Raw genomic sequence first — 72,089 nt, forward strand, 5'->3', positions numbered from 1 at the left:
GTTGCCGGAGGGGCTTGCTTATGAAAATACAATCAATCCTAGAATAGGACCTGTGAGAGTGGGAGAAAAAAGTATAGTCTTTTACTGTGGGGTGAAACTCGCGCCAAGAGTCAAGATGCCCCAATCTGTAAAATGCCATCTTAACGGATTTGACAAAGACACTAGTAAGCGGTCTCTGAGGGTGTGTCGTGTCCTGAGCGGTATCCCAAATCAGGTTAAAATCTCCCAAGAGCACTATCTCACCCTCTGCAAAGCCCCCCAACACGTCCAGAAAGTGCAAAAGAAACTGTGTTTGGCCACTATTAGGCACATAGAGTGTGGCTATCGTACAAACCTGTCTGCCCAGGGACCCCTTAACCAACAAAAATCTGCCCTCCTTATCTAGATGTGACCCCGAAAGCTGAAAGTGCATGTCTCTATAAAACATCAAGGCTACCCCACTTTGCTTTGTTGCCGCAGATGCAGTAAAGATCTAAGGGTAGTATTTGTGCTGCAGTCTATGGCCGTCACCTTTCTAGAGATGTTTTTCCTGCAGTGCCACTATATTGTATTGGTGATCATCAAAGAATTTCCGCAGTTGTGACCGCTTGTTAGGTGAATTTAACCCCTTAACATTCTATGTTAAAAGGTGTACCATCATACCAAAGTGGCTAGGAGGCGTTCGCCCATGATTACTTCTGACCAAGTGAGTCACCCTTAACCCACAGTGCCCCCCATCCCATGCCCCCACCTGTCCCTCTCCTCCCTCAAACTGTCTTTCCATAAGAAATAGGGGCAAAAAACAATAATCAAACAACCAAATTGATAACACAAAACATAACATCATAACAACTATAAGTCTCTGACATTGAAACAGAAAACTCTGTGTAGTCTTCATGTTCTGGAGGGGGTAGTCATCCGTCTCCACCCCCCAAACAGACCCCTGACAGAAGCACCTATAGGCCCTCATCACAATCCTGGCGGTCGGTGATAAAGCGGCGGTAATACGGCCAAGAGGCTGGTGGTAAAAGATATGGAATCATGACCACGGAGGAAACCGCCAACACAAACAGCCACTTTAACACACCGACCACCACGGCAGTAGCAACAGACACCGTGGCGGTAACCGCCAGCAGCCAGGCGGAAGACAATGTACTGACCACTGCATTACAACATGCCTGCCCGCCACCTTTTCCGGGGCGGTACCAACGCCATCAAAAGAACGGCGGAAACACTAGTCTGAAGGGAAACGACACACCTCTTGACACTCAAGGAAGAACCACGATGCCATTGAGCCCGAACTGCAGGTGTTCTCCATGCTGGTCTACCTTATTATACACCAGGAACACCAACACAGCGAAGATGACCACGGTGAGTACTGCACCTAGCACACAAGGGAGGGGGGGGGAAGAGAGTGACACACACACACACGCAACATGCAACACTCCCACCCCCACCCTCACCCCCAACACCATACACACAAACACATGCAACAACATTACATATACACCCTGTAACCCTCAGGAATAACGCAAGGACAAAAAGAATGGAGTAAAATGAGTGCTATATGAGTAATTTTGAGAAATACGTTCATAAAGCAATAAACAGTATGTACAATATATACAGTACATACAAAAGGAGGGACAATGCCCACTCCAAAATGTCTGTGGCCCACTGGGCCATGACACATAGGCCAAGGCCACACTTGACTCCTGCCTCAATACGGAGAGAACACTGCAGGGGCATCAGGTCAAAAACACACAGGCACCTCAAGGGAACGAGGAATGGGGGGCACCTCAGCCAGATGATGGTACTACGCCACTGGCCTGGAGGGGGCTGCATGCCCATTTCTTGATCCCGGGGAGTGCAAAGCCACAGTCTCTCAAGTGGGTGGTTTGCCCACGGCTTGGTCCTGGGGAGTACAAAGCCGCAGTCTCTCAAGTGGGTGGTTTTCCCACTGCTTGGTCCTGGGGAGTGCAAGACCACATTCTCTCAAGTGGGTGGTTTGCCCACTGCTTTGTCCTCGGGAGTTCAAAGCCACAGTCTCTCAAGTGGGTGTTTTGTCCACTGCCTGGTCCTGGGGAGTGCAAGGCTGCTGTCTCTCAAGTGGGTGGTTTGCCCACTGCTTGGTCCTGGGGAGTGCAAAGCCACAGTCTCTCAAGTGAGTGATTTGCCCACTGTTTGGCCCTGGGAAGTGCAAGGCCACAGTCTCTCAAGTTGATGCCTTGTTCCACTGGTTCTGGAGGGGTCATTGTGCCCAGTCTGCTTCATCCTGGCAAGGAGGGGCTGAGTGGATGGCCTCTTCCACTGGTTCTGGAGGGGCCCCTGTGCCCAGTGTACTTCATCCTGACAAGGATGCAGTGAGTGGATGGCTCCTTCCACTGGTTCTGGAGGGGGCCTTGTACCCAGTTTGCTTCATCTTGGCAAGGAGGCAGTGAGTGGATGGCTTCTTCCACTGGTTCTGGAGGGGGCCTTGTGCCCCGTGTGCTTCATCCTGGATGGGGCAAGGTCACAGTCTCTCACCTGGGTGTCACACCGACAGGTGTTGCAGGGGCAAGGACTCACTGCAGCCCATGAAGTCAACACTACACACTGCTCGCCGACGGTGATGGCTGCTCAGTGGATGACAGTTGTGCTGCAAGTGGTGGTGCTGGCAGTGGCGGTAGTAGCCTCCAGGCCTTCACCTGCAGCCTCGGACGGCTGCCCACTGGGGCTGCTGCTGCCGGCAGTGGTGCTGCTGGCGGTGGGGCATGTGGCGGTGCTGGCCGTGGTGCAGGTGGTGATGCTGGGCGCAGTGCAGGTGACAGTGCTGGTAGTGGTGGTGGTAGCCTCCAGGCCTTCACCTGCAGCCTCGGATGGCTGCCTACTCGGGCTGCTGCTTCTGGCAGTGGTGCTGCTGGCAGCGGTGCATGTGGCGGTGTTGGGTGAGGTGCAGGTGGCGGTGCTGGGCACGATGCAGGTGGCGGTGCGGCCAGTGGTGGTGGTAGCCTCCAGGCCTTCACCTGCAGCCTCGGATGGCTGAAGTGCCATGGCTGGTGTTCTGTGCCCCTTCCTACCCTTGGCAGATTGTAGTGCCGCCTTGCTTCTGCCAGCTGGTGTCTTTGTCTTGCCCTTGCTGGCTGGTTGGGCCTCCTTCCCCTTGCTGGCTGGTGTCCCCTTCTTGCCCTTGATAGGTGGCAGACCCTTCTTGGCAGGTGTTGCTGGCACACTGGCTGGGCTGACGGGTGCCTCCTTGGAGCCTCTCACACGTGGAGTAGCTGCAGAAACCACAGTGGCCGTGGACTGAGTGGCTGAGATGCTGGGCTGGGTTCTGACCACCCTGGCCCGAGGTGAAGGACGGGGGGGAGGTGTAGGGAATAGGTCAATGTTGGCAAGGAAAAGCTTCTAAGGGACACTGGGGCGGGAAAAGGGTGAATGTTTGGGAGTGGAGGAAGAGGGAGTGGTTGTAGGAGGTGTCAGTCTGCTGTGTTTGGGTGCAGGTGCATGGGCTGGATGCTGTTGTGATGTGGATGGCTGTTGGGTGTGTGTGTGCCTGTGTTTGTGTGCTTTGGGAGGAGGGGTCACAGACACAGTGGGAGAGGACACAGGGGATGTGTGCATGGATGTGAGGGTGGTGACTGCCAGTGAGGGGCATGTAGTGATAGGCGTGATGGTGATGGAGGTAGTGGATGAGGATATAGTGCATGCAGGTGTGAGTGGAGACGCTACTGGGAGGGAGGTGGACGAGGAGGAGGGGGACACAGTGGAGGCAGTGGATGTTGGTGTGTCTGCATGTGGATGGTGCTTGTGTGAGTGTCTGTGAGATGAAGTGTGGTGCTTGTGTTTGCCTGAACCACTTCTGTGTGCTGATTTGGGTGATTGCTGGTTTGTTTGAAGGTGTGCTTGGGTTAGGCTGGGGTTGAGGAGATTGGGACTGGGAAGAGGAAGTTGGAGGAGGGAGGCTGAAGACAGGGACAATGGCTGCCATCAGTGCGTTGGCAAGAGCCTGGAATGCTCTCTGTTGGGTCGCCACGCCAGAGTGAATGCCCTCCAGGTATGCATTTGTTTGTTGCAAATGCCATGCTACACCCTGGATGGCATTCACTATGGGTGACTGACCAACAGAGAGGGATCTCAGGAGGTCAATAGCCTCCTCACTGAGGGCAGCAGGGATGACTGGGGCAGGGCCTGAGGTGCCTGGGGCGAAGGAGATGCCCACCCTCCTCAGTGAGCGGGCACGGGAAACACGCAGAGGGGCTGCTGGGAGGGCGGTGCTGGTACGGGGGTGGCAGCTGTACCTGTAGTTGGGGTGGGCACAGAGGTGTCTGCCACCGCCAGGGAGCTTCCATTGGAGGAGGAGTCGCTGTCGGTAGTGTCCACTCCTGTCTCTGTCGTGGTGCTCCCCTCGCCCTCCGTCCCACTGGTGCCCTCACCGTCAGTGGATTCAGTGTCCAGGCCCATGTGGGATGCAGCTACCTCCGTCACCGGTGCCTCTGCTCCTCCGCCAGATGATGCTCATGCACACAAGGACAGGGTGACAAAATAAAAAAGGGGGGAGAGACAGAGGATACACTTGGTCAATGCCAGCAACAACACTAACATTGGAGTACACAACACACAGGGAACAGCCCTATGCACTAGGCCATGTACTAACAGTTACATTGCTAGTCACCAGCCCTTGGGGTAAAATGTCTAATGCCATTAGCTGCACACCTGAAACCCACAGGACCCTGCCCAGTAGTAGATGCCCACTAACACTATTGGGGTTGGAGTGCATCAGATCTTGACCATCATTGAACATACCCTGCCATGTTCGCCCTGGCCTAGGGGCATCCACAGCCCACACTCAGGTAATACCTGAACGTGTGCAAAGTCATGATTCTGAATCTGTACTCACCCTCTTGTGGCTGCTGTGATGCCTTCAAGTGCCCATCCAACTCCGGACAGGCCATAGACAGGATGCGGAACATCAGGGGGGTCAGGGTATGACGGGCACCCCTTCGTCGTTGGGAGGCCAGTCCCAGCTGGGCCTCCGCCGTCTTCCTTGCCCAGCGGCGCAGATCCTCCCACCGTTTGCGGCAGTGGGTGCTCCGCCTGTCAAAGACCCCCAGGGTCCGCACCTCCTTGGCGATGGCACGCCAAATACCCTTTTTCTGATGGGCGCTGACCTGCCGAGAAAATACAGCAGAAATGGTATTAATCATACTGTCCGGACTGTTATACTCATGGCCCACCATATCCCCCCATCCACTTACGCACATACATTGCCCAACACATGTGGAGCACTCTGTCTAGGACCTCTCACACCACCCCTACACGGGGCTTACACACAAAGCAATCCATACATGCATGGCCCATGCATCACGCTCACAATGTACTCACCTGTTTGTCTGGAGGACCATAGCGTAAAGTGTACTGGGGTAGGACCCCATCCACTAGTCTCTCCAACTCCTCGGAAGTGAAAGCAGGGGCCCTTTCCCCAGACACTCGAGCCATTGTCGCTTTCAGACACAGGTCACAGCAACACTTGCAGTGTAGGTTCTCTGCTGTTGAAGGTCAGGTAGCAAGTGAGTGCACAGATAGAAAATGGCGGTCACGTCTGCGGCGGTGCGCACCGTCACCGCCGGCGTACATCGCCATTGGCTCCTGGAACCCATAGGGCCCAATGATAACCAATGCGATGTTGCGTGGCGGTCATTGACCGTCGACCGCAACGGCGGACAACACCAGCGGAATTACCTCATCTCCATGTCTCTCCTCACAGGTCAGGCAGCCACCATTTCAGGGGGCACAGGCCATAGCACCTAACTGCATCATAGCAGACATTGGCACATCAACTGACTTACAAGTTCACATACTGTTTCTGTAAAGGAAGCATTGAATATTAATTATGACATATGTGTGAATATGACCTTCTGCTCACCGTTTTTCACCCTAGAGTTCAACCGCTGCAGATTAGTAGGAGATGGAGACATCCTCCCATGTACAGACCCCTGGTGGACCTGGCGACAGTGGAGGACAGCCACATTATCCTGACCTACAGACTTGATAGGGCCACAATCCAAGAACTGTGTTCCCAATTGGAGCCAGACCTGATTTCAGCTATTCGCCACCTCACAGGTATCCCCTCTCTAGGGCAGGTCCTGTCAGTGCTCCATTTCCTGGCAAGTGGTTCTTTCCAAGCAACAGTGGCCATTGCATCAGGGATATCACAGCCTATGTTCTCAAACGTGCTGACCAGAGTGTTGTCTGCTCTTCTGATACACATGCGCAGCTACATCGTATTCCCCCAGGTGGAGGATTTGGCCACAGTGAAGGCTGACTTCTATGCACTGAGACATACCCCCAACATCATTGGTGCCATTGATGGTACACATATTGCATTTGTCCCCCCCGGAGAAATGAACAAGTGTTCAGAAATAGGAAAAGCTTTCACTCTCTGAATGTGCAGATGGTGTGTTTGGCGGACCAGTACATCTCCCATGTCAATGCCAAGTATCCTGGCTCTGTGCATGATGCCTTTATCTTGAGGAATAGCAGCATCCCATATGTGATGTCTCAACTCCAGAGGCACCAGGTGTGGCTAATAGGTGAGCCCACGGTCCCCACCCAGTTGATGTAGGTATATGGGTGTGGGTTTGGCCCTAAGGATGAGTGTGTGGCTAACAGATATCCCTTGAATATTTGCAGGTGACTCTGGTTACCCCAACCTCTCATGGCTACTGACCCCAGTGAGGAATGCCAGGACAAGGGCAGTGGAACGTTACAATGAGGCACATAGACGAACAAGGAGGATCATTGAGTGAATCTTTGGCCTCCTCCCCCTCAGCAGCAATCTCCAACGATCTCCACCGGGAGTCACGACAGACTCCTCCCGACGTCGCGACTCCCCCTGTCTCGCAAGACCATTGTCCACACCTGTCTCCGGGAGGCCCAGAGCAGCCGCTGCCTCTCCACACTCCAAAAAGTGATACAGCTTATTATTACGTTCAAAAGCAATGCCAAATGGAAATGTCCATCTGTACCGAATATTTCACGCTTTCAACTCATCCGTAATCCGGCGGAATCGCTGCCGCCGGAGCAGTGTAGCTGGAGCAATGTCCTGAAACAATGCACATTGAGCACCTTGAAAATACACCACGTCTTGTCGCCTTCCCTTCTGAAGTCTGCGCTCTTTAACCTTAAATGAGCTCAATTTCACCAAGATATTGCGGGGTCTCTTATTCTCAGTGGTGGGACGGTTCCCCACCCTATGCACCCTCTCAATCTGTACTTCTGGATGAACATCGCCCAAAAGATGCAAGAAGAGACCCACCACAAGCGCCTCCAAATCTGGACCCTCACTGCCCTCCTCCAGCCCCCGCACTCTAATGTTGTCTCTTCGAGAATGGTTTTCCAAGTCCTGACATTTAAGTTTTGTTAGACCCGACATCCTTAGGGTGGTCACCCCTAACTTTTTGCCTATTTCCCTCCACTTTTGGGATACTGTTTTTGCTGGTTTTAAGACTCTGCGCACTTTACCACTGCTAACCAGTGCTAAAGTGCATATGCTCTCTCCCTTTAAACATGGTAACATTGGATCACACCCAATTGGGCTATTTAATTTACTTATAAGTCCCTAGAAGAGTGCACTATACGTGCCCAGGGCCTGTATGTTAAAAGCTACTAGTGGGCCTGCAGCACTGATTGTGCCACCCACTTCAGTAGCCCCTTAACCTTGTCTCAGGCCTGCCATTGCAAGGCCTGTGTGTGCAGTTTCACAGGCAATTCGACTTGGCATTTAAAAGTACTTGCCAAGCCTAAAACTCCCCTTTTTCTACATATAAGCCCCCCCTAAGGTGTGCCCTAGGTATCCCCTAGGGAAGGGTGCTGTGTAGGTAAAAGGCAGGACATGTACCTGTGTAGTTTACGTGTCCTGGTAGTGTAAAACTCTTAAATTCGTTCTTTCACTACTGTGAGACCTGCTCACTTCATAGGCTAACATTGGGGCTGCCCTCATACATTGTTTGAATGGTAGCTGCTGATCTGAAAGGAGTAGGAAGGTCATATTTAGTAGGGCCAGAATGGTAAAACAAAATCCTGCTGACTGGTGAAGTTGGATTTAATATTACTATTTTAGAAATGCCACTTTTAGAAAGTGAGCATTTCTCTGCACTTAAATCTTTCTGTGCCTTACAATCCATGTCTGGCTTGGTTTAGTTGACAGCTCCTTGTGCATTCACTCAAACACACCCCAAACACAGGATACTCAGCCTCACTTGCATACATCTGTATTTTGAATGGGTCTTCCTGGGCTGGAACGGTGGAGGGCCTGCTCTCACACAAAGGACCGCCACACCCCCTACTGGGACCCTGGCAGACAGGATTGAACTGAAAGGGGACCTGGTGCACTTCGAAGCCACTCTTTGAAGTCTCCCCCACTGCAAAGGCACATTTTAGTATAAAAACAGGGCCTCTGCCCTACCACCTCAGACACTTCCTGGAGAAGAAACCTGAACCAGAACCTGCACCCTGACAAGAAGAACTGCTTGGCTGCCTAAAGGACTCACCTGACTGCTTTCTGAAGAGGACTGCTGCCTTGCTGTTGCCCTGCTGTCTTGCTGCTCTCTTGCCATGCTGCAGAAGTGCTCTCCAACGGCTTGGATAGAACTTGCCTCCTGTTCCCTGAAGTCTCAGGATCAAAAAGAGTTCTCTCCTGCAACTGAAATCCCCGTGTGGCAAAAATTAGACGCACCGCCTGCCAGGAACGACACACAGCCTGCTCGCGGTGAAATTTTCAGCGCTTGTCGAGTCCAGAACGACGCAGCCCGACTTCGCGACAGAAGATCGATGTAGCACCAGCGACGCAACCAGAACTTCAACGCACAACCCTACTGGATCGATGCAAGCCGACTCAGAACGACGCCGCCCAACTTCCTGAGAGGAATCGACGCACAATCAGCGCAAACGTTGCCCCGTATTTAAACTTTGATGCCCGAGCCCGCGGACGACAAAATTCCGCCATGTGCGTCATTTTTTGGATGCGGCAACCCGCCTTGCGTTAATTATATGCAAGGTAGGCGTTCCCGTCCAAATATGGCTTTAACGGCCATGCATCGTATTTATGCTTTCGGGCAAAAATGACGCACGGCCGGGAGGCGGAGCCAGAAAATGACGCACAGCCCGATTTGCGTCAAAAATTAACGCCTGGGTCAGGGCAGGGGTTAAAATGGGGCAAACACACTTGTATTTAATCAGAACACACAGAACAAACAGCAGAGCAGCAACAGGGAGCCATGGAGGTGATACTAATCCAGCGTGCACGCAGACGCAGAGCCCAGCAGCAACAACAGCAGCTACAACAACACCAGCAGGGACCCCAAAGGCAGCGCAGAAGGCAGGAGAGGATATTCCGCCCAAGAACCACCCTTCAGGGCCTCAGGGAACACAACATCATCCAGAGGTACTGGCAGGCCATTCAGCAGCTGCTGCGCAACATTGAACAGCAGTTGGCCCCCACTTTGGTGACACCCCGCACCATCCCAACAGAAACAAAGCTGCTTGCCTTACTTCATATGCTGGCAAGTGGCTCTTTCCAAACAACTGGTGCCCTGGTTGGCGGAAAATCACAACCATCATTCTCCGCCTTTTTGCCCAAAGCACTGGATGCCATAATTCGACTGACACCCTGCCACATCTGCTTCCCTAACACACTGCAGAAGCAGCAGGAAACAAAACAGGGGTTCTACCTCATCAATGGCTTCCCACACGTCCTTGGTGCAATCGACTGCACACATGTACGCCTTGTGCCACCTGCTGCAACTGAACACCTCTACCGCAACAGGAAGCACACACATTCCATCAACGTGCAGGCCATAGTCGATCACCAGGGATTGATCACCAACATTGTGGCTTAATATCCTGGGAGTGTACATGACTCATACATCTTCCGTCACTGCACCATCAATGAACACTTCCAGGATGGACGGTATGGCAATGGACTACTTGTTGGTAAGTACAAAAACCTACTTATATACACACTGCACAACAACCCTCTAGGACACACAACACATACACCACAACAGCAACATGTCAACAGGAACACACTGAGGTCGTGACATCGCTAGCCATGTTTCTTAGGTCACCATTGAACCTGTCACACATCGGAAATTACTGTACAGTCTAATGTTAAGACGTCAAAGATCACAACGTGTGGAGTGGGTTGCCCGACTGTCGCCTTGCAAAATGTAAGGCCCATATTTATACTTTGTTTTTGCGTCAAAAAACGACGCAAATGTGACGCTAAAAAAGTATAAATATGGGCCTAAGTGTCCCAATCACCTTTACATTAATCCATTGCCTAAGTCTAAAGGTATGGGATGTCCAGGGTACATTGATATGAACGTGTTAACAACAATGTCAATTTTAACTGTGCATGGAACTATCATCTCACCCCCAGTGAAGACACACTGACACCTGTATCACAAGTCACAATGCTAGGGAGGGCACACTCTACTGCAAATCCCAAAACATACTGCTGACAAACGGTTAGCAGACAAACACTCGTTCTGCCAAGGAAACAACACAATGCAGATGGTACATCCTACAAGCATAGGATGCCACATTATTACACAAAAGAGTCACAGACAACACAAGACAACTACTGTCATGAAAGGTCATTTCAATAGTGCCAGCTACATCAACATGATCCCAGTCATTTTCTCTTGCAGCTGATCAGGGGTATGGCATCCAGCCATGGATTATGACACCATTTGGCAACCCGAGTACTGCTGCAGAGCGTGCCTACAACGACGCCCATAGGAGGACACGCAGCATTGTCAAGAGGACCTTCGGCATCCTCAAGTCAAGGTTCCGGTGCCTCAACATCACTGGTGGTAGCCTCCTATATTCCCCAGAGATGGTCTGTAGGATCATCCTCACATGTGCAATATTGCACAACATTTGTATCAAAAGAAACATTCCCCTCCTTGAACCAGAGCCACACATGCCTGAAGAGGAGCAAGAGGAAGATGCTGGCCTGCAACAGGAGGGGGAACTACAGAACACGGCCGCTGGTATATGCAGGCGGCAACATATCGTCAACTATTTCTTTTGAATATGATCACCTTCACCACTTTATTGAACTAATTTAAATAAACACCTATTCTAATCACCATATCATGGTCTGGCTATTCCTTTTTGCACACCTTCATCTCTACTTATCAGAATAAGAGTGTTGCCTCATGGAGCATTGCTGAGATACTGAGTAGGACACAGAACATCCTAGAGCTAATGTGATGCCTAACATACAATGGTCACATACACACACACTCTTAATGACATATATCATGTACATTTCTCCTTTGAAGGCCAATAGCAGAGGACCACAACTATTTCACACATACATGTTGAAATCAAGGTCCAACACAGCACATGGCACACAACTAAGACACCATCACTCAATAAGGGGAAAACAAGCCTCATTCATTAGGCAGTCAATGTGCTTTGGCATCAGTAACAGGAATGCCTGACCAGACCCTTGACAGCAGTAAGTCCAACTGCATCCAATATTTGCAAGGACTATCTGTTACCAGAGTCCCATAGAAGCAGAACAGAGATAGCACAAGTGCCATACATATGAGCAGCATTGTACACATGACATTCCATGTACATGTCAGCCCATTTCCTAACTCCTGACACACCTATGCACCGGGTCACAACCCACCTCTTGAAGAGGTCCCTGGAATACTAAGATGTGTACCCTGATATTACCTCCTCTACACACACAGACCAACATTAGCAAACCAGTGTGTTACACCTTTTCCTATGGTATGCCATTGTCATAGAACATCTGACTGCAAGGACTTCAGGTCAATTTATACACTGTCTTCTAGTTTCAAAGCCCAGTTAGCACATGTAGATTGCTTCCCCTGTGAAAATGTCTGTTGGCCCTTAGAATGCAAGTCTCACCTACAGGACTAGTGAGAAACAGATGCAGCCCACACCTGTGATCACCTCCATGCACACCACCCATTTCAAAAAGCACTGCCCCTGATGATGCCTGGAACAGCAGAGGAGTTGCCATTATGTCAAATACACAGTTAAGCATTGATACTAATTAAGCCATGTAACACAGCTACTGGGTTCATTTGTCACCTTCAAAAACACAGGGCATACACAGTTTTACATGTCAACTGTCTAGTTTGTCCTCCAAACAGTCTCAGTCAGACCACTGATTACGTAACTTGTCAAGTAGCTGGATCCTGAATCACCTTGCATTCTGTCAGCCTGACTGGCAACTGTCTGTGCGTCACACTAAAGTATCCCTGTGTCTACATATGTACCACACTTGCGTTAGCAAACCTCTCATTCATCAGGAGGCATTGGGCATGGGCTTCTTCCATGCATACACAAATACATTGTATAGCATCATCTGCCTTTTAACTGTACCATTTGAGTTACATCCTCTTGGAAAAGCAAAATTCATGGCCCATCCCTTGTCTGGGTTGCATTTATGCATGAATGACAAAGTGTGACAGTGTCCCAGGGCCTTAGGCAGGGATTGGGTACGGGGCTTTCAGCACAACCAGCAACCTCTGATAATGTCCATGAGTAATACACAAATGTCAGGACCATGACAGTTCACACACAGAGTCACAGTGCGCACAACATAGTGATGGGCCGTGTGTGGTGAATAGCTGCGAGAATAATCAGCACAGAGGCTATGATGTTCCCAGATGCAGTGGGAAGTGCAGAGGCCAACCTGTGTACAAATGTTGTAATGACACCTGCCGGAACATGACACCTGAGACATTATCTCACTCAGCACACGAAGGTTGCCCTGTTGACTGTCTCATTACACGTCTTTAGTGACAGGGTGGGACCATCCACATGTTGGTTCACATGTCCACATCCACTTTACTCACATTGATCAACCAAGGATACTCAGTAGATACAGGAATAGCTGCCACTGACTCATGATGAGTCCTGGACCGAACTGTGACAAATTACACCCCCAAAAATATACAGGATCATCATTGGACCACACACATGAACAAGACACCTATGTGCAATTGATCACTGGAAATAAGTGGACACGTGCTGTCTTGTATGCTGGTCCACCACAGCCACTTGATAGTTGGGGCTCACTTCTATGGCCTCAACTGTGATGTTATCATACATTTGAGATTCACCCTTGTCTGTCTGTGCAAACAACATGGTATCCTCAATGCATGTGTATGACTCACTATGGGATTCTCCAAGTAGTGCCTAGGAAGCTCTTACCAATACTGTAGGACATAGGATGTAGAAAATGTGGACCACTGACATGAACAAGCGTCTGCCATCCATCTGGTGCATGCTATGTCACATGTGGTATCTACGTGACCTTAAAACTTGGAAGTACACTTTACGGGTGTTGTTACATGTATGACTAACACATGCCCTCGCTCATTTCCAATATGACTTGCATCTAAGGATTGGACACATGGACGTCACATTCATACAAGCATATGTACAATTATGCTTCATGTGATACACACACACTTGGTCAACAAACACACTAGTTGCCAAAGCACACAATTTGAGCCAAAGGCATTTAGGTATTGTACATATGTGCGTCACATTGCTATCCTCTCCTTATGTAAACATGCCCAATTTGTGCAACACATATATGTAGGCCACACTTATGACCATCTATTGCGTCAGCCAACTGTAAAAATACTGTGAAGGGAGTAGTGGATCATGTTCCGCTGCAGTATGATGTCACACATGTGAACATATACCATCAACACCATAATGTCTTCAATCAGCCTATCTCTGATGTGTCCCAAATGTAACATAACCAAAAAACAAGTAAAAATGCCCCAAACCAGTTAATGCACTGTAATTTTGACGTCCTTAGAGTTATGCGTCATTTTTTGACTACCAAAACTGTATTTGCATCATTTTTTGGGACACACAGGAGTGAAAATTAGCCCACATCCAGATATTTATACAGTCCATGTACTATTATGTGGATGCTGGTTAATTTTCACTTCTGTGCGACAAAACAAATTACGCAAATACAGTTTTGGTAAACAAAAAATACGCATAATGCGAAAAAGGCGAGACTTTTCATACAGGAAGTGATGTAATAGGATATCCTGTTTACAGATCATGTGCAGTGGGTGAACTTTCACTTTCACTTTGCAGTCTATGATCCTTCTAGACTGTGTGGCTGTGTAGAGAGTGTTGTCCTGAGATTTTGTGCTGTTTTTGTCCTGTGTGATATCTGTATTGTCAATTTGTGAAATAAATATTATTAGTGTATACTGTACTACTGTGTTTTGTCTACATTTGTCCATTTATCTTGTGTTTTTGTTGTTTGTGGGAGTCTGTTGTGGGTATTGTTAGTTTGGGGATAGTTGGGTTCTTTTAGTGTTTAGGTTTACTTTTTTTCTGTCTTTGTACCCCTACTTTCCCCCTTTCTATTTCTTTTACCCCTATTCCATTTCACTTCTAAGTATGTCTGGTAGGCCACGTCTTGGCAGGATGGGGGAAGAGGAGTTGGGGGGGGGTTCATCTGGCTTGTGACGCATTTCTTGCCGCTCATGATCCAGGCAGGGTGATACAGGGGTATCCAACAGAGGCGCACAGAATCCGGTGGGGAAAGGTGCTGCATGACCTGCAGCGTGTGTATGCCAGCCAGAGGAGTGACCACCAGCTGAAGCACCGGTGGGCTGACCTCATCACCAGGGAGCAGGATCTCTTGGACCACCTGGGAATCATGATTGGTGGCACTGTTGGTGAGTACGAATCATGTTAATGTGCACAATTAAATGCTCTGTAGTGACATAAGGGGATTAGTACAATGTCTGCCAGCTAACTTGCTGACTGTGTGTAATGCTGGGGAAATATAAAGGGATCATTAATGCACTATGGCAAGGATCACAATTGCTAACTGTCAGGTGGAGAAGTGTGGCTCAATGGTTAGAGCGGCAGACCCTGATGCAAAAATCTGGCCCGGGACCAGGGTTCAATTCCCGACTCGGTGGGTCTTGGGCTCAATTTCCTCGGACCTGATGATTCTTGCATCAGTGCCTAATCTAATTCATGGGTCCCACTCTGTAACTCTGGGCAATAGCTTGCTTAATCTCCACAACGGCCCCAACAGCGCTGGGATGCCTGGCTTCACCTTGGAGGTTGCCCAGGAGTGGGCACCTCACAGGTAAAAGCTAGGAGGGGTTCCACAGCAGTATGCGTACAGCACCTTGAGACCCTAACGGGTGAGTAGTGTGCTATACAAGTACAAAGTTTACAGGTAGCACGTGCTCAGCAAACTTACAGGTTACTTTTCCATGAAGGAAATTGGTGCGGCCTTTTTGTCAGAAAAGCTAACAAAATAGGAGCCAATCATGTCTATATAGGGTACTATTGACAGAGAAGTACAGATGTACCAACATTTAGGCCAACTTTGTTGACGCAATTGCTAGACTGACTTTAGAATCACTACATGATGCAGAAAATGAGTGCTGCCTTCACGTCAATTGATAATAGCAAAGTGGTTCAGACATATGTCTCATGTGAGTCTGGTGAGTGTGGAAGGAAAGCGTTCACGGAAGTACTATGAATGTGTGGGATTAGTGTGTTCCTTGATCTTTTTTTATACATGTCAGTTCTTGATTTGAAAACATCGTGAAAAGGTGTAAGGTGCCCTCAGCTAACATCTTCAGATGTTTGTTGGAATTAGTTGTGCCACAATCCAAATATGGATGGCAGTCCAAGTGTATGCACATGGCCTCACATCTCCATGGTTGGTGCAAACACCATAGCTGGGCCACATCAATTGAATAAACTGTAACAACAGGATGGCTTACAAAAGTCCCTGCCCCTCCCTCTGTACATTGGACCTATGTGCAATAAATGTGTCATGGCCACAAGGCATGTTTGACTGGTAATGCATGTCTCTCTTGGATGCACATGATGAGACGATTACACTCCATATTTTTTACTGCTCACCAATTACGGGGCATATTTGCATTCACATAATAGTTAGGGCCAATCTATGTGTGCAGATATGTGTGTAACTGTCACAGGAGACCCATACTATGTACAAGTTGGCCGTGATATATCAGATGCAGTACCATCATGTCTGAATGGCTGCCATTTCCTTATTCAGCCTACACATTGTATATGTTTCTGAAATTGTTGCACTGTGCACAGATTTTGAGCACATTTCTTCCTTCCATACCTTACAGGTGGACCGGCAACCTACACTGTGGGAGAGGTGGCGACATTTGAGGACCCCGGCCACTCCAGTAAGTGTTGATATGTCTGTTATGTGTTGTGTTTGCTAGTTATGGACTCGTGTGAGTTGGACGCATAGCAAGGTGTGATGCCTTGGGCAAGCTTTTCTCTTGTTCCATGAGTGGGAATGCAGTTCTCACATGTTTTGAGTTGGCCAATGCGTATCCAATGGTATCATGTAGGGATTGTAGGACATCCCTGTAGGCCCCACTGTGAGTACAGGGGCTAGTCATGTGTATGACACTTGTATCACCAAGAGTCGCAATGGAAGTCAGCCCCAATTTAGTCAGCCTGTCAGACCCACATTCTCTAAGATTGGTTCAGCAAATAGCTTTCCAATAGACATCTGCTTCCCTATTTACCTACATTATTTTGAAACAGTAGGTAGAACCTCCTAGCAGCATGTACTTCCACATGTAGTGCTACAAGCCTGTGGAACCTGAGTGCAATGGCCTAGGTGTGCATTCAATTCATGATCATGGGTGTTCTAGCAACTCTGTGTCTGATGTAAGTCAGGCCTCACTGGAAGTATATGTTGTGTACCAAGTTCTGCATTTCCTGACATGTCTGACCCTATGAGTGCTCTAGGGTTTGCTGACTCCTAATTGTAGATAGACCTTACCTGTGGTGTGTCTGTAGAGACGTGTGGAGTTTCCTATATCCTCGGTGTACATGTTGTTGGCAAATTATAGTTGTGTATCCACCCCTCCAAACACGGCCATGGGTTTGTGAATGGGGTACCTAGTACTGATGCTACCAGTATGTTACACATACATGTGAATAAGTGACGGTTTGGTTGCAAACTAGTATACACACTCAGGTTTGGCGCTTGGTACTATACTGGCAAGTCCAGTTACAACTTGCAGACCATGTGGCTTTAGTTTTGCTTTCCGTACACTGACATTTGTAGCCCAGGTCTTGGCAGAGGATATGCAGCATGATTCTTAGCTGATAACTGGCAGAACTCAGATTGCAAGTCAAAGCCAGTTGTTACCCATCTTGTAGGTTATGGATGTGCTTTGTGTGACCAGAGTCTGGCCTGCCATGTACTTCCTCAGGGACATTCAATGATCTGTATTGTAATATGAGCTGTTACAAGTACAGTAGATGTAATGTCTGATAAACTTGCTGCGCCATTTCACACAATGCAGTTACTAATGTAGAATATCTGCATTTGTCTTCACAGCTGCTAACATGACTCCAGACCAGGTCCGTGAATTTCACTGCGGGGCCATGCGATCTCAGCACATCCTGCTGGTGGAGTCGGGGTTCCGGAGGATGGCCCGGCGATATCGCCATGGACGGGCATCCGGGGCATGGAGAGCCTTCCCACAGGGTGGGCCTACTTTGCCCACCACAGCCACCACCAGCACAACCACCAATACAAGCCAGGTGACCCCACCCACAGCTGCCACTGTTGGTCCGACATCTGCTGGACTTACAGGCCCCAGCATTGCCACCGGTGCAGGACAGCCCACTAGGCCTGGCACCACACCCACACAGACCTCCTCCACCGGTACCCAGACTGCCACTGCTCCATCTGTTGACCCTGCAGCCTTCAAACGAATGGATCATAAGATAGACAAAGTGCTGCGCAAGTTGAGCCACCTGAGCCGGGATGTGAGGCACATTAACCGGCGAGTTAAGTCCATTAAGAGGACCCTCCGGAGGGCTAACCTCTAGACTTTTTGCTATGGACATGATTCCCTCCCTAGTTAGTGTTAGTGGGTGAGGGGTGGGGGGGCCTGCTTGTTTCTATTTTTACTTATTACATGTGTGGGTGGGTGGGTGGGTATGGGGCTATGTTGGGGTTCTTCTGTGTTAAAAAAAAATCAAAAACACATTAAAAAAAATACAAAAAAATATATATTTGTATAGGATAGTATAGTATGTGCTTAGGTTAGTATGTGTTGTCCTCCATGTGTCCCATCTCATAAGGGGGGTGGCGGGGTAGATGTTTAGAATGTTTCATTACATGTGATAAGTAAGTGTAGCTTAGGTTAGTTAGGGACAGTTGTGGGTAATGAGTAGTCAGGGTAGATTAGGGTAGGTAAGATTTTTCCCTCAGTTTCCTCATCTGTGATTAGCATTTAATAAATATTTGGTTAACCCTTAATAGTATGTGTTGAATGGTACTTGATCGTTGGTTTGTATTCAGTGTACATCAATTTTGTACTATAACATCTGTGTCCTATGCTACAAACAAATCCCAACTGAGCTGTACGATTGGCAGCTAACCCAGAGCTACCTTGCAAAGTGTCGACCCTTCGTTGCAACCACCAATCACAGTTAATATGGATCCCAATGTGTTTCTGTTGATAAGTGTGTTTTGAAAGTCACAAACAGTGCTTCCAGACTTGATATTGGGGAAACAGTTTTAGGTCTGACTGCAGGGTGATGATCATGCACACCCTTATAAGATGAGTTCTCATTGGCAATCTTGTATTCTTGTCTTCATGACCCTCATACATCATTTGTGACACAGTTCGGCATGATTACCTATTTGTATGTTAACTCAGACACCTTCATTTATGCAGTTTTGTTAGTGTTTACTTAGATTAGTGTGGAATGTTTATTGTGTTATTTTTCCATGTTGACAACATTTTGCGGCCACTATTTGATGACTTAGTTATCCCCTGAGGAAGCATTCTTCTGTCCAACACAGCATGGTGGTGTATGGTTTCCCACTTCATCAGATTTGTCCCTGAGGATGGGCAGAGTATGATGCAATCATGGGCACTGTGCAGAATTCTCTGACTACATATTATCAGGACGATTGTATTGACAAGCTACGTAATTTGACAGTAGGCACATTTCAGTTATCTACTTCACAGTTGATATGTCACATTACCCAGAGACAGATTTGTTGTGTAAGTGCTATTTATTGAAACGTGCTGTAGTGCTATCTGTACATTGTCCATGATTGTGAGTCCATCATAGTGACATCTTACATTGTGATCCAACACAAGGAGTAACAGAAATGCTTTTGACATGCCGGGGTTGATGTTTCAGACAGTGCAGATGGACAGGATTTGGCAATGAGTAGGAGAGAGACAATCACTGGGCTGGGTGACAAGATATACAGTGGTTTGCAGAACAGTGCTTGAGTAAAGTTGTTGCAAGACTGGCAACTTACAAAGCGCAGGACTTTGCTAAATGTGGGCCATGTGGCAGGGACTAGTGCTTCTGGGTCATTTTCCTTGTGAATGGGATCTGTTCCATGTCTTCTTCTTCTGATGTGTGTGTTGCCTGCTCTGTTCTTGTTGTTGTTGGTTTTGAAGGGGCAACACACACCTCAGTGTTAGAAGACGTGGAGTCAGACATCCCGGTTGCTGCTCCCTGTGAAGGTCTTACGGGCAGTACTGCAGCTAGGAGGGTCTGCTGGTTCTTGAGAATAGCAGCCACATCATGATGGTAGGCAGCCAGGTCGGCCCTGAGGGAGTCATGATTGCATTCGTGCATGCAGTGGAAGGTTTGGGGTGCGAGGTGTTGTGGCAACTCCCTTACTGCAGTGGTGAATTCTTTGACAGTTTCTTGTAGTCCTTGCAGTATGGATGTTAGGGCTTGCATAGCTGCTGCCTGATCCGCCGATGACATCATGCACGAACGCACCCCCTCAAGGCTGGCTGCCATAGTTTGCATCCCCACCTGCACATCCTTGGCCAGCTCCCGCTGTACTCCAACTACAGTTCTCTCAAAGCTGGTGCCAGTGTCGCCTGAGTCCTCAGCTGTATTGGAGGTGGCAGGACTTACAATTGGGGTGGTGGGTGGATCCTCTGCGATGGCTGCTTGCTCTGTGCTCCTCCTTGTGACTGAAGGTGGGGTCTGGAGGGTGTCAAGGACCTTTTGGATAGTCTCCTGGGGAATGTTTATCGGCTCTTCATCCATGTCATCAGGGAAATCTGGGACGGGCATATCGGAAGGAGATCCATCTTCCTCTGGAATGAAACAGGGTACAATTAGTGTGTCTGTATTGTGGCAATTTTTATGTGACATGCCTGCCTTTTGATGAATTCACTTTGTGATCTTGTTTTGTGTTAATTTCTCCAGTCCTTCAGATGAGCATTCTTCCAGACCTGTGTGTTACATGTATGTTATTGAGTTATCAGACTTGTCAGCCTCATTGCCTCATTGCCTCTAGGTGTTGGTTTATGCCAAATAGAGATTTGCCACCTTCTTTTCCTACTCAACCCTCCGTGTACATCCATTTTCATGGTGAGACCTTTCACTGGCTGTGGGTGTACTGATGGCCCTGGCAGCACACTTAACAATCTGGACCTGCCCCAATCTCTGATCTTTCACATCCACTTAAATGTAATTGACATGTGGCATATCCTATGCATGGCAAGGTTATGATCCGATATGGATGTTGACATTGGTAATGTGTCCTGCTGATGTTGGGGAATGTGTCTTACATTGGATTGCCCTGATAATCGTATCAGTGTCCTATTTCCTCCTCTGACTGTGCAGGTGTATTTCAGTGACCAGTTACATGTGTCCCCCCCTCAATGCTGTTGTCTGAGCAGTATGACATTTGGGATGTTGCATTGTTACCCAGGCACAGGATGGACCCTGACATATGCAGCATGGGTGTGTCCTTAGTGCTGTGTAGCTCCTATTGTTGTTTACATTGGCTGATGTTTGCGAAAACTATGGGCATTGACATTTGAGAGTACTGGGGCCTTTGTCTTGTTTCTGGGGATTGTTGCAGTTGTCATCCTCACCCCCTAATTTAGGTCTGTATGGTCCATGGGGAGGTTACTGCCATTGGCTACTTGAGCTGCACACAGAGCAGAGGTGGTAGTGGCAACTGCTGTCGCAGTTACATTCCAGTTGTCGGTATGGCTAGAGGTTGTTAATAGGGCCCTAGTTAATGTAGGGGGTATGGTGGCTGACGTGTGCCAGGATGTCAGTTTGACGTTGTGGCCTTCCCTCCTGGTGTGGCTTTCCCTTTGCTCCATCGTTGGCATGACAGCATGCCCCCATGGGACTGTTGTTGGCGTTGTGTAATGGTGAGCCCCAGGTCTTCTCAGAACGGGCCATGCCCCCCTGCCGTGCCCCTTTACCCATGCCACTCCATGTATTGGATGACTTCCATGCATTTAGTGGTCGGTATCCCCCCCGCTCACAGTTGAAATTATTGTATTTTTGTCCCCATGCGACTTACCCTGAATGTGCATTGTCTCCTGGTAGTCTGCGCTGTCCTGTCCTTGAATCCCTGTGACGATCTCCTCAGGGATGACGTCTGTGACCATCTCCTCCATGTGGTCCAGGGCCTACTGGTGTGCTGGACTCCCCCCTCCAGTCTGCAGTGCTGCCTTCCTGTTCCTGGCCATCTTTTCCTTGGTCCTGCGCTTGCAGTCATGCCAGTGTTTCTTGCACTGGATGACAGTTCTGCGTACTTCAGCCACACTGTTATTCTTGTCGACAATTTGTTGCCATATTGCCTCTCTCCTACTGATTGGCAACTTTGATGTGACAAACAGTTGGTTCTGGTGTTCCGTCACCTCTTTAACCAGAATTTCCTGCTACTCTGCACTAAAGCAACACTTTCTTTTCTTCTTAAAAGTGTCCTGGTTCTTGTGTGGGACAACCTGGCTGGTTCCTGGTCTGCTGTCATCTTCCTGGGGTCTGTAGTGGCATCTGGGATCCATTTTGGCTCTCCTCTGGTGAAATGGCAGTATTCGCAGTTTTTTTTTACGCTATTGCGTAAAAAAAAAAAATGGCGCATATCCGGTTTGCGGGGTCGTAAATCGACCCACAGTCATTTCCGCCGCGTTAATGTCGTTTTGCTTTACGACTTGACGCGGCGGTGTGCGTCAAAAATAATGACTCCCATCCGTGGTTTGCGCCGCCGTGCGTCAAAGTATAAATATGATGCCCGCACGGCGCACCAAAATGGCGTTAGCCGGCGGTAATATTTTTGACACAAAACTGCGCCGGCACAGTTTTGCGTCAAAAAGTATAAATATAGGCCTAAGTGTCCCAAGAGGGCACAGCCCCCCAAAGGAGGGCAGACACCTAGGTTGGCTAGCGTAGCGCTCGGGGAGGAGATGGTCCCAGACAGTTTTGGGGAGCAGACAGAGGTAACCCTAGTGTCCCTGGGAGATGTAGAGATAGTGCCAAAAACCCACATGCCTGCCAATACTTCCAAGTATAGGCAGTGGGTCACCATCAATGGGCAAAGGGTGGAGGCTCTGCGTGACACAGGAGCCAGCATGACTACTGTCAAGGGTCAGCTGGTGTCAGCAGAGCAGGTCTTCCCAAATACATTTCACCAAGTCATAGTCGCCGACAATCGTGAGAGCCACCTACCAGTAGCTCTGGTTCCCTTTGAGTGGGGGGGGGTGGTCTCTGGTACTCTAACAGTAGCTGTGAGTCCTGCCATGCCTGTAGATTGTCTGTTAGGCAACAACCTTGGGCACACTACCTGGAACGAGGTAGAGCTAAGGTCTCACTTGGAGATGTTAGGATTGCCTGAGTGGGTCTGCATGACCCACAGTCCATGGCTGCCCGGGAGGGAAGTCAAGGGCATCTGGAGCCTGGAACAATGGCCCAGACAACTGCCATGAGAAGGGGCAAGGGACGCAGGAAAACGGTCCCAGAAGTTCCCGCAGTGGTAGACGGGGTTCCTGAGGAGGAGGCCCCCGAGCCAACTGAGGAAGACATTGCCGCCCTAGATGACCTACCTGAGCTTGCTGGCTGGCAGGTTGAGGGTGGACCCACCAGGGAGGAATTCTGCAAGGCGCAGAAAGAATGTCCCACTCTAGAGGGCATGAGGAAGCAAGCCTCAGCCCAGGCAGCAGGTGAAGCCTCTGGCGATCACCACATATATCGGGAGAATGATCTCCTCTACAGTGAGCCTAAGGTTCTGGCCATTGGGGCAGCGTGTGTGCTGGTGGTCCCCCAGTGTTACAGGACCTTCCTACTGGGACTGGCTCATGACATTCCCCTGGCAGGACATTTGGGACAAGACCTTTGCCAGGCTTGTTACCCACTTCTATTGGCCCCGAACGAGGACAAACTCAGATCCGTTCTGTAGGTCCTGTCCTACCTGCCAGGCCAGTGGTAAAACAGGAAAAAGGGTTAAGGCCCCCCTGATTCCACTACCTGTCATTGGCACCCCCTTTGAAAGGGTGGGCATCGACATTGTTGGTCCATTGGACCTCAAAAGTGCCCTAGGCAACAGGTTCATCCTGGTTTTGGTGGACCGTGCCACCTGTTACCTGGAGGCAAACCCTCTGAGGACCGTAACTGCACCGGTGGTGACCAGAACTCTGATGGGGATATTTACCCATGTGGGATTCCCAAAGAGATAGTGTCTGACAGAGGCACTAACTTCATGTCTGCAAACATGAAGTCTATGTGGGATGCTTATGGTGTAACCTACAAGTTCACCACACCCTATCACCCCCAATCTAATGGTCTTGTGGAGAGATTCAACAAGACCTTGAAAGGCATGATCACAGGCCTCCCTGAGGCCCTGAGGCATAAGTGGGACATCCTCTTACCATGCCTTCTCTTTGCTTACAGAGAGGTACCCCAGAACGGGGTAGGGTTCAGTCCCTTTGAGCTTCTCTATGGGTACCCTGTCAGGGGACCCTTAAGCATTGTCAAGGAGGGGTTGAAGAAAGCTCCAAAGGCACCCCCCCTCAGGAAGTGGTCAGCTACATGCTCACCCTCCGCAACCAGATGCACCACTTCTGGAAAACGGCCAAAAGTAACCTTGAGGCCAGTCAAGAGGTAATGAAACGCTGGTATGACCAGAAGGCCACCCTGGTAGAGTTTCAACCTGGAGACAAAGTGTGGGTAATGGAGCCAGTAGAGCGTAGAGCTCTCCAGGACCACTGGTCTGACCCATTTGAAATGAAGGAGCGGAAAGGGGAGGCCACTTACCTAGTGGATCTCCAATCCCCTAGGAACCCCCTAAGGGTGCTCCATGTCAACCAACTGAAGCCTCACTTTGAGAGGTCTGAAGTCAACATGCTTCTGGTGACCGATGAGGGTATGGGGGAAAAGAGTGAACCTCTCCCCGACCTCCTCACAGCCAAGGAAGGTGATGGGTCAGTGGAGGGTGTCATTCTCTCTGACTCCTTGACCCTAGACCAGAGAGGGGGCTGCTACCAGTTACTGGAACAGTATTCCATCCTGTTTTCTCTCACCCCTGGACTCACACACTTGTGTGACCATGACATTAGGATGGGAGACAGTCCCCCTGTAAAGAACAAAATTTACAGGTTGCAGACAAGGTGAAGGCCAGCATCAAAGAGGAAATCTCCAAGATGTTGGCTCTTGGGGTTATTGAGAAGTCTAGTAGTCCCTGGACCAGCCCTGTGGTGCTGGTACCCAAGGCTGCTGCCCACGGTGCCAAGCCATAACTTCGGTTCAGTGTGGACTACCGGGGTCTCAATTCAGTCACACAGACTGACGCTCACCCCATCCCCCGAGCTGATGAGCTCGTAGACAGACCAGGCGCTGCCAAATTCCTCAGTACTTTTGATCTCACATCAGGGTACTGGCAGATCGCCTTGACTGAGGGGGTTAAAGAGAGATCAGCATTTTCCACAACTGAAGGCCATTACCTATTCCGGGTGATGCCCTTTGGGTTGAAAACTGCCCCTGCTACCTTCCAATGGTTAGTTAACGGGGTCCTAGCCGGCAAGGATGCCTTCTGCGCAGCCTACCTGGACAACATTGCGTCTACAATGACAGCTGGGAGAAACACCTGCTCCACCTCAAGGAGGTGCTTCAGGCTCTGCAACAGGCAGGCCTGACCATCAAGACCAGTAAGTGCCAGATTGGGGAGGGTTCCGTGGTGTACTTGGGACACTTAGTAGGTGGTGGCAAGGTGCAGCCACTCGAGCCCAAGATTGAAACTATCTAGGCCTGGCACCCACCTAGAACCTAAACAGAAGTGAGAGCCTTCTTAGGCCTCACTGGATATTAACGCAGATTTGGCAAGGGCTATGGAACCATGGTGACACCCTTGACAGAACTCACATCCAAAAAGCAACCTAGGTTGTTGAATTGGACAGAGGCTTGTCAGAAAGCCTTTGACTCCCTGAAGGAAGCAATGTGCACGGCCCCCGTGCTCAAGGCTCCTGACTACTCCAAGGAATTTATCATGCAGACAGACGCTTCAGAGCATGGCATAGGGGCGGTCTTAGCACAGCTAAATGAGGAGGGCCTAGACCAACCAGTAGTCTTTATTAGCAGAAGACTATTACCACGGGAACAGAGGTGGAGTGCTATTGAAAGAGAAGCATTTGCTGTGGTCTGGGCACTGAAGAAGCTGAGACCATACCTGTTTGGGACTCACTTCCGGGATCAGACAGACCACAGGCCCCTCAGATGGCTCATGCAGGTGAGGGGTGAGAATCCTAAACTCTTGAGGTGGTCCATTTCCCTAGAGGGGATGGATTTTACGGTGGAGCATCGCCTGGGGATTGACCACGCCAACGCTGATGGTCTCTCCAGATACTTCCGCCTTAGCGATGAGAGCTCCCAGGAGGTTGGGTAGCTCTCCCCACTCTCAGCTGGGGGACACACATGTTAGACCTGACAGCCTTAGGGTGGTCACCCCTAACTTTTTGCCTGCCTCCCTCCACTTTTGGGATACTGTTTTTGCTGGTATTTAGACTCTGCGCACTTTACCACTGCTAACCAGTGCTAAAGTGCATATGCTCTCTCCCTTTAAACATGGTAAAATTGGATCACACCCAATTGGGATATTTCATTTACTTATAAGTCCCTAGTAGAGTGCACTATATGTACCCACGGCCTGTAGATTAAAAGTTACTAGTGGGCCTGCAGCACTGATTGTGCCACCCACTTCAGTAGCCCCTTAGCCTTGTCTCAGGTCTGCCATTGCAAAGCCTGTGTGTGCAGTTTCACTGCCAATTTAACTTGGCATTTAAAAGTACTTGCCAAGCCTAAAACTCCCCTTTGTCTACATATATGTCACCCATAAGGTGTGCCTGAGGTAACCCCTAGGGCAGGGTGCTGTGTAGGTAAAAGGCAGGACATGTACCTGTGTAGTTTACATGTCCTGGTAGTGTAAAACTCTTAAATTCGTTTTTGCACTACTGTGAGGCCTCCTCCAATTTCAATTTCAATCTTTGTGAGTTAATAATAAGAATTGGATTGCTTTTCAAATCTTAATATAAATCCTTTAGGAAGTTAATCCTAATGATCATTGTTAAAAATGGGGTCTGTATTTAGCAGTGGTTAGCACCCTGTCTAGGTAGGGACCATCACTCTAGTCAGGGCAAGGGAGTCACACAGCTAAGGTAACCCCTGCTCACCCCCTTAGTAGCTTAGCACGAGCAGTAAGGCTTATCTCAGAGGCAATGTGTAAAGTATTTATGCACACACACAGTAACACAGTGAAAACACCACAAACATATTCCACACCAGTTTAGAAAAATAGTCAATATTTATCTGAGTAAAACAAGACCAAAATGACAAAAATCCAACATACACAAACAAAGACACAAATTCCACAGATTAAGTCATAGTTTAGTGCTTAGAAACACAAAAGCTCTAACTGGGACTATCACGACTCCTTGATGACTTTGTTCCCAAAAGTCCGATGCTCCTCTCAAGGGAGGTGAGGCGTCGCTAGAGCCGGTGTGGTGTTGGTTCCTTAGTGCTACCGGGAATGTGAGGCATTGGTTTCGTTACTGCTAGGCAGGTGAGGTGAGGCATTGGCTCCTCACGGTTGCAGGGGAGGTGATGCGGCATTGGTGGCGAGCCATCAGTTCCTTACAACAAGGCGGGGTCGATGAATCCAGCAGGTCAAGACGCGAGGCATCTACTTTGCGGTGTCGTGGTCACACCACGGGTCACAGGTGCTGTGGCAGTGTCAGAGTCAGGTGTCACGGATGTCAGTGACACGACATTCGGGACTCATGCTGTGGCGGGACTTTAGAGGTGCTGCAGCAGCATCAGGCCTGGTTCATTGGTCACAGTCGTTACACTCAGCAGGGGCCACTGCTCCGGTGCAGGCAGTGGTGCAGAGTCAGACAGTGGTGCCAGTCCCGAAGTCGCTCTGGAGTCGATTGCTTGGTTATACCAGAACTCTCTTCCAAGGGCCCAAGGACTGGATTCGGCACCACGTGGTAAGTCAGGACTCTCAGCAAGAGAGCCCAGGCACTGGCAGGTGAAGACTTTGATGGCCCTGAGACTTCTTACCAGCAGGCAAGCTCATTTCAGGCCCTTGGGGAACCTTTAAAAGCAGGAAGTAGAAAGCAAAGTCCAGTCTTGTCACTCCAGGACAGAAGCAGCAAGCAGCAAGCCAGCACAACAAAGCAAGAGGCAGAGTGGCAGTCCCTCCTACAGCATCCAGCCCTTTTTCCTGGCAGAATTCCTGAGTCCAGAAGTGTTCTAACTTTGTGGAGTCAGAGGTCCAGTAATTATACCCAATTCTGCCTTTGAAGTAGGCTCACTTCAAAGAAAAGTCTTTGTAATGCATAAGATCCTTCCTTTCCTGCCCTGGGCCCAAACACACTCCAGGGGGGCTGTAGACTGCTTTGTGTAAGGACAGGCACAGCCCTATTCAGGTGCAAGTGTTAGCTCCTCCCACTACTCGAGCTCAGGAAGACCCATCAGAATATGCAGGGCACACCTTAGCTCCCTTTGTGTGGCTGTCTAGAGTGAATTCACAAACAGCCCAAATGTCATCCTGACTCAGACATGTGTTCCACACACAGGCAAAGGCACAGAATGGTTAAGCACGAAAATGCCCACTTTCTAAAAGTGGCATTTTATAACTTATAATTTAATAACCAACCACCAAAAGATGTATGTTTGTGAGTTCAGAGAGCCCAAACTCCAGATCTCTATCTGCTCCCAAGGGGAAATTACATTTTAAAAATATTTCAAGGCAATCTCTATGTTACCCTATGGGAGATTTTGGGCCAGAAGTATCAAAGGGTTTTACCCATTCTGTATCTATGGGAAGATGTGTTGGTACATATGACCCATAGTCCTTTCAATAATGAAAACCAAATTTAGCAGCATTTCACTATAAGGACATGTGAAACACACCAGTTAAGTCCTACCTTTTAAATACACTGCACCCTGCTCATGGGGCTGCCTTTGCCTTACCTTAGGGGTGACTTACATCTAGTAAAAGGGAAGGTGTGTGCCTGGCAAGTGGGTGCATTTGCCAGGTCGAAATGGCAGTTAAAAAAGGCACACACACTGCTGTGGCAGGTCTGAGACAAGTTTGCAGGGCTACTCATGTGAGTGGCACAATCAGTGCTGCAGGCCCACTAGTGGCATTTGATTTACAGGCCCTGGGCACACATGGTGCACTATACTAGGGACCTACTAGTAAATCAAATATGCTTATCATCGATAAACCAATCACCAATACCATTTAAACAGAGAGCTTTCACTTTAGCACTGGTAAAGTGCCCAGAGTCATAAAGCCAGCAAACATGAAATGCAGCACATACTAAAAAATAAGAGGCAAAATGTTTGAGGATAACCCTGCACAAAGGGTAATGTCCGACAAAGACCATCAGAAGAAATCAGTCAATTAATCAATACAAATCATTAATATTAGAACAAAGTCATAAAGCATAAACGAAAAGTCCTTATTCTAAGCTATGGAGAATGAGAGAAAAGCATCAATTAGAACCTATTAAGAGCTGTGAAATCAAGAGTTGACAACATGAAGCTTTTAGCATTAAATCTCAAATCATAAAGCAGAACTTCCCATAAAGAGAAGTTCAAGAAACTCAGTAGAGTCTCAGAGCAGCATAGACTCAGTCAGGGAAATAAAGGGTCTCTCAGAAAGAATCTGCGAAGTGTCTGCAAATGGCTTAAGAAAGTCAGCAAGGAGAGTCTTCTAGCTTACTATAGGAACACACATTCATATAACATTTCATATCAATAGTTGGCTAAAAATAGTTACAATCCTCTGCAGCTCATCCAATGAGGCAGCAGTGTCATTATAGGAACAAGAAAACTTTTGTCGTCTAACCAGTCTGAAACAATGACTAGCAAAAATGAACTTTTAGAAAGAAGCATATTATGTACATTTTGCAAAACAATGTAAGATTCCCAGCATTTACTTACTACAAGACAAAAACTGTTCATGCTTGGGCATCTGCATCACACTATGATCACATATGGTTCCCATCCATTCTAAACTAAATGTACATATGAAACATGCTACAGAAATTAAACTAAACATTTTAATACAGTATTATATGTTAGGAAAACAATGAATACCGGAAGGTCAAAGTATAACAATTTTCTATTAAATCATTCTATCTCAGCACATTTGCGTCACTAAAGGCTTAACATCTCACATTCCCAATCTAAATCAGGGTCTTATTAAAAGAAGAGGAAATGCATTCTACAGCCTTTCTAACTAGATACATGTAGCTATGAAATCCTACTGCTCGCAATTGCATTAAAAATGCAGCTTTTTGTCTGAGATCTACACATTATTTCTACATGTTAATTGCATTAATTTTCATTATTACAAACATTCCTGCACCTACATTTCTTTACATGGAAAATTGTGCAAGGATGCGCTTCAGCACAAAAATTATCTTTCCTTACAGCAGCCTGGCTGGTGAGATTTCTGGTTGAACTCTCATTCATGGTAACACTCACTTTAGGAAGGAGAGTCCCAATTTTTTAAGTGCAGAATGCCACTCTTTTTCCTTACTGAGCTTATTAAAAGCTTAGGGTCTAAGGCTCACTCGGTTTTGCTAAATACTTTTTGCAGGCATTGCTGTTGTCAATTTCTCTGTGACACCCACATTTTCAAAGTATCACTCTTTTAATCTATGACCGCTGGCTTCTTCACTTCTCTGGGTTGTAAAACTATCAGCAGACAGCCTGGCCACAGCAAGGAGAGAGATTCATGGTTTCAGCGGAGTCTTTAGGAAAATACAGCAAGGCACCCTAGATGGGGGTAGAAGAGAGGCTGGTAGGTGGGGGAGATGAGAGGTACGACAAAATGTGACATTTCCAAAACGGCTTTAGAACCACTTTTATTTTCAATGATAGCAGTAAACAGAATGAGATCACCTTCTTAGAAGCAGCCTTACAACAGAATGTCCTGCCCTAAGGCCTGCAATGAAAGACAAGTATCCTCCAAAGGAAGAGGGATGTATAAAAAAATACATTTTGATATCAAACCAAAGAAAATAATGTTCTAAAGTTTTATTCTATGAATAATGTGAGTCTTGTTCTAGAAAGAAAACAGTGTGATAAAATTGAAAATCTGGAAACTATACTCCTCATTGTTTATTTTGTTTCAGTTTAAATTGGGACATGCAGGGTTTTTTAATATTACTAAGAAAGACCATAAAGTGGAGTAGATTTTTTTTTTTAATGAGATGGGATGTGGTTGGTAACTGCAGAGACAATAGGAATGAGCATCATGATGAAAGAACCAATACTATGTCACCAGAACAAAAACAGAGGATGCCAATTGGATATTAAAAGTGATAACTTAGTTATAACTGTATTTAAGTTTAACAGAACAGTTTTGAATTCCATAAACCAAAGGCCTAAATATTTGATTTTAGATGGATTCCAGGCAAGAGTAGATTGAGTGAAATCCTGTTTAAAATAAAGTGTTAAGTAGAATTGCTTCAGATTTTTCAGAATTAAGTATACACACCAAAATAGCAGGAACATTATTAACTTCTGCAAAGAATGCTAGTAGTAACGAGGAGTAAGGATTGGGCAGAAATAGAAGAATATCACCAGCATAGACACATACTTTAATGTTCTTAGCCCCATACTGGAAGCCATATATATCAGAGTTTTGTCATATTTTAGCAGGAAAGGGTTCTAATGCAAGAATAAAGAGTAAAGGAGAGAGAGGGCATCCCTGTCTGATGACTCTATGTAATGAGAAGAATGGTGAAATTAAACCATTAGCTAAAATTTAAGCAGATCAATAAAGTTGGAACCAAAATCTAACTAGGACGGCCGTCAAAAGACTGTCGCCGTGGCTACCAGCTGTCGGCCGTATTATGACCACAGCCGGATTTCCGCCAGAAGGATGGCAGAAATCCGGCTGTGGCCATGCCAGCGGATGGCGGCAAGGTGGCGTTGCTGCCACCAGCAGCGCCACACCAGTAGACCGCCACCAGCCGTATTATGACCAATAATACGGCCTGGCGGTGTTCTGCTAGCGGATGCTGATGGTGGCAGCAGCACCTCCGTCCTGTCTCCTGCCGGAGGACCCCCTGGATCCAGGTAAGTCGGGTCTCTGACAGGGGAGGGGGTTGGGGGTAGTTGTGTGTGTGTGAATGTTTGTGTGTGCGTGGATGCGTGAGTGTGTTGCGTGTTGGATGCAAGTGTGCATGTATGGAGGTGTGAGTGTGTGTATGTTGTGCTTTGTGACTGCGTGTCTGCGTGTATGTTTGAAAGTGTGTGCGGGGGTGTGTGAGTGGATGTATGCATGCGTGGATGTTTGTGGGAAAGGGTGTGTGTGTGTGAAGGGGGCATGAATGTAGGGGGGTGGGGGCTTTGGAGAGGCAGGGGGTGGGGGAAACTGGAGAGGGAGGGGGGAGACCCCTATCAGTGACAGGGAAGCTATTTCCTGTCACTGATAGTGCCTACCTCCATGGTTTTCGTGGCAGTAAGGAAGCCACGAAAACCATGGCTGTAGGCAGGGTCATAATCCCGCAGGAGGAACAGCGACGGCCGCTGGGCTTGAGATGGATATTTCCAGCACGGCGGCTGTTACCGCTGTGGCGGTCGGAGTGGTACATTGGCGGGCTGGCTTCAGCCAACCCACCTATGTCATAATGTGGCGGTAAGAACCACCAGCCTGTTGACGGTACTACCGCCACATTAGCACTAACCGCCAGGGTCATAATGACCCCCTTAATTTTTAATCTATTTAAAAGCATGAGAGAAATAATTATGTAACAAAATGGAGTTATTGACACACCATCTTCTATTACTTTTAATGACAAGAAGTAAATCAAAATCTAAAGAAATAGGGACATGATCAGAACTCAGTATTGAATCAATATCAGCATTTAAAATATGGTGGGAAAAATGTTTAAAGATAAACAGATGATCAATTCTAGATTGTGAAAAATGTACGGTAGAGCAAAGGGTATATTCTCTCAATAAGAGGTTACAGAGTCTTGAGGCATCCACAAGAGATTTTCATTCTATACAGTAGTGGATGTAATAGGAATAAAGTGACTTTAGAATTACGGTCTCTAAAGGGATCCATAATTAGGTTACAGTCACCACAGAAAACTAAATATTCATCTGAAATGGACATTCAGGGAAGTAGAATTCCAAAATGTGTTGCCTGGTTGCGTAGGGGCATAAACATTAAAGAAAGAAAGAGGTATTTTAAATTTGTTCAATTTCACACCAAGCCACCTCCCTTCCATGTCGGAATCTCAAGAAATTAACATGACATCTAAATATGTATTAAAAGAATGATGGCACTGTTTTTTTCCCTGAACCTGATGAGGAAAAAACATTATTCACTTGTTGTTTTAGTCTTTGAACTTCTGAAGCAACAATGTGAGTTTTTTCAAAAATGCAGCTTCAGTCTTTAACTTGGATAAATATGAAGGATGCAGGTGGACACTACCAAATTGAGGTATAACACCTAAAGAGGAAGAGAAGATAAAAAAGGACATCAATAGTGATTATTAAAATAAATATAAAAGAATAGAGTTGCAAGTGAAATTTTTCAATTGCAAAAATTGAAAACAGTCAAGGAGTAGAAAGTCTTGACACATCCATTTCTTCATCTCTGCAATTATCCAAAAACTTATTTAAGAGAGCTGGATCTTCATATGTTGTGGTCTCTTTTTATAGGTTACTTTAAAGAGATAGGATGAAACAGACCAGATATGGTGTTGAGATTCTGAAGAGCTGGGTGCATATCCAGAAATGTATCCTTCTGTGATGTCAGTAATGAAGTCATTGAACTTGCCAGGAGTAATGTAATATGCGAGATCATGAGCTGTACATGGTGGGGTCGCAAGTTTTAGTTAGCTCAGTGCTGAATTTCAGTGTTTGTTTGAGTTTATAATAGAGCAAAAGAGTGATGTTTAATTCTAACTATAATATCCATTCAACTCTTAGGATTGTTTAGTGAAATTCTGTTGTTTTTTTAAAAATAGTGTGCTATATTCTTGTTTAATTTCCTAACTACACTGTTCCTTTAATCTTTGCTTTTTCATTGAATTTCGTAGTTTCTAAATGTAAGGTCTATTATGTTGAAAGTTAATTATAATGTTAATTTTTAATTATATATTTTCAACTTATTTTGAAAACTATTGTAATGTAATATAAATAATGTTGCTTTTTTCTCTCTTTCCATTGTACCATGGTACTATCATGGAACTAATGTAGCCAATGACAAGTCCCTGCTTGATCTTCAACAAGCTTTATAAGTCAGTTCTGTGTCTCACTGTACTACAGCTGGATAGCCCCAAAAATAAAAAAAAGCTGTGTTTACTATTAAACATCTTTTCTTAATTATATGTAAAGCCAGATGTCTTCAATCAAGAACTCATTTTGATGATCCATTTAATAGGTTTTTGTAAAAAAATGTTTTCTTCTCTTGCATTCCGCTCTTGTGGTACTATTACAGTGTGTTAACAGCCAATGAGAAAGATCCGTGGTAATGAGGTGAGCATTTGTATGTACATTTCTGGGTCTTGCAGTAGTACTGCATGACAACTATAAACTTAAATATGTTTTGTTTACTGTAGTACAGAAATTATTTTTTTACTTTCAAGCTAGAAGTGTTGTAAATGGGTCAGATTATGAGTATCCTTAGTGTGCTTTTATATTAAAACACCTCTTTATTGTGCTTTGCAGTCTCACGGTGGCACAGCTGTAGTTTCACAGAGTACAGTAACACCTGTGTCACAGACGTGAAACACTTCTAATTGGTTGAAATTACTGTCATCCTTTCTTTGTAGAAAGATCATACCCTTTGAAGATCTTTTGAGAGTAGCACTTAGCTGGTAACAGTTGCTATGCACCTCCCTTGCTATGCACCACTAGAAGAGGAAGAGGAAGAGCAGTGTCCCACACCAGTTAGTGGAATGGGAGCCTTTTACTATACCATCCAGACAAAAACGGGTCAATGCAAAAATAAGATCTGTACAAACAGTTCAGCAGGGACAGTGGAAACAACTAGTCCTTAGGCATAACTAGAATATGCAAACATATACATGCCATGCATTTATGAATGTATGCCAAATTTGAGTTCTGACTTCTGTTGCAACTAAAGGGAAGTAGGCCTCAATTTCTAGGAAAGGACTATAGGTATCAGCTGGAGACAGGTGCACCATCAAATGTTCTCCACAAAGACAGTGACCAAATACTATCATACAAGTACATGTTCACGAACTACAGCTGATGTTCAAAAATATTGGTGGCACGAGAAAAGAGCCTGGCAGCAAGGAATAAGATTATAAATGACCACCAGTGCAAGCAGAGAAAGTAGTTTATTTGTTACAACTCCAAGTTTAGAAACCAATGTTTTGTTTTCAGTTGAATCCCCCACAAAATTGAAAAATAAAAAAAATAAAGTTAAAAAATAAATAAAAATTAAAAAAAGGGTTCTTTTCAGAACACATATGCTGGTTTACAAAGAGCAGAAATGCATGTGTCCCACATGATGTTGATGTGTGTGTTGTGTGTGTGCGTGTGTGTGTGTGTGTATCTATATATGTCTATGGATGTGCATCAGGAGAATTGAAGAGATGCATGAGTATGGATATGTTTGTGTGGTCATTGTGAAAGTGTGAATGGGAAGTAAGTGAATGAGTGTATTTGTGGGTCTTTGTATGGATATGTATGTGTCAGTGCAGTGTTCTGAATGTGTGGATATTGTGTGTGTGCATGCGAGTGTTGCACATGGGGGTTCTGAGAGTGTGTTGGTGGCGCATGTCTATAAGTGTGGGTGTCCCCCCGGATGGGTGTATATCTATGTTGTGTGTGAGTGTTTTATCTGTGTATGTGGGTGCAGTGTATATGTGTGTTTGTGTGTGCATGAGTATGTCTCAGTATTGTGTGTTTGTGGGCATGTGGGTTCATGCATATTGCAATGTCTCTATATGAATGTTGTGTGTGTGTAGTTGTTGGGTGTATGTGTGTGGTTGTATATATGTGTTTGTCTGTATATGTCTCTGTGTGTCAGTGTGTGTGTGTGTTTGAGCACGTGTGTGTTTATGTGTGTGGGTGTTTGTGTTTGTGTTTGTGCATACATGTGCATGTTTCTGCGTGTGTGTAGCTGTTGACTTTGGCACGTCCCTGTGCGTAGCTTGTGACTGTATACGTGTCTCTATATGTGAATGTGAGTGTTGAATCTTTATATGTATGGCTATGAACGTTTTAGACTGTGTGTGCATGTGGATGCGTCAGTGTTTCTTTCTGTATCTATGCTTGTGTGTTTCTCTGTGGATGTGTGTTTGGATGTTGGGTGAATAAGCATGTGAGTGTGTCTCTGTCATCGTTGTTGTTGGTCTGAGTGTATGTATGTATGTGTAGGGAGGTTCTCTGTAAAAAAGAATTGTGAACAATGCATTCATTTTATATGGTTAAATCTTGTTGACTTAAAGAATCTTTCATGTATGAAGGGATTGTTGTGTCCCTGAACACCTGCTGATATATAAACATATCTGTTGTAGGAGCATAGCCTGCTAATAGGTCTTACGTTTTGGATAGGAGTGAGTTCTCTGTAAAACTTGTAACTTGAGGAAGAACGTACATTAAATGAGAATGTTCACCAAATAGATCTTTAGTGTCTCCATGAAATTACTTAATAATGGAAAGGTATGCATATACTAAGCGCTACTTATAGTAGGTGTTTGTTAACACGCTGCAGTACCAACGTAATGAAAAAGAAAAAATACCTCAACTTCCTCCTCAAAAAGACATGTGACTCTGTGCGTGAGTGTCAGTATGTGTGTGTGTGTGTATATTTATGAGTGGGTGTCTTGGTGGGAGTGTGTTCATTTGTGTATAGGTGCACAGGTACGTCTGTGTGTGTGTGTGTGTGTGTGCTTGTATGTGTGGGGTTTATGTCTTTATGTGTTTTTGTGTGTCTATGTGTGTGTTCTTGGCTTTCTCAGTAAGAGTGTATGTATATGTGTGTGTGAGATTGTGTGTCTGCATGTGTATGTATCTCTGTGTTTCAGTGGGTGTCTAGCAGTGTGTATGCGTGTGTGGTTAGATGTCTATATTTGTGTGTATGTGTGTGGATGGGTGTCTCAGAAACTATACTGTGTGTATGGGTGTTTGTGTTTCTTTGTATATGTGTGTATCCATGTGTGTGGTCCTGTGTATGTGCCTCTTTTTGTCTATTTGTGTTTAGGTGGGTGTCTGTGTATATATGTATGTCTGTGTTTGTGTGAGTATGCGTGTAGGTGGATGTCCGAGTGGATGGGTAGCCGTATATGTGAGGGTTTGTGTGTTTGTGTGTGAAATTGGATGTGTGTGCTGTATCTGTGTGTGTGTGTGTATGTGTGTAGGTAGGTGTCCAGCTGTGTGTGTGTAGGAGTGTGTAGGTGGGTGTCTGTGTTTGTGTATGTAGGTGGGTGCATATGTGTATGTGAGTGTTTGTAGGTGGGTGTCTGTGTGTGTGCGTAGGTAGGTGCATAGTTGTGTGTGCATCAGTGGATATCTTTCTATATGTAGTTGGATGTCTGAGTGTGTGTCTGTGGGTGTGCATATTCGTGTTTCTGTCTGTGATGGTGTGTGTCTGTGTGTATCTGTAGCTGTGTAAGTTTCGGTGTATATCTCTGTATGTGTGTACATAGCTGTGTGTGTAGATGTTAGTACATGTATGTATGTGTACTGGTGTTGTGGGTAGGTGTGTGTGTGGTTGGGTAGTGGTAGTTCCTGCATAGAAGTTCAGTTTGCCTGTGTCTGTGTGTGGTTGTGGGTGTGTGTGAATGTGTGTGCACATGTTCAATATGTGCGTGGGTGCTGGCTGTGGGTGTGTGTGAGAGTATTGGCTAGATCTGTGGGTCTGGATGTGTATGTGGATGTGGGTGTGTGGGTGGTAGGTATGTATGTGCATTAGCGTTTCAGTTTGTGTGCTTGTGTATGGTTTCAAGCTGTTTGTGTATAGGTATTGTGTGTTTGTGTGAGTGTGGATTTTGAGTGTTGTGTGTGGGTGTGACTGTGAGTGTGTGGGTGTGCATGAGTGTGTATGTGTGCGTGGGGGAGCTGTAAAATTGTCTGTGTGTGTGTGTGTATATGTGCATGTGTGCGTATGTGTGTGTATGTCAGATTCACCAGATCCTCGGGGTCTGCGCACGTTCCCAACATGTCCACCACAAGACAGCTCCAATACTCTGATTAGAATGTCACAGAGTATAAGAGAGTCCAAGTGGGGAAAAGGGGATTAGGTAGGGAACAGCTGGGAAGGAGACCTGTAGGAAGCAAAAAGTTAAAACACACTCGCCAGAAGACCGTACCACGGTCAAAAGACCGCGGCGGTCATTCTGAGTTTCCCGCTGGCCTGGCAGGCGACCGCCAGAAGGCCGCCCGCCCGACCAGCGGGAAACCCCCTTTCACGAGGATGCCGGCTCCGAATGGAGCCGGCGGAGTGGAAGGGGTGCGACGGGTGCAGTGGCACCCATCGCGATTTTCATTGTCTGCATAGCAGACACTGAAAATCTTAATGGGGCCCTGTTAGGGGGCCCCTGCACTGCCCATTCCAGTGGCATGGGCAGTGCAGGGGCCCCCAGGGGCCCCACGACACCCGTTCCCGCCATCCTGTTCCTGGCAGTGAAAACCGCCAGGAACAGGATGGCGGTAAGGGGGTTGGAATCCCCATGGCGGCGCTGCAAGCAGCGCCGCCGTGGAGGATTCCCTGGGGCAGTGGGAAACCGGCGGGACACCGCCGGTTTCCCGTTTCTGACCGCGGCTTTACCGCCGCGGTCAGAATGCCCCTGGAAGCACCGCCAGCCTGTTGGCGGTGCTTCCTCCGTCACCTACCCTGGCGGTCATAGACCGCCAGGGTAGGAATGACCCCCACAATATCCAGATTATATCATATTATTTTTTACTAGACTATGATTCTAAGCATTGTCATACTGTAACCATGGATAACTTAAACATGGACTAAATAACTAGGCCTCAAGACGTCTGGTTACCTGTGACGGAATCAAGAAGGATTAATACAACTTTTCAATGAACTTCTCAATGAAATGTTACACATAGACTAGAAACCTAAGAACCTTCTAGAATTATGTTTTCAAATTCAAGCATATTCTTATGCATGACGACAAGGAAATAATCTGAATGTTTTCTGTAACAACATAGGAGTTGTATTTAAGGGACTTATTATGCAAATATAATGTAACATCTAGAATTCTAGCACTTAGTTTTTAAAATGCAGAAACATGAATTGCGCACATTGCGGATTCCCACAAGAGTATGTAAATACCATGAAATGGTTGCGCACAATGAACATCATGAGTTAAGCACAAGAAATGAATCGGGTGTCTTTCCGATTCGAATGTCACTATGTAAATGCCATGAAATGGTAGCACACAATGAATATCATGAATTAAGCACAGAAATGAATTGCATGTCTTGCCGATTCGAATGCTACCTTGTAAATGCCATGAAACGGTAGCGCTCGCTGGATAATCATGAATTAGGCACAAGAAATGAATTGTGTGTCTTGCCGATTTGAATGCCACCATGTGAATGCCAAGAAATGGTAGCGAACAATGAATAACATGAATTGAGCACAAGGAATGAATCATGCATCTTGCCGATTCGAATGCTACCTTGTAAATGGCATGAAATGGTAGCGCACAATGAATAACATGAATTAAGCACAAGAAATTAATCGCGTGTCTTGCCGATTCGAATACTACCTTGTAAATGCCATGAAATGGTAGCGCACAATGAATAACATGAATTAAGCACAAGAAATGAATCGCGCGTCTTGCCAATTCGAATGCTACCTTGTAAATGCCATGAAATGGTAGCGCACAATGAATAACATGAATTAAGCACAAGAAATGAATTGCGCGTCTTGCTGATACGAATGCTACCTTGTAAATGCCATGAAATGGTAGCGCACAATGAATATCAAGAGTTGCACACAAGCAAAGAATCGCGCGTCTTGCCGATTCGAGTATCAGCATGTAAATGCCATGAAAAACCAAGCGCACATTCATACGCACAAGAGTAAAATTGTTTATCATGCAAATTAGGCCCAAGAACTCAAAAGCCTTCGAGAATGGGATCGGGGGCCCAGCCCGACCTCCGTCTTACCGCCCTGATCAAGGATCACCAACAAAGTGAAAAGGGCAAGGCCTGGAAGATCAAAGTAGGCCTCCGGAACAGGAGCTCAGGAAGTTGCTGCTGCTCTGCACCGGGACCTCTGAATAGTGAGCACGTGGAGCTGGGCTGGCTCCCTTATATAGAGTCTTGGCCCAGCCCACAAACCACACCCAGTCATGTTGCAGAGGAAGCTTCTAGAAGGCCCTGGAAAGGGACCACACCCTGACACACTCTGAAAGCCTGCAGCAATACATTGCAAATGAACAGTATTTAAAACCACCTCGAACATAAGTCTTCAGGATTAAACTCTGCAATGCAAAAGGTTAAACAACAGCATATCAGCATAATGCATGAATTACGTTATCTTGTAAGTGCTGGGTCTTTGCATTCCAGTCACCCGTAGAGCACGCACTGCCCTGATGTTGACAGTGTGCATGTGTGAGTGTATGTTTATACCGATCTTTGTATCTCCCTGCTCCCAGTATTGTGGCATCACTACAGACCTATAGGGGCTTGTCTGGGACCCCCTGTAGTACCACGGTTCTGCAGTGTCATCCCAAACAAAATTATTTTTGATTGAACAGCAGCAGTTGTTCCTCCGTGACCAGGTGAAGTGTCCATGAGTACAAAGTGGTGTTAGCAGGGTGTACCCAGCGATTTATGACCTCCCCTTGCAAAGATCAGGAACAGAAACTAGAATCTATGACCCTTCAAAGGGATCCTTTCCTGCACAAAATTTACTGCAGACCTTACCTTGCACCCCCTGCCATCTACGTAACAGCAGCAGCAGTGAGAGTAATTTACAGATCAATGTATAAGGAATAACTCTGCCACTTCTGAAAAAAAGCTTGTCTCCTATTTCCTCGCACTAGCGTCTGGTGTTCCCCCTACCATCAAGGACCACCAAGCTCCACTCATAAAACCCATGACAAGGATAGTAGTCCTCTGTCACTATAAGTGTGTGCTCCTTTCATTTGAGGACAAGGTCCAGAACCTATCATCGTCAAAGACTGGATCCAAGTCAACATGCACACATGACATTAGTGTGTGGCATGACCAAAAAACGAAAAGACACGATCACAAGTACATGCAGATCGGGGATGCAGGGCAAGGGACATGATCATAAATCATTCAATGGACAATCTGGCCAAACAGATCTCTAAAGGAATAAATGTGGGCACTAGTCCAAAACAAAAATAAGAACAAAAAGAAAGAATGCACAAAAGCAAGCTAGGAAAAATGGGAAATATCACTAACAATGCAGTCAATACAACGCTATGCATTGACCACGCTGCCATTACCACGCATATCGATTTACTACACATACGTTTAGCACGCACCCCTTTACCACGCATATGCATGGTAATGGCAGAGCTATCAGTCCAGGCGGAACAGGAAAGAGCAGCGAGTAGAGGAGAGAGAGGTAAGTGGGGACAGGTTTGGTGGGGAGGGGAGGTTGGGATAGTTTTTAGGACAGGGTGGGTAGGTTTAAGGACAGGGCAGGGTAGCTTTTAAGGTTTAGAGCGGGAGGTCAGGTTAATTTTTAGGACAGGGCGGGGTATGTTTTGAGTTTCAGGGCAGGGTCAGGGTAGTTTGTAGGACGGGGAGGGATAGTTTTTAGGACAGGGTAGGTTTTAGGGCTTCGGGGTCAGGATAGTTTTTAGGACAGGGCAGGGTAGGTTTTAGGACAGGGCAGGGTAGCTTTTAGGGTTTAGGGGCAGGGTAGCTTTTAGGGTTTAGGGTGGGAGGGTTGGGTAGTTTTTGAGACAGGGTGGGGTAGTTTTTAGGACAGGGTAGGTTTTAGGGTTTAGGGCGGGTGAGGGTAGGGGTAGGGGTAGTTTTTAGGACAGGGTGGGATAGGTTTTAGGACAGGGCAGGTTAGGTGGGGGGTGAGGGCTCACAACAGGGGGTGGAAGGAGCAGTTGTAAGGGCTTGGGCTGGTTTACCATGCATGTTCCTTTACCAAACAAAATATCTGTAAAGGCATGCATGGTAAAGGCATGAGTGCTAAAGACACGGTTGTGGTAGAGACCGCGTTGTAAAAGCATGCATGATATACGCATGCGCTGTTCCATCATACATCCGGAAAAATGTACTAGGTCAGAGCCTTTGTAATCTAAATTTATTATAAAACTACTTATACATTCCCTAGAGCCAACTGCACCAGATTCTAAGAAAAGTATCCAGTGGCATCTCCTTTGAAGGAACCTGGCCTGAAGGTATTTCTTTCTTTGGCTGCCAATAAAAGAACTCCAGCCATCACAGAGGGGATGACAAAAGAAGCATTGTATGACCCAGTTCATAGTGATGGCAGGTTAGCTGCATGCAATGTTAAATGAAAGCATACCTGGAGAAACCGATTTTGCAGACCCTTTTCCATCACGTTATTTTATTTGTATTTATAAGCACATACACCATAGCTTCAAGGAGCTATAAAGTAAGTGAGAATAACAGCATCATTGAATGCTTACCACAGATGATTACACATTGAAATAATAAGGCCCATATTTATACCTTTTGATGCAAAACTGTGTAAATGCAGTTTTGCATCAAAAAGTTTAACATTGTCATTCCTGAGCGCAAGCCGGCGATAAGGATTGGCTAGCGTCAAAAGAAAAGATGCTAGCCGGGAGGGGTAGGGTCATAGGGGGAAATGGTGTTAGGGCGCCAGAAAGGACGCTAGACTGGTTAATGCCAATATATATGGAGTTAACCAGCCTAGCATAATTTCTTGACACAATAGCACCCAAAAATGACTCCTGTCTTAGTAAAGATAGGAGTCATGCCCATCACCCCAATGGCCATTCCCAGGGGACCAATGTCCCCTGGGCATGGCCATTGGTCCCAGTGCCATGCAGGGGGGCCCATGTAAGAGGCCCCAATGGCACAGCAAAAAAATGTTTTTTATACTTACCCATACTTACTCATACTTACCCAGAATAGTGTCCCCCATCCTCTGGTATCCCTCTAGTGTGGGTGGGGGTGTTCCTAGGGCGTGGGGTGGACACCTGTCGGCCCATACCATGGTGTTTAGCCGTGGAAATGGGTCCATAGCTACCATCACGCCTGGTCTGACCCAGGTGTTAAATAGTGGCACAAAGCAGCCTTAGCGCCATTATTTTGGTCCGCCTCCCACCAATGTACCATTTTTGAACGGGGGATAAATATGGCGCTACGGGCTTAGAGCCATTTCATGGATGGGAATGCCTACTTTGCATCCCATTGATGCAAGGTGGGTTCACGGATCCATAAAATGGCGCTTACTCCAATATTTTGACGCTAGACGTGTGTAGCGTCAAAATATAAACATGGAGTTAAGTTTGCGCCATTTTAGTGTAAAAGAAAATGATGGTAAAAAGGCACAGAGTATAAATGTCCCTAAGTCTTTAATGTCTTATGGAAGTGAAGTTGCTTTAGTATGACTTAATGTGGAAGAGGCCATGCCATGCCAAGACTTTTTCACTGTCATGGAAAAGGCTCTTTCACCCAGTCGCACACGTCAATTATTAGATGTTTGTTTGGCTAATTTAAAAATATCTGCAGGAGGATAACACTTCAGTTATTGTGCCATGGTGCTAGGAATGTTCCCATAAGGGCAGTCATGAATACTAACATCGCTTTCAATGAGACAGGCAACCAGGGGAGCTGATGCCAAATGCTGGAAATGTGGTTGAACTTTCTCAACTCTCAAATCAGCTGAGCAACGACATTCTTGAGAAGCTGAAACCTGGTGAATATCTTCTCAGAAGATGCTGCCTACCATTTCCATGATACTTGTGTGAATGGATTAATGCATTGACAATTGTTACATGTAGATGTGACTTGAGAAAAGATAGCGATCTTCCCAAAGTGTTCAGGTGGTGAGATCATGAGGTAGCCATGGTAGTTCATTGTTTCTATAGGCAACTTCGGATAAATGGTACTTCGCCAGTATAATAGCTGAGAAGGGCACTACAGTTAAAGGGGGTGCCAGATGGTAGTGGCCCATATTAGAGAACCACAGTTTGTATGAAGTATCTCAGTTTTATCTGTATTCAAGTTTAGAAAGGTTTCTGACATGCATCAACAGTTGGTGCAAAAGAGACAGAATAAAAGCCTTGAGACCCAGCTCTCAGGTGCTAACAGTAAAAGAAAATGTGCTTGAACCATGACCACCTTGATGAGCAGTTTTGCAACATAAGGGAGCAGAGAGATAGGTGTAAAGATTTTAAGGTCTTCAGGTCAAGAGAAGACCCTATGAGCAGAGGTGAGGCCAAGACCATCTTCTACTCACTTCAGTCTATCCCTGCCTTTAAGAAGGAATTAAACACAGTAGAAAGCTAATTTACCATTAATGAAAGGGCTCTTTTCACATACCTGTATGTGGATCTAAAGGGTAGTCAGTCGAGTGACTGAATCCTACATGCTTTGAATTCAGACAAAATAATTATTTTTGTCATCATTAATGCCATTCACCAAGCTTTACAAATAACCTGGTGAATGCCCTTCCCGGTGATAACGTTGTTTTGCAGTTTGGTTTTCTCCTCACTATGCAAGCTGTTTTAAAAAAAAAAACTTTTTTTGTTTGGCCAGTTTGTGCTCTCCTCCCTTCCCTGGTTGGGGTTCTTTCTTCCCTGTATATTTTTTATGATAGGCTAAGCTCCTTTTGTTTCTTTTGCCTTCTTTGTCCTCTGTCCCTTTGCTTCTACTGCCTTACACTTACTCTTAATATTTTTTGCGAGCAGGTTTTGTTTTTACGTGTTGGTGAGCACCCACATCTGCCCAAACTATTTACTCATCTCCTGGCCTTTCTATCCTCAACCCTTATGCCTTCTTTTTTAGTCTTACATTATCTTGTGTAGTTCCAGGCTGACTCCTTCCCTTCCAAGATGAGATAGACATTGAAAACAGACTGCATTAACATGAAACTTTCCTTACCCCTAAAACCAATTCCTGTTTCTTTTTTTACTAGCTGTGGTATTCTATTTGATGTCTGGTGTGTGTTTTCCCAGGGAGTGTCATAGATGTTTTTTGTCAATATGTTGATACTTCTCCAAAACTGAAATTCATCATTGTCATAGTGGTATTCTTAATCTTTGATTTTTTTTGTAAATAGGAAGTGGATCCACACTCACCTGGAAGGGCATTCCTTTATCTGTAATGTAGCAGAAACTAAGGCTGCAACGTATTCAATCAACACTCATCACTGCTTTTCAACAAGAAATTAAAACAGTATATGTAGATGGTACCTAAGGAATCAGTATTGAAAGATGGGAAGCAAATACATTGAATCAAAGAAGAATTATAAGGGCAAGGAGGAGACACAAAATTAAAGTAGGGGAGCAGTACGCATCAGTCATGAACAAGTTAGCTTTGTACACTGAAAATGTAACAGTTTAAAAGAAATTATTTTTATTGGATTATTATCAGAAACAGAAAAAGACCTTTAATGTATATGGGCAGGTATTATAGTTTCTGTCCTAATGACCCAGACCAGGCCTGAAAACATGGTACATTCAGTGAACTTGAATCGTATCAACCTAAACAGCAATGATATGTATGTTTATGCGATCCCTTTCTCAAACTGTACACCAAAGTAAGTGAACGTAGGTTATGGGCCTGATATTCTACCTTGCCCATGACCACAGGTCTAATTCTTCCCTGCTTACCAAGTCTCAGATGAGTAGTAGATAGTAAATCTCCCTAGTCCCTCGCACTTTGGCTTGAAAGATATTGTCTGAGGTGGGTTGATGTTCCGAGGCCAAGCCTGTAGTGCTACAAAGTCCTTCACTATCTCCCCTCCTAGTGCAGCTTCTTTCAACCAGTCATCTCCTCCAGGGGTCTGTCCCTTCATCAGCTTATGTGCTTGCCTTGAGATACCCTTTCACTTATACCAACAATAGCACTTAGGGTATACACTGAACCACAGTCCATAAAATCTTCCGAAAATAGTCACAATAATAGCCTAATATGCAACTAACTGTGGGCATTCTTACGCTACAGGGAAAAAAACAGCGGAGTCAGTCTGGCATCTTGCACAGTGGGGGTTACTATTTGGGGCTATTCTTCACAAAAAGATGGGGAAACAGTATAATCTATTTAACAACGTCATGGAGCAGCTTATGTCGAGAACTGATCGGTACCAATTTAGTCTACATACAGAAGTACTTCCATACCTCTGGAGTTATAGTCTCTCCCAGGCCTGTCTCCCATTGTTCCAGTCCTGTCAACGAATTACATTTTTCACTGTGTGAGGAGGGGGCGGAGCCTTGAAGGGAGCAGGGCTTAGTGCCGACCACAGCCTTGGGCACTTTTACATTCACTGCTTCTAAGCCCCCCCACACCGACAACACCAAAAACAAAGCTTTTGAGGCTTGGGGAGGTATCTTGTAATGGGCATTGGCTGAGAAGAACCCCAAACAATTATCTGGAAACTAGGGTGACCACCTGGCATCGAGGCAAATTCTCGACAGGACATTAAAGAATTCAGGACAAAAGGTAAAAATTCATGACAAAAACTCAAGATGAAGGGTCAAAATTCATGACAAAAATTCAACAACAAATGTCAGTTTTACAGACATATCCAAAAAAGGCCATACCCTGTTATGTTATCAGTGCATTTACTCTTTTTTATATAGCGCCATTTACTCACTGTGGTCTTTTTGTGATTGCCTCCTGGTATGCTACATGCAGGTGTCACATTACGTCCTTGTTCCATAGTAAATCGGTGCCTTTCAGCACAGTGTAAAGGCCATCACCCCTACTCAAATCTACCCAATCTTTCTTGGAGAGAAAGCAACAGCAACATTTTGATTATGTTTCTAAACATTTTAAAATCCATGGCAAACAATTTGGGAAACATTAAGGTAGGTAACCTTATACTAGCTTAAACAAATTGAACAAAAATATCTAGCTCACCTCAACCTCCAATGGACTTTTAACCTAGACACAGTTATTGGGGCAGAGCAGATGGTGTGGGTGACAGTCTCACACCTAGGCCCGTATTTATACTTTTTTAGCGCCGCATTTGCGTCGTTTTTTGACGCAAAAACGGCGCAAACTTGCAAAATACCATTTGTATTTTGTAGGTTTGCGCCGTTTTGCGTCAAAAAGCGGCGCAAATGCGGCGCTAAAAAAAGTATAAATACGGGCCCTAATGTCTGGGTGCTAGGTACCCACAACTTTTCTGTAGTCTCACAGAACTAGAGTGTATGTCCAGGACTCTACATTCACCTCACAAGTAGGATCCCAAACTACCAAAGATATTAAAAATGGAGGATAAAATTGAGATCAGATGGGAGATCCACAGCAACTGATTCAAATGGTTGCTGCTAATAACTGGATGAATAAGGAAGAGAAGAACAAGTTGTGACAATTCCTAAAATCAAACAAGATGAGTCCACCCAGAGTATTTGAAGGTATTGCATACCTGGGGAGTTGTCTCTGCAGACAGGAGAGAAACAGAAGAAGCACTGTCAAGTAGTTGAACAACCAGCACCAACCCACCTTGGCAAACTCTTCTGGTGCAATTGTCTACTGTTCGTGCTTGTGAAGGGTGAGTAGGAGCCAGACCCCTTGCAAGGCTGTGTAAGCAATTGCCCACTCTGTCCATGTCTTAAGATGGTTTTGCAATTGAGCAAAAGCCAAACCAGTGATCTGGCTTATCCCTAAGTGTCAAAGCGCACATAGAATCTTGAAAATATTTGGGATGTAAGTTGCACAAACAAAATGTAAGAACACGAGAACGACTTTAAAATATAATGAGAGTTTCTTTAATATATGGTATTGTTTTCCCCTTTATGTACAATCAGACCTCAGATTGAACTGGGAGCCAGTTGCCTTTCGATACCGAGGGATTAATATCTACCATTTCCCTACTGATTTGTAGGATGGAAATCTCGGCAGAACGACACAGTCCCTTCGAGCCTAGTTTGCTTTTTGGTCTTCTCTTCTGCTTTCTGTAGTGGGTCATGTGGCACTAGTATGCTACCTGATTATTGTATTATTTTGCAAACCTGCTCCTGCTCATCACTCATTCCTTCTTCAGACATACCACACATCAGATTTGGTTGCTGGGGTGCCGTCGGGAAGCTCTTTCCACTCTAAAGCTACCTGTGACTGTGGGTGGATTAGGCCTTCCAGACTTAGAACGCTATTTTTTAGCTGCATGGGACAATGGGTGGCTCGCTGGCTGTCTGCCTGCCCCCTGCATGAGATGGGATTTATCCGTAAAGACTTTCCGGAGGGCTTAATGCACTACTCATTGTTTCCTACTGACCATACTACGGAACACCAATTGGGGTTATCCTGCACAGCTTTCTCTTGTCTTGCTAGAACCTGTAAAATACCTGACACGAAGAAACCCTGTGCTCCTGCACTACCTTTGCTAGGCCTTCCACTCACACATGACGGCTGCGCTCAGAGCAACGCCATCAGTGGCATGATTCAGGCGTCTCAAACTTAGGGGATTTGTTTCTGGACGGCAAGCTACTAGATTTCCAAACCCTTGTGGCAGACTACCATCTTCACCCAGGTCTACTCCTTACTTACACACACCTTAAACAATCATTAAATGCCCTATTTCATGTCTGCCACCTAGCACTAACCCTACATGAGGTGTGCCAGAAGCTCTACACCATAAGAAGTAGTGGCAGATTGATACAATGGGTGTACCAACATTTCCTGCAACATGGAGACCATTTCAGGGCTTCTTGTCCTACCACCTAGGAGATAGTTGTGGGCAAACCTCTGCAAGATAGGGACTGGACTAAAATACTGGACTTTCCCCACAAAATATCCTGTGGCTGCCACTTTAAGTACATTCATAGAGCTTCCCTGAGAATGCATTCCGTCCCCTGCTTATCATTGGCTTTGTAGTTTGTAGTTTACATTTCTTTGATTTCAATTTGTTGGCTTTTTTTGTTTTAGGCTGCCTAACTTGAATTTGTCCCTTCCCTTGCCCAGACCTTTTTTACAGTATCCTTCCGAGTGCTCCTTTCTTGAAACAGGCCTGTAAATCTTGTTCTGATCTCATCACATTTGCTGTGCATTCAATGAACAAGGGAAAATGTCAGGCTCTGTCTTCAGTGGGAACCTGGTGTTTACTTTTCTTTCTCTGACTTCTAAGTGAGAGGTTTTATACGACAATCTTGCTGGATACTGGGGGTAGGAAAGAGTTTTTTCTAGCACAGAGCAACATTTAAATGAACTGTGCAAGGATTTCAGAATATATCAGAATTAGAAACACAAATGAAGGACATTTGTGTTAATTCTGAACTGTGCTGGAAACAAATACGTTAATATGATTAAAAAAATCATTACACTAGGTGATGCATTTTCCACACATCGTCTGTACACTGTATAGTTTTATTAGAAAAATGATATGACTGTGCAAATGTAATAGTAATTTCAATCAAAAACCTGTTGTCTGTAATGGCAGCGTGCTACCAAACCATGCATACTCCACTCCACTCTACTCTGCACTGGCCCACACCACTGCACCATACTGGTCACTACACCTCTTTACACCACTCAATGCCACTGTACTCTGGAACACTCCAGTCTACTCCACTCTGAATCACTCCACTCTATGCCACTTCACGTTACACCTCTCTACTCTACTCTGTAATACTCTACTCTATGCCAATGGACTTTACACCTCTCTACACCACTGTGTTCTGTGCCTCTGCACGCTACACCACTCCAGTCTAGGCCACACCAATCTCCTGCGCACAACTCCACTCTATGCCTCTCTGCAACACTGCACTGTATGCCACTGCACTCTATGCCAATACACTCTATGCTAATGCACTTTACTCTGTAACACTCAACTCTATGCCCCTGCACACTACAGTAATACAGTTCACATCACTCAAATCTACTCTGCACTCTATGCCACGGCACTCTACACCACTTTAATCGATTTCATTACACTCTATACCACTAAATGCAACTTCACTCTACCCTGCACCACTCCACTTAACTCTACTGTGAAACAATCTACTTTACGCCATTGTACTCCGCACCACTGCACTCTATGCCACTGCACTCTACCCTGCACCTCTCCACTCTACTCTGAAACAATCTACTTCACGCCACTGCACTCTAGGCCACTCTGCCCCACTGCCCTCTAAGCCACTGCACAGTACTTCAATACACTCTGTGCTGGTGCACTGTAACCAACTACACTATATGCAGCTGCACTCTACTCTGCACCACTGTACTCTACTCCACCGCTCTCTATGCCACTCTATTCCACTATACACCACTGTACTCTGACACCTTACTCTGCAACACTGCACTCTCCACAACTGTACTCTACTCCGTACTACTCCATTCTGCACAATACACAATATGCTACTCTACTCTGCAGTACTCCACTCTATGCCACTGCACTCTACAGCACTATAAAATGCACCACTCCACACTACTCTACTCTGTACCACTCTATGCCAGTGCACTATACACAACTCTACACTCCTGCACTCTCTGCTACTCTATTGTATTCCACTCTACTCCACTGCACTCTTTGCCACTTTCCTCTGCCTTATGCCACTCTATGCCACTACACTCTATGCCAATGCACTCTAAATAACTGCACTGTACACCACTGCACTCTACTCTGCACCACTGTACTCTATGCCACTGCTCTCAATGCCACTCTACTCCACTGCATTCTGACACTCTACTCTGCAACACTGCACTCTCCGCCACTGTTCTCTACACCACTCTACTCTGTACTACTGCATCCAATGCCAACACTCTCTACGCCACTGCACTCTATGCTACGCTACTCTGCATCACTCCACTCTATGCCACTGCACTCTACAGCACTATACTCTACTCTGCACTGCACCACTCTACACTACTCTGCACAACTCTACACCATTGCACTCTATGCCACTCAAGTCTATTCTGCACTCTACTCCACTGTACTATACACTACTCTACACTACTGCACACTCTGCCACTCTATTGTACGCCACCCTGCTCTATGCCACTGCATTCAATTCCACGCTACTCTGCACCACTGTACTATACACCACTCTAATTTATGCCTCTGCATTCTATGCCACTGCATTGTACGCCGCTGAATTCTATGCTGTTGCATTCAATGCCACTTCACTCTACACCACCGTATTCTGCATTATTCTATGCCAATGCACTTTACATCAGTCAACTCTACTGCATACAAGCCCACTATATGCCACTCTACACGACTCCACAGTATGCCACTCCTAAACACAACACTCTCTGCCACTCCACTTTACAACACTCTACTCCACTCTTCGCCATTCCAGTCTGCAACACTCCGCGCCACTCTCCTCTATGCCACTAACATTTAGCCATGCTGAACAGAAGCCAACCTGGTGTATAACATGGCTAAAACACAGTGGCAAAACCAATAACTCATGCTCAGTCAAGACCTATTTGGCAGTATTTGTTAGTTCTGTGTGGTGCTGAGGTCCCTGAAAGCCCTGTGAATGTTAATCCTTATTTTAGACTTGCATTACACACAGCATAAAATAGGCTGCCATAAAATGTGCAAATATATTTAGGTTACATTAAAAAAGCCCTTCTAAAATAAAGATTTCAATAATATACAGAGTCTACCTAGTGCAAACATTTTTTTTATAACTATCCATTAAAACCACACATTTCACAGCTCAGCTTGGAACACCCATACAGGACCTCTCTGAAAGAAAATATCTTTGCCATCAAAAAACTTCAAGTGAGTCCTCCAATACAGTTTTCCAAGCCCATTTGCATTTGCAGATTTACTAGCTGCGCACATTTGCATTATTTTATTGGAAGGAGACACCCTGGCAAGAAAGTCTGTTTCTCATCTCACTGCCCCTCTCTCGGGATCAGAGCACAGAAGATCCCCTGCCTTTCAATCCAGCTGGGGAAACTGAATTGTTGTAATTGCGTTTGTCCTTTCGCTGAAAGGCTAAAATTATGGACAAATGCTGTCCGTTAAGCCTTTCATCACTGACAACAGATGGTAGGGCTTAATTATGGGCAGTCCTTGAAAATTATGGACGGGCGGTCACCCTACTGGAAACCTACTTTCATCAGGGGTTTCCCGCTAATTGGGTGCACACTTTATGATATCGGCTCCTCAGAGGGGGGCTGTGTGATGGGCGCCGATATCATGTGACTCATGTTGTCACCGATGAGTTGGAAGGTCTATTGTGGGCTTTTGCGTAGTTGTGGGCCATCTGCTGGCATGTGAAATATACAAGCAGCCGATATCTTCACCTCCTGCCTTCAGGATTCCTGAGCATCTGAGTTAGTTGGACAAACTTGCCTGGTTCCTCTTTGAATGATGGGCAACTACAAGAGACAGCATGTGTAATCCTAAAATAATCCCAAATGTAGGCGGCAGGCGTGGGTTATCAAGTAATGGGATACCTGGGAGTAAATCAGTGTCAATCCCTCTGTTGTTTTCATTGACCATGGTGATCAAATAGTGCATCTAAACACCTGTACCAGGTGTGTTATTCAGGGTGTTTTTATTGTGATGTTAGTATGCAAAGTTCAAGGCAAGATTTGGGCCCAGATTTACACAGCTTTTTCCCTGTCATTGCATGATGAAAAGCAGTACAAGGCAACGCAAGGCCTTTCATGAGATTTACTAAGCCATGCAAAGCCAATTGGTGTGACTCTGTGAGGTTTAGTAAACCTAGAAAAAAGTAAGGCAACGCAAATCGCTGCCTTGTGCTACTCTGCCCTGGGAAGGCATTGCATGGTGGAGCATGGGTATTCCCACACATCACCCATGGATTTTGGCTCATTCACAGATTTACTAAGAACTGATAAACCTGGGAATGTGTCAAAATGCTACGCCTTCCTAGGTGCTTATTACTCCTAGTTTTCTCCTTTTTCCACATGTGCTGCACAACGTTTGCAGCACAAATAGAAAAGGAAAAAAGTCTGCACAAAAACTATCCTGGCTGTAACGCAGGCAAACTTGCACAATGGTGCGAGGGTGCCTTCGTTGGTGCTAAGCTGCACTCAGTTCACCAGCGCAACGAGTGAGCAGGAATGCACCACATCCTACTAGATATGCCGCATATCTGACCTCTCCCTGTCACTTAGTGCAGTGCTTAAAGTTGTGTTGCTGCATTGTATTGCATGATTCGTTAGTAAATCTGACCTTGGTGGTCTTTTTCTATAAATATGAGGTGCTCTGTACTGAGAATCTAACCAGTATGTCACATACTGTCATTGAGCAGCATGATAATATCTCAAAAAGGGCCTGATTTAGAGTTTGTCGGATGGGGTACTTCATCACAAACATGATAGATATCCCTTCCGTCATATTCCAAGTGCTATAAAATATAATAGCCAAATTCTAAATCAGGCCCTCAGACTGGAACCACAAATCCACCACAGGCATATGGTAGTGTGAGGATGTATCATCCAAGCCTAGGATTAAGCCCCCTTCCAAAAGATCAATCTGATGAATAGTGTTTTAACTTTGCAGAAGAAAGATTAGTGCAGCGGCATGAACTAGGTAGAGAAATTTAGGAAGCAGTACCTTTCTAACCAGGTCTACTCTTCTACCTGTTCAGCCAGCATGTCTAGCACTGCGTGGAAAGTGCACCAGTTCTAACACATAATATAATGTATACATTGAATCAGCGGTATAGAGTAGTATGAGAAGAACAGCTATGCAGAACTTCAATGAGCAACAATTTTAAGTAGAGTGAAATGCATTTTGAGGTTTGGTAAGTGATCCTTATTCCGTTGTTTGAAAATCTGAAGCATGGTAGAGCGTGTTTTATCTATTAGAAGGGGATTTCAAATCTTGGAGTCATTTCCAGAGAAAGTGTGTTTGAGGGCTAAGTTGTTTTAAAAAGTGGCGTTTTGAAATTGAGTGTATTTTGCTTTTTTTGCCAGGCAACACCAGTGTTTGAGTTAAGCAAGGGGATGTGAGAGTTTAAGACCTTGTATGTGAGACAGGCAGTCATGTAGGTTGAATGAACCTCAAGACTAAGCAATTTTAGAGAGCTGAGGGCAGGTGTTACTCTGCCAATTTTTTCCATCTGACTACAGAGTGGAGGATGTATTTGAGAGGGCTCCAATCCCAACTCATCATGCATTAAAAATAAAGAAGTTAACTCAGTTATGCTGAAGAGGTGTATCTAATTTTCTTTAATCTGAATACGATTTGTATTGGCATAAATCCAGACCCCTTCTTTGTAAGTTAATGAATGAATGCATTTAGCTTTTTTAACAGTTAACATCCTAGCTGTAACAAGTTAACTTGATATAAAACTGCCACTGAAATGCATTTACCACGTTTATCTTTACATCTCCGGAAAACATGTTTTACATATTGCCTTTTTTTGGACATAAATTCATGACAAATATTTTGGGCGGGCTAGTAATTAAAGTTCTTAAATCCAAGTTTTCCATACAGTCAAAATAGGCATTAATCAAACCAGTGGCAGTTCTTGATAGCAATACTGCATCATCAACATACAGAAGGAAGAGGATACATTTTCTACCTACCCTTGTGGACTAATGAGTACTCTTTCTCAGAATATGCTCTAGAGAATTAATATACAATGTAAAAGGGGGAATGGCCTGACTGCCCATAATCGCAGATGCATGAGAGCTCCACTGAACAAATCTTGAGCCATCCTGCAACCCCAGGCCAACATTTGGGCAGACATCCAAATGTACTGGTCTCTGTGATCCCTCCTGTGGCCTTGGGATCAAGCCAGTGACAAACAGAGGCCTGAGTGCCATCCTGCACTGGAGTCGCTTTGCCGCTGGGCCTGTACTGTGGCCGGAGAAGCCACTGGGCCGAAGCACCACCAGTGATGGAACACAACCAGGGCTCTGAGGGCCCGGAAGCTGTGAAGAATGTGCCATTTGGTGGTCACGAAGAGCCTGCAGTGACTGGTGGGTTGTCAGTGACTTGCAAGCGCAACAGCTCGGAAGTGAGGTTACGGGTAGGCCTGCGCTGAACATCAAGGCTGGCCTGGAGCTGAGGGTTGTGCTGCCTGTCCCTCCTAGGTGGTAAGAGAGACATGTAGAAGGTATCTCATGGGAGTCGGGCTGTCCCCTATGGGGCCAAAAAGCTGGATGACTGGCACTGAAGACATCTTGTGGAGTGGTGGCTTTACTGTGGGTGAAGACGCCCGACTTGACACCGGTGTGAAGGTCCGGGATGGTTAATACGTTTTTCTGAGGGACAATTTTGAGGGGGTAGATGGACGTGTCCATCTTATAATACGACAACCTTACAACAGGTGCAAGGCAGGGTGACAAAGATGCAAGTGAACAGCTCCCCTTTCCCCGAGAGCAATAGACAGAGTGCAGGACCTCGGCAGGCCACAGAGGACGTTAAGACACATAGCGACAACGAGGAGCTCAACATTTGCCTCCACTGAAGGATAGGCCACTGTTGACTCACTCCATTGAACCCGGTGTGGGTCCTTCCCTGCTGCACATAATGGGCAAGCCCACTGCCTAGACCCCTCCGCAATGCTGATTCGTGAGACAGGTCTTGGGCGGAGGTGGGGGCTGCTACCTTTTAGACAGTGGTGCAGGGTGCCCAGGGAGTGGCGCCCACCCCAAAGACAATACTGAGATGATTCAGCAGGACATATGAGCCTGCTGCACAGCTCTTAAACAGAAAATGTATGCAATTGCCATTGATGTAGACCTCTTGCGGGCAGAGCACTGAAAAGTGGCTGACAGAGTAGGAGATGCAGAGTTCACCCTTACCCTTGTGAGACCTTCTGTCACCACGCTTCTACTACAGGTGAAAGAACTATGAGAGGAACTGAAAACGCTACGAGATATGGCAGACGATGCTGAAGGTTGCTCATGTCAGAATAACATCAGAGTAGTGGGCTTCCTGGAGCATGCTGAACACCTCTTATCTGAACTATTCCTAGAGAATTGTTTGCTTACACCTGTGCTCAGAAGCACACAGCCAAAGTTCTTAAAAGTGGAAAGAGCAAGCAGGGTGCTGGCCCGGCCAGCCTAGATGACTGTCCCTCCTAGACCTATGGCCACAAGGCTCCTTAATTACTGTGACCAAGATGGTATCCCACAGAGAGCCAGTGTTCACGGCCCATGGGACTTTGAAGGCCATAAGAATACAAGTATCCCCTGACTACACAAAAGAGGCGCAAAAGAAACAGCAGAGATTTCTGGGGTTCAAGTGAATACTGCGGACCCAGGGATTGTCCGATGGTCTTCTATGCCGTGCCAAACTGTGAGTAATGTCTAACAATAAAACAACATTTTTCAAAGCACCTGGCTAGAGAGAGAGGGCCAAGACATGTCTCAACTGCTGGTCATGGTAACTAAAAACAAACAGGGAATGAAGCCTGATCATAGACCCTGATGCATGACAGGGGCTGCTGCGAAGGATAGAGTGGCAGAGGAACAGGAGTCTCCCTTTAATGTATATTCGTATAAGGAAGAAAATGAGTGCCCAGCAAGGATCTAGTGGCATGGATAGGACTGAGGGTGACTCAGAGACAACACTGTTGGACGGACAGATGTTGCTAACAAGGGGCCCTGTAGTCACACCCAGGATGGCACACAAACTTATATAAGAACAATTCAATTCTGCTGTACTAATACTCTGTGCAGGAGGTGGACTGCTGAGTGGAAAGGTGACCTGTGGCCTGGTGTCGCACAGTTTGTACTTGAGATGGAGAGGAAATGGTGTACACACACTGGATGATGAGATTACCTCTGCTAGTTGTGCAAGTTTTTATGGACTATTGTTATGTTGTTGGTGTCTAAAGGGGTTTTGGTTGAGGTAGTCAAGGCTTGTTTTTGCACTGACCAGGATACAAGGGAAAGACTGATGTCAATATTCCGCTCTTGCAGGGGCATCCCCCACACTCATCTTGCACAGTCCATTTATAATGTAGGAATATTCCAGACGTACACAAATGATCTCCGCCCTCCAAACCCAGTCGAAAGCATGGCACAGAAATATACCATTATTACCTGGAATGTTAATGGAAGCCCATAAGGTATCTTCTTTCCTGCACCCAATGGGTGCACACATCACTTGTCTGCAGGAGACCCATATGACAGGCTTGTATCCGGTGAAACTGGGGAGGTGCTGGAGGGGACTGTTGTTTGGTACAGTTTACGTTGCCTTTGTGAGAGGTACACTGATCTTGGTGGTACCAGGAATCCCCTTCAGAATACATAATTTGACTGTAGACCCAGAGAGCAGGTTCACATTACAGGTTGTGGCACAAGGTGGGTTAGATGTGTCCTTAGCCAGTAGATATGCACCCAACATCCAGCAGCTACTGTATCTTGACATACTTGAGCCACACCTTGCCCGTTCCTTGAATGCTCACCCGATATGGGTAGGTGACATTAACATGTGGTTAGATTGCACCCTGGATTATTCACTGCTGCAACTTCCATCTGGACTCAGTATACTACTTCCGAGGAGACGGGGTGGTTCCAGAAATGGGCTGAGAGGATAAAGGAAATACTCACACTATTGCAGGTTACACAGGTTGCACACACGCATTGACAGGATTCTAGGATTGATGACACTTATTCCATCTACACACAGCTGTATCAAAAAGACTTGAACCATAATCTTCTTATGTTAACACTGTCAATGGATAAGGCTCTGATGGCTGTGTCGACATGGTGGCTTCAGCCGGAAGTACTAATGGAACCCCCTTACAGAGATGCAATTGGGATGACGATTGATGATTGATGTGTTTAAGTTGGTCATCCTTACCCTTTGTCTGAAGACATCTTACAGGGTCAAGTGGACACTGATGCGTGAAGTCCTTGAGGTGGGGAGGCAACTACATGTGCTCAAAATATTGGCAGTAGAGGACGCGACTGATAGACAGCTTCTATTGGTAGTGACCAAATCATATCAGACATTGATAGATCGCCTTAAGTGTATGCATTGCAGGGAATACATCACGTAACAACACAGAGTTAGTAGTCAGACATTCCCCAGAAATCCATTGGCACTATCAGCCTATCGACCAATCACATAATTTTAACACAGGGGATATCAATGCAGCCTTTGTGGATTATTATCGAACCCTCTACACAGCGCTCTCATAGCTCAGTTCTTATTCCACATTAAAATCCTGAGTTTCACGGGCCCCCAGACAGCTGCACTGAAAGCTAAGCTGGACGTACTGGAGGTGAAAATGGCCACTGAACAATTGGCTAAGTGGAAAACACCAGGGATGGATGGGTTCCCTCCAGAATATATATTGCCTTCTGGTTTCGACTGGCATCCCGGTTGCATACCATGTACATAGGAGCGTTTCAGAAAAGAGTGTTCCTGGAGTCTGTTAGGAAGTCTATTATAGTGATGTTGCCCAAACAGGAGTGGTACCCTTTTGATGTCTCAACCTACTGTCTGTTTTCCCTAATGCCCACGTACAATAAAATACTAGGCAAGATCATAGCGCACCACCTGCTTCTCTATACACGAGGGCTTATACATCGAGGTCAATGCAGATTTGTCCTGGGACATAATGCCCACGTGAATATCTGTAGATACTTACAAATTATAGACCGATTGGTGAGTCAGCCAGGGTCCCCATCAGTGCTGACGCTTGTCATCAAAAAGACCTTTGATACTTTATTATGGCCATACGTGTCAATGTGCTAGACCTCATGGGGATTAGGGATTTATCCTTAATAGAATCTGTCTTTTATATACAGAACCTCTTGCCCAGTCCCATGGGGAGAGTTTACTCAGGTAGGTGGGTGCTTTGTAGAGGCACCTGACAGTAATGCCCTCTGTCCCCTTTATTGTTTGTCTTAGCCCTGGAACGTCTGGCATGTATAATATATCTTAGAGGACTGATGTAGGGAATACAAATAGGGCTCATATATCAGGCAGCAGCATGGTATGCAGATGATGCATTGCTAATTCTAAGAGACCCTAACAAACGTTATCTCAGCTGGTACAGCTGCTATTGGATTTCGGGAAACTCTCTGGGCTGAGGGAACATTGAGAGAAATCAAGCTTATTCCCACTCATGACGGCACATTCATCTGAACGGCCAACATACCTCGAGTCTCCCTGAGGTGACAGTTCTCCTGGCGACAGTTCTGAGGCTCCAGGTTTATAATTTGGATGTTGACCTTAGAAGGCTGATGAACTCAGACAGGGTAACTTTGCAAAAGATGTTGCTATAATACAACACACTCTTCCACTCTAGCAGCGTCTCTCGCTTTTGCCTCTGTTCCGGGTGCCATTATAAAAATGATAATGTTGCCTCGTCTTGTATATTTCATTCTGACCCTACCACTGCAGACATCAGGACCTTTTTTGGGGGGGCTGTGTTCTGTGCCCTCTGAAGTGATTTGGGGAACCCGGCATTGGTGCAGAGTTATGAACAAGGTAATACACCCTTTGGATGAGGGAGACATAGGGGTTCCCAATCTGGAAACATACTGCGTGGCTGCCCAATTAATGTGGTTGACTAGATGGCTTGCAGTGGAGACAGACCCTGAAAAAATAGATATCAGGTTTGTACTGGAAGAAACACCTCTGCTGCAGGTGCTATTCTCTAGAGGTAGGAATCAAGGCCCTTATCCATGGGTGTTACAGGCCATAAAATCCTGTTGGGACAGGTACTCCTGGAGGTTGGGACCTGGAGCCTTATATTCCCCAGACCTGCCACTATGGATGACACTGGCACAGGTGGACGTTGTAGTGAACCACGCCACTCAGGCTGGGGTGGCCATGATGGATGATCTCTATGTAAACGGTCAGCTTCTCACAATCGAGGAGCTGGAGGACATTTTTTGCCTACACCAAGGTCAGTTCTTGACATATCGGGCTTTGAAGGTGACAATCAGTGATATGTGGGAGAGGGGCTCTGATGAACTGGCAAAATCATAGGTCCTGACTACTTCACAGATGCATGGGGTGCAATGCAAGGCGGTAACATATGTGCACCGGGCTCTGGAACAGGTATGTTGTGGGAATATGTCTGCTCTGAGGGCCAGGTGGGAGAATAATCTGGAAGAGTATCTCTTCGATAAAGACTGGGCGTGCATGCTGGAGTACATGAAAACAGTGAATTGAAACACCCGCATTTCACATATACACAACTAAATTATCTCCACTGTACTTACATGTCGCTAGCGAGACTGGCTAATGTTTGCCTAGGGCTCTCTGCAGAGTGCCCTACATATTGGGCTGACCATGTGGTATGAGACTACCCCCACATCTGCACATACTGGTGGACCCTGCTTGGTGTGCTAACAGAATTGACAGGACGAGCGCTCTACCCCACCACAGCAGTCTGCCTGTTGGGACAGTTCCTGAGACTGGAGAAGGACAAACACACCTCCAGGTTTATAGATCTGGCATTGCTCCTAGGAAGCAGACTATAGCTATGCATCATAAGGTTCGGACACCCCCTATCACGGCCCTATTATCGCCATTGGCTCAGGGACTTGATCAAATGGACATCAGCAGAAATTAGCGTCTTGATGTGCAAATACAGGCAAGCTGAACAGGGGTAAACCACCCCTTTATTGCTGACAGCACAAGCTAAATGGGATGAGCTCCCTCCTTGAGGTCCAGTTGCTGCAGTGGTATGCTTGATTCAGATGGCCATTAGAGTTGGACTATACAGACCAGGGGGCGGGTTGAGATCCAGCCACCAGAACCTTTTAGCTACTTACATACCAGTTACCGGGCTGGACAGATGTGGGGGAAAGGGGTGAGGGTGGCAGGGGACTGAAGCCATCTTTGCCAAACTGCTGACTGTTGACTGGAAATGAGTACATGCCTGTATAGAGGGGGGTAGACTTGGGAGGCGGAAACTGTACCATGACCATGGCTTATGGAGGATGATTGATATTACTGACATAGAAATGATTGCAGTCAACATGTTTACAAGTTCATATGTTAATGTTTTCATTCATTGTTGCTCGAGTTTCTCGAAGGTGTGGAACAAGTAGACAAGATACAATATGTGCAGTAGGTTGTTGCTGATTGTCATGCTGTAACTGCAACATGCTGCACTGTACAATATACTGTAAAAACATGAAAAAGAGGTATTCAGGGGCGGATCCTTCGCTATGGAGAAGGAACATCACCCGCCCCACTGGCTGCCAGAAGCAGAAAAAAATATTTTTCTGCTTCTGGCACAGCCAGCAGTGCAGGGAGGGTTGGGACTGGCCCAAGGGAGGTGGGAGGGGGGAGGAGGGAAGAGTGCTCCTAAGTGCGCATGTGTGTTTTGCCGGCCGTCCGAGGCCGGCCAAACACACATGCGTACTTAGGTTTCTCCAGCCTGGCTGTGTTGAACAGCTAGGCTGGAGAAACTGCACCGACCCTGGGTATGTGTCTGAGAGGCTGTCAGAGCTGCACAGACCAATTCTGGCACTGCTTTCATGCAAGGTTTTGCATGAAAGCATTGCCAGGATTGCTGGGGAGCCGGTTCTGGGTCGCCAGAAGAAGTGAGGTGAGAGGTGGCAAGAGGCGGCAGGAAAAGAGGTGAGGTAAGTTATTTTTATTTATTTTTTAATATTTACCTTGTCTCCGTCCCACCCCTCTCCTTGCATCATGCAGCGGCCACTGCTGGAGCTACTCAAAAAAATATATACAATGTCAAAAAGAAACCTTGAGGTACCCCCTCTCTTACACTTTGAAGTTTCAGAATATCCTTCCTGAACTATAACTGACATGTGCAGACAGTGTTTCTTGCATACATTGAATAAAGTTTATCACTGTGTGATAAAGTCACATGCTTGTCATAATTTGTGAAAGTCTAACCTTCTTAACACAGTCAAAAGGATAGGTTAAATGCATAAACGCAAGATGGAGGTAGCTCTTTTTACTTTAAACTGGGCATAAATCCATATCAGTTCTCTGGCAAGAAAACTCTACTTTCTGCCCAGACTTGAAGTCTTGCCCTTAACTCGCTGCTTATCACCATAACTGAGGTATCTATCTGGGAGGCTGGTCGATAGCATTTTGGGTTGTCCCTTTCCCCCTTCTTGAAAAGTGGAATTATAATTTGAACGTGAATCAGTTATTGACTGCCGGACTGTGGCAATAATATAGAAAAAGTGATGTTACACATCACATATATACATATATATACATATATATATATATATATATATATATATTTACACACCAGCTTAACACTTCTGTATTCACACTTTTAAAAACTACATATCCCAGAATGCCACATAAAGGCTTAAATGAGATGGAGAGTATAAGTAGAGCACTTAATGGACTGGATAATTACCGTGATCAAGACCGTGAAGGTCGAAACGCGTTGGTGTTTGTTTGTCTGGTATCATTTTTTCGTATTAAATGAAGATTTTGTGAGTGCTGCGTCGTTGACAGAAGTGTCAACCTGGTGTGTAAATAAATTAAGGGAAAGGTCCTTCCCTGGTGCGGGCACCGACATTAAGAAGCGTGCCTTAATTGGACCCCTTTGGGACAAATGGATTTATTGAAGGCAGCGCCGGAAAGTGAAGAGATGTTTATCTTTACATAACCTTGCAGCACAAACTCCTGTGGAATGCAATCGGAACTCTAACTGCGCTGAGCACGAGAATGTGAACTGTTTTACTTGGGTCAAATATAGCTCTCAGATATTGAAGCGGAAACAGAGTGGCGTAAGCGTTAATCCAATAGAAATCATTAGAAAGAAAGTTTATCGGCTTATGACTGTAACACGTATAGAGAAGACGCGTGTCTCTAAATATACTGATCGGAAGGCTGATTTAAAAGGTAAGCCGGTGAAAATAAGAAAAGATATTTATGGGAAAAAGTGGTATGTAATGTGAACAATTGAATATGCAGAGAGTAAACCATTGGAAATAGCAGCGGCGAGTGGGGGAACCTCATATGAGAGGTTCATTACGAGTCACAGCTGTGTCTGAATTGCGGCGCTGAAAGGAATAGTGAAAGCCGCGTTCTTGTGAAAGCTGTACAGTGTCAAGCATTGAAATGTAACCATGGCCCCCTGGGTAAAGTAAATAAACACATCGCATAACCACAGTTGAATACTAATTCAGCAGTAATTATCAAAAAGGAAGTTTACCGGCTTGTGATTTGAACGCGTACTGAGGAGACGCGTGTTGTATAAACATACAGATCGGCAAGCTGACGAGCTAAAAGGCTAGCCGGCTGAAATAGTAAAAGAGATTTATGGGCAAAAGAGTAATTCAATGAGAATAACTGAAGGTGCAGTGATAAAATCATTTGAAATAGTAGTTGCAAGTGGGTAAACCACATACGAGAGACTTACTATGAGTCACAGCTGGGTTTGAATCACGGCGCTGAAGGAACTGTGAAAATCGCGCTTCTGTGAAAGCTATATCATGCAAAAAGAATACCCCCCATGGTCAAACTAAATAAATATATTGTATAGCCACATATATCCAATGATATCTGACGGATTGAGATCCTAGAAAATAAGAAAACGAGGGCTTGATCAATATATATGTGTGTAAGCACGACCTCAAGGGAAAAATTGCAATAAATCAATAGGGAACAATAACGTACAGTTGGGGCATAAAAAGTGTATAACATACATTGGGAAATAGCCAAATGAGGAAGAGTATGGAGAAACGCTTAGCCACATTGTAACACTTGGGATCTGGACTCAGTATTTGAAAACTGCTTGAAAATAGGATCTTTCTTAAAATGGCCCAAAACGGAAATATTGAAGCAACAAATGACTCTCTGTAGGAGTAAAAAGAAATAAATGATTGGACCTGATAGAAAAATTATAATAAGAAATACAGAGAGTTGGTGATTCTGACTGCAAGAAGTGTATGAGGATTATAAAATTGGAACTAAGGAGTTATATATGCTGCATATATAGACACCACTTTCCAGTAGTAGATACAAGGCATTTGGAAGATAATAGCCTTGTTAACTACACAGGATTGGATATTGTGGAAATAAGGAAATATTGGAAATGAGGATACCAAGATAAATGAACTTAGTTGTGACTATTCTACATAAAAAATAAGTAAAATCTACCCAGTCACAGTTCAACGAAAATATGGAAGAAAGACTAGCTAAACGCATACAGAGAGCTGAATCAGCCTTTGGCTCAATAAGTGGTACACAAACTCGTGCCAAATCACCAAGAAGTGCAGAAACGACTAAAAAGGAAGATGTGAAACATCTATATTTACAACTTGAGCATCTCATGAAAAAGGAAATATCAAAAAGTTGGGAAATAATGACATTACAAAAATATATACAAGTGGGCAGAGTCCCAAGAGGACTGAGGATCTTCACCCTACCACAGTGGTTCCCAAACTGTGCGCCGCGGCTCCCTGGTGCGCCGTCAAAACTAGCCAGGGGCGCCGCACACAGTCTGGAAACCACTCGGAGGTGCTTTGAATCGGTAGCTTTTCCTCGTGGTATTGAAAAAAACACCCTGCATTAATTATTCTGACCAGCGGAGGGCGCCAAAGTACCATTAATAATATCCCTATAACAAAAAAAGTTTCCAATAAATGGTTTTCAGCAACGTGAAGGAGAGAATAAAGAAGACAAACGGTAAATAGTGTAGGTACAGGTACAGGCTGGGATTACGTTCCCCCACCCGCCAAAAAAAGTAACATAACGGGGAGCCGTGGCCAACACAGCCAATAGGTCAAAGGAGCCGGGGATCAAAAAAGTTTGGGAACCACTGCCCTACCAAATCATTCGGACACAAGTCCTGAAATGTTAGAAGAATGGGGGAGAAATACCATGGAATGTTCCAAACACATGATGGAGATTATAATTAAATATGCGAAGCAAGACATTGAAAAATTAAGGCAGAATATTAGGGAGTTGGAGGAGCAGATCCGGGCTTCGGATCAGGAAGAAGAGAAAGAGAAGTGTAAAAAGACAATGAATATGTACTTGAATAAATATGAAAATCAAATAGAGGAACGCAAAAGAAGTAAGTTCCTGAGGGATGCTCAGGACTATGAGACAGGACGCATTTTAACTTTTGCAAAGAGATTCGATATATTAAAACAACAGCTCCACTCAGGAAATATGGATTTGGAGCAGACCAAGAACACAGAAACAAGTGAATCAGAAACGGATCTTAGTGAAGGAGAAGGAACTAGCAAGAATATGAGAAAAACAACTTTTTTAGACGAAATGAAACTGGTTTACTTGGATCAAACAACACCCAGAAACAGAGGAAGAGGCGGGTGAAGCAGAGGCCATGGCTGGCACGAATTCAAAGGAAGAGGAAGACGAGAAGAGGAAAAAGGAAAAGATTACATGCTACGCAGTCGGAAGGAACAATAGACTCTAAGAGACAATTTGAACAATCAGAAAATTTGATCGTGAACTCATCAAACTATGAACTAAATAATGTGGAAAAGACTGTTTTACAAAAAGGTCTAAGTTTCTGTCCGGAAAAACATCAAGATTATGTGCAAACAAGGATTGACATATAAATTTGTAAGAAAACTGAAATTGGCCAAACACTTTTCCAAATTGGAACCCGTCACAACATCTGCAGGAGCCTCTATGACGTGTGATATGGGTTTGACTATAAAACAAAGTAGTGATTTGAAAACTATATATGATTTGACACATGATCTAAGAGATGAGGATATGACTAAGACACAAATACTAACAACATTGGGAATTGATACTGAATTCAAAGAAATGACAAAGTTTAAACCCAGACCCAAATTTTGCCCAGTTTTGTCTCCGGGCAATAAAATTGACATATTCCATGATCTTGTCACCAATGACTTAGAGAAATTGCAACCTGTAGGGAAAAGCAGAAAGAAAATGTAACCAAAAAACAACGGGAAGCATTGAAAGGCCTGATGGAAAATAAGTCAATAGTAATCAAACCCGCGGACAAAGGAGGGAACATTGTGATCTGGGACAGGAATGACTATATGGAAGAGGCATATAGTCAGTTGAATATGGATACAAACTATTGTAAATTGTCTAACAATCCCATTAATGAATTAGTACTGGATTTGAATGAGAGATTAGAGAAGTGGCATTCAGAAGGATTAATTAGTTTTGATGAAAAATCGTTTATGATTAATGAAAATCCAATTATGCCAACAATATATTTTCTTCCTAAGATTCACAAAACCCTAGGGAAACCACCGGGTAGACCGATCATTTCAAGCTGTGGGTCATTATATCAGGGTGTGTCGAATTATGTTGATCATTATTTGGCCCCTATAGTGAAAGATCTGAGTTCATACATACAGGACTTGGGTGACTTTTTAAGACTACTAGATGGAATTGTATGGCAATCAGACTACCTGTTAGTGACCATAGATGTAGTATCACTATACACCTCAATCTCACATGAATTAGGCAAAATGCAGTAAGATTTTTCTTGAGACAAAAGAGTATTCATTTTCTGAGACACTCTGAGATGTTAGTTGAAATGATAGAACTATGTCTCAAGAGCAACATATTCATGTTCAATCATCAAATATATAAACAAATCTGTGGGACAGCCATGGGAGTGTCCTTTTCTCCAAGTTATGCAAATCTCATGATGGGGTGGTGGGAGAAATGCATAGCTTGGGATCAGGAGAATGAACACTATATGGATAAGGTGGCGATCTGGTTGTGATACATAGATTATTTATTTTTGATCTGGCATGGAACTGAGAAAACATTTAGTGAATTTTTTACTCAGTTGAATGGCAATGATGTTGCATTGCAATTTACATACAAAACAAGTAAGATCTCCATTCAGTTCTTAGATGTGTTAGTATATGTTGAAGCAGATGAGTTACAAATGACATTCCATAGAAAACCTACTGCAACCAACAGCATACTACATGGTACAAGCTTCCACCCGAGATCACAAATCAAAAGTATTCCGTAGGGTGAATTCATTCGTATTAAAAGGAATTGTTCCAAGGAACGAGATATGGATAAAATATTTGGAGAAACAAAACAGATTTATAGATAGAGGTTACAAATTGAAGGCAATAGAACAGGGTGAAACAAAAGCAAGAGCAATGACACAAGCACAGCTACTGGTGAAGAATAAGAAATTGTCAGAACGAGCTATGATGAAGAACGATGAGTTAAGACTTATCATGGATTATAGTAAGGAAAATCAACAGATAATCAATGTATTGAAAAAATGTTAGCATCTGATTCAAAGAGATAATGATATTGGACAGCGAGTAGGTACCTATCCTTCAATTACATACAGGAAAGTGCCATCACTTAAAGATATGATAGTAAGAAGTCATTTTGAGACCACAAATAGGGCAAATTGGCTAGTTGATGCAAACAAGGGCTTTTTTTGCTGCAGAAAGTGCAAAGCGTGCACAATTGGTTGCAACAAAAAAAACCGATAACAGACTTTCAGCGCAAAGAAATTTTAATTAGAGATAGAATCACATGTGAAACAACTTTCGTGGTTTATGTCATAGAGTGTTGGTGTGGTCTTAAGTATGTTGGTAGTACCATATGTCCTCTGAAAAAGCGTATTCTTGAACATATTAGAGCGGTACAAAATGATGACAATACCTATGCCATGACCAAACACCTAAAGATTCACTCAGAATCAAATTGGTTAAACATGAAATATTATGGTATTACGACACTAGCGAAACATGAACGAGGAGGTGACAGAGTCCAGAAGCTGAGGTGTTTAGAGTCTAGGTATATCATCAGATTAAAAACTAAGATCCCATTTGGGATCAACTGTGACGAGGAATTATACTGCCATTTATAAATATAAAATGAGCTTAGATCGAAAACCAGTTAATAACTAAATAAGGAAATGCAAGTACTACATGTAAAGAATTGAAAAATTAACGAATAGAAGATTGGGATATGAGTCCTATTAGGCATTATAAAAATATAGAAGTTACTATTATACATGTGGACTGAAAAATTGATAAAGATGTATCAACAATATATATAGATACTGGTGATATTTAAACTTAGTTGGATAACATTGGCAAGTGTATACAATTTGAGAAATATGCAGAATGGTCTGTGCTTTTAAGCTGTGTAATATATATGCTTGTGTTTTTGTTGGTTTGATATTTTAAGAGGTGTAATGGAATTGTGGGGTTTGGTGAGAGAAAATTTGATTTATTAGAATTAAATGTTGTATTCACACTTTTAAAAACTACATAAATACACATTTTGTGAAAATCCTGGGAGTGCCGTGTCGTTGACAGAAGTGTCAAGATGGTGTGTAAATAAATTAAGGGAAAGGTCCTTCCCTGGCGCGGGCACCGACATTAAGAAGCGAACCTTTATTGGACTCCTTTGGGACGGGTATATTTATATATATATACATATATATATATATAAATATATTCATACACACCACCTAGGCCTACAGCCTTGTGGCTTGGACTAGCAATTATTACATTAGTCACTTCTGAAAGATACAAATACAGATAACCATCATAGGTTATGAAGTCCAGCTAGCCCTCCCCGAGAGGGGCACCATACAAAGTGGAAAAGTATGTTTTCCAGATGGCAGCAGAAAAACATCACTTCTACAATCACCATTGAGAAGTGCAACAGGGTTGTTCACTATCTTCCAAAACACTCAAGAGTTTTTCAGAAGGATGCTTCTAGCAACTTTTCCTATTCTGCTTTTAGCACATATTCTATATAAGATACAAACTATATATACATTCTTGCAGCAGTTTCTGACTGAACTTTCAGGCATTTCCTCACAGCAAAATAAGGAACTTTGTTTGCTTGCCTGCATTGGTGGTAAAATCATTTATTACCTGAAAGCAGAAGCCCATTGCAAAGAGAAGTCCTCGGGGTTCAACTACGTTATATGTCAAATTAGTATATTCCAACCTTTTCAGCAACTTCTTCTAGGTATATTTCAGCAGAATCTAGAGACTAAAGGAGTTGTTTAGTATTTGGTGAACAGAATACACTGCCACAGATGTGATGTAGTACCCTGTCTGACAAACTGATGGTCTACTCACTCAATTTTGAGTCAAGCAAACTGTCATGTATATGCCAGTGGAGCAACTGCTGGTGCTAGTGGGAGAAACCTTAGACTGACGGCCTGTGGATTGGATTTCAGTTAAAGTACCTGAGACTGTTTCCTCTATTTAGGGCAGATGGTGTGACATATTTTGACAGCCTGGAAAAGATTTGCGTATTTCCAAACAGCAAAAAATAAAAATGTTCCCCCACACCCTGGGATAAAACTCTTCATAAACAAATTAACGCTTTTGGTGTTTTTTTAACAAAAACAAAAAGGTTTGCTGAGCACCTTATGAAATATGTATTCCACACAAAAATCTTATAGTGCCTCAAAGGAACTGCTGTAGTGGTGGCTTATTTGACAGTACAGAGATCTCTGCAAGGTGGCAAAGATCGCTAAATATGGTGGGTGGTCATCCACCATGATAGCAATGGTTGTAACCTCAGCTTCCCTAACAGGACAGGGGAATGACCACCAAAGGTTAAATAGCCCCTTAATATCTACCTTCCCAATGCAGGGCAATGGGAACCTATTTTCCATTTAATGGTTGAAACTTTAATCAATCAACCAGTGATTTATAAAGTGCGGCTAATCACCCATAGGGTCTTAAGGTGCTGAACCTTGGCTAAACCATGCCAAGCATTATTTCTTGGGTAGGCCACCCTGGATACCTTAGCTGATAAGAAAAATCAAATGTTGCAACAAGAACATTATCATCACTCCAAATATGTAAAAACACAATTTTAAAATCCACAAACCAGTGAAGACAACTAGTAATAACAAGTCATCTTAGGAGAGCTGTCCCACTGAGGAAGGCCAAATCGGTTAGAGGTGGGAGGAGATACACCAGATGTACCCACGAGAAATGCTCTCCTTTCTGACCTGAATAAGTTATGAGATTGCACACAGAGATACTTTAAATATTTGAAGGTTTGATGTTAGTTATGGGGGACGACAAGTGCCTCAGGCATTGGGGAAGCAAATAGTTTTAAATTTGAAGCGTGAGGCAGTGAGGGGGAAATTCAGGGATAGGTAGACAGTTCTGCATTAATAGGTACACTAGGAGAAGACATCAGGGAGGGCCATCAGGAGAGCATTTCTCACAACTGAATTATGACTAAATCGCCAATGACAATGGGCCATAGGGTATACAATAACAAAGTAACATGAAAGGTCAATGGCCCGGCCCACAAGCTGAACAGAGGGGTTTTAATGAAGTTCCTAGCCAGAAACAACCCAGATGTAATACTTTTACAGGAGACTCATTTAGTGGGTAACAACTATGGGTTCCTTGGGAGAGGGAGATACAGAGGCCTGGCACACTCTAGGTTCATGTTTGGTTCCTGGGTGATCAGGATTATGGTGTGCTAATCCCTCCCACTGGTGGTCACCTAGACCTGAATGGATCTGAGTGTTGCTACGTGGCGGTGAGCAGGGAATGGAATGGGAGAAGATCTTAGTGGCTTCCTTATATTTTCTGCCAAGATTGCAGACAATTGTGCTGGAAAAAATAGGAAACTCAATTTCCTGACGCACTCCTGAGTCTGGTGGGGGACCTCAACCTCACAATGCAGGGGGAACTAGACAGTCACCACAAACATAGATATGAATCTGTACAATTCCATGAAAGCACTAGTATTGATGGACCTCTGGAGGGAAGCTCACCCCTCTATATGTAATTAATCATACATATCTAAATGCATGAAATTCTTCTCCCGAGTAGATTATTTTCTGGTGCAGCTGGCTCAGAGGGGAAGATACGGGGACACACACTTTCTCCCAAGGGGACAATAGGACCATTTCACATTTAGCTTGAACTGGGGATGATTAGAAAACAAGAGGGGTGGTGAACAGATTATTGGGTCTTGAAAACTGGGACACCAAGAAGTAGCTAGCACAAACAGAGCTTTACTGTGAGCAAAATGAGGGGACAGTGCAGTTAGGGGTCATCATATGGAAAGCTCTCATGGCAGTCTTTGGGGGACTGCTCATAGCTAACAATATTGGCAAACAAAGGGGAAAGAGACAGAGTGGTGTGGGACCTGGAATGCCAGTTGGTCCACTGGGAAGCACAGAAACTGCAAGATCTGGAGATTGAACTGTCTCACTGGATTGCACTGGCTAGGGTTGAATACAGGCATTAGTGAAGAGGGAAGTGAGAGCACATTGCCAGGTAAAACAGCATTGATTATATGCAGTGGGAATAAAAGCAGGCAGGTTTCTGATGTTTTGATCCCAGTGAGAGGAAGGACAGAGATGGGTGAGAAGAATCAATACGAAAGGGAGTTAGGTGACAGAAGAGACTGAGGCAATAGTGCAGGAATTTGCACAATACCTTAAACAATCATACCAACCCAGATTTAGCTGCCCCACTGACGAATTAGAAGCATGTTGGGGGGTGACATGATGCAAGGCCTATCGTGGGAAGACAGGTAAACACTGGACCAAGAGATAGATGTGGAAGACCTCATAGTGGAAATTAATCAGCTCAGGAATGGTAAAACTCCTCTTAGATGTATATTATATAAATCCAGGGAGAGCGAATCTTGCTATGAGACCTTAAAGGCAAATACTGGAGGACTGTGCCTCCTATAGACCCACCCCACAGCTCAATGTGGAGGTCAAACTGCTGCCAAAAGTATTGGCCAAACGCTGATACCGACTAATTAATACATTGTTAGAAGTGGGCTTTTGTACTAAATGTCCAATAAGTCCACTCTCTCAATCTCAGCCACCTATATGGATGCCTGGAGTGACAGAACATGATACAAGAACCTGTGGTACTATTAGCCTTAGATTCAGAAAAAGTGGTTGTCTCACTGGACTGGCAATATCTGCTGGCAGTCTTAAAGAAAATGGGCATTGGCCCCTGGATTCTATCATGGATTGAAATGGTATATACGAATCGAGTCACAAAGGTTTGTGTCAATAGCTTGATCTCAGGGGAATTTTACTTGGTTTGGAGCACTAGGCAGAGATGTCATTTTCCATTGGCAATAGAGCCCTAGTGAATTTGGTGAGGAAAAATGATTTATTTGATTCTGGGTCTTCACTGGGACCCAGACTGGAAGGATATAATCTCCCTACTATGCGGCTGATCTCCTTCTATACCTTGTGACACCCTGAACATTCAATACCTAGAATCCTAGAAAAACTAAATAGATTTGTACTCAGAAGTGCACATGAACTAGCCGACGTTGCTCGTGTTTTCCTTAATGACTTGGCAACCCCCACCAAACTGGGAATCTCCTATGCAATGGGTACACGGAATAAGTCCCTATCTGGGAACAAAAGACACAAATTAATTTATGCAGCAGAACCTGGTGAGAATCTTGGAAGAACATAAAGTAGATGGCACTGGAGAATCCTCTTTTTAATGGAGAGACCCATCCGATATAGGATGATCACATTATCTAAATGTTGATATATGTTGCAAAACACACCCTATAAGGTGCCAGATAAAGGGTGAATAATGTTGCACGGTCCCTACTGTAAAATGGGTTGGTCCTCAAAATAGCTGTGGCAACACTGGCAAAGAGCCTAAATGAGAGTGGAATCGAAGATCTGAAACTACTACTGAGTGACTCATTTGCTAGTGGTGAATGTTTGATCATTTGCCTTGCAGCAATAATCCTCAATGCCTGCAGACAG

Source organism: Pleurodeles waltl, chromosome 2_2 (genome assembly GCF_031143425.1).
Source record: "Pleurodeles waltl isolate 20211129_DDA chromosome 2_2, aPleWal1.hap1.20221129, whole genome shotgun sequence".
Lineage (NCBI taxonomy): Eukaryota > Metazoa > Chordata > Amphibia > Caudata > Salamandridae > Pleurodeles > Pleurodeles waltl.